The sequence below is a fragment of the Cnephaeus nilssonii genome (assembly GCF_951640355.1).
Source record: "Cnephaeus nilssonii genome assembly, chromosome: 13".
Lineage (NCBI taxonomy): Eukaryota > Metazoa > Chordata > Mammalia > Chiroptera > Vespertilionidae > Cnephaeus > Cnephaeus nilssonii.
Genome location: NC_137084.1, coordinates 40,154,651 through 40,226,739, shown reverse-complemented (window position 1 = coordinate 40,226,739; position 72,089 = coordinate 40,154,651). Strand labels below are relative to the sequence as shown.

The 72,089-nt window shown below is 39.8% G+C and overlaps 4 protein-coding genes across 4 annotated transcripts in view; all 4 read left to right on the top strand.

Annotated features, from left to right (window-relative positions):
• The window catches only part of LOC307110107 (uncharacterized protein), a gene marked incomplete at its 3' end in the record, with an annotated part of 89,753 nt that extends 54,538 nt beyond the window's left edge, over nt 1–35,215 (top strand). The window contains exons 3-16 of the mRNA XM_079789154.1: nt 9,693–9,776; nt 10,330–10,425; nt 11,062–11,292; nt 12,479–12,501; nt 14,093–14,193; nt 14,447–14,473; nt 14,733–15,314; nt 19,828–19,987; nt 25,137–25,578; nt 26,179–26,274; nt 26,908–27,138; nt 33,903–34,026; nt 34,343–34,369; nt 34,620–35,215. Of these exons, the coding sequence (XP_079645280.1) occupies nt 9,693–9,776; nt 10,330–10,425; nt 11,062–11,292; nt 12,479–12,501; nt 14,093–14,193; nt 14,447–14,473; nt 14,733–15,314; nt 19,828–19,987; nt 25,137–25,578; nt 26,179–26,274; nt 26,908–27,138; nt 33,903–34,026; nt 34,343–34,369; nt 34,620–35,215 (2,820 nt within the window). The remainder of the gene's footprint in view (nt 1–9,692; nt 9,777–10,329; nt 10,426–11,061; nt 11,293–12,478; nt 12,502–14,092; nt 14,194–14,446; nt 14,474–14,732; nt 15,315–19,827; nt 19,988–25,136; nt 25,579–26,178; nt 26,275–26,907; nt 27,139–33,902; nt 34,027–34,342; nt 34,370–34,619) is intronic.
• An 11,384-nt stretch (nt 35,216–46,599) lies between these two features.
• LOC307109601 (olfactory receptor 52H1-like) lies at nt 46,600–47,541 on the top strand (the record flags this gene model as incomplete). The annotated part of the gene is made up of 1 exon (XM_079788414.1): nt 46,600–47,541. The coding sequence occupies one exon, from the start codon at nt 46,600–46,602 to the stop codon at nt 47,539–47,541; it is 942 nt and encodes a 313-aa protein (XP_079644540.1).
• Nucleotides 47,542–58,347: 10,806 nt separating this feature from the next.
• Nucleotides 58,348–59,295, top strand: LOC307109577 (olfactory receptor 52H1-like; the record flags this gene model as incomplete). The annotated part of the gene is made up of 1 exon (XM_079788390.1): nt 58,348–59,295. One exon carries the CDS (start codon nt 58,348–58,350, stop codon nt 59,293–59,295), a length of 948 nt encoding a protein of 315 aa, XP_079644516.1.
• A 9,485-nt stretch (nt 59,296–68,780) lies between these two features.
• LOC307109541 (olfactory receptor 52D1-like) lies at nt 68,781–69,794 on the top strand (the record flags this gene model as incomplete). The annotated part of the gene is made up of 1 exon (XM_079788353.1): nt 68,781–69,794. The coding sequence occupies one exon, from the start codon at nt 68,781–68,783 to the stop codon at nt 69,792–69,794; it is 1,014 nt and encodes a 337-aa protein (XP_079644479.1).
• Between the last annotated feature and the right edge of the window lie 2,295 nt (nt 69,795–72,089).

The window sequence follows — 72,089 nt, the reverse complement described above, 5'->3', positions numbered from 1 at the left end:
AAAAAAGCAAGCAAGTGCAAAGGGTTAATATTGCTATCTGCCTTTTCTCTATAATAGGAGTGTCAGAGATGAAAGAAAATTAGTAAAATGTATATGAAAACCTTCCTCCTATCAGAGTCTGGGGCATGCCATGGGACCCAGAGTCAAATCCCCACCCACCCATGGCACCTCAAAATCACATGAAACCCAGACCCTGTCAGCCCCACCCCCACTGGGCTAGATCCAGACCCAGACAGCCCCACCCTTGTCAAGCCCCTGGCCTGGCACTGGGTGGGGGGCACAGCCTTAGGTCCCCCCTCAAACCCTGCCAGGTGGGGGTGCAGCCTCAGAGCCCTCGTCAAGCCCTGCAGGGTGGGGGGTGCAACTTCAGGTTCCCCAGCATGGCACCAGGCAGGGGGCACCGCCTCAGGTCCCCCAGCGCACCCTTAGGTCCCCTGGCCCGGTGCCAGGGTGGACGGTGTGGCCTGAAGTCCCCCGGCCTAGCACCAGGGTGGGGGGGGGCGTGCCTTGAGGTCCCCCGTCAAACCCTGCCAGTCCGGGGCCATGGCATGAGGTCCCCCGTCAAGCCCCGCCAGGCAGGGGGTGCAGCTTGAGGTCCGCCGGCCCAGCGCTGGGAGGGGGGCGCAGGTTCAGGTCTTCCGTCAAGCCTTGCTGGGTGGAGGGCGCAGCATCAGGTCCCCCATCAAACCCCGCTGGGAGGGGGGCACAGCCTCAGGTCCCCTGCCCTGGCTCAGTGCCATGCAGCCTCAGGTCCCTGCTGACTGCTCGTTAGGGCTTGTTATGGGAATGTGGCCTCCGCTGTGGGTTCAACCATCTTGTGTTATGGAAATCCTGCCTCCACTGTGGGTGCCACCATCTTTGTTATAGCATGACGGTCAATTTGCATATTCCCTCTTTATTAGATAGGATATCCTCATATGCAACACCTTTTTAAAAAAAATATATTTTATTGATTTTTTACAGAGAGGAAGAGAGAGGGATAGAGAGTTAGAAACATCGATGAGAGAGAAACATTGATCAGCTGCCTCTTGCACACCCCCCACTGGGGAGGTGCCCGCAACCAAGGTACATTCCCTTGACCGGAATCGAACCTGGGACCCTTGAGTCTGCAGGCCGACGCTCTATCCACTGAGCCAAACCGGTTTCGGCTGCAACACCTTTTAATAGATCTGAAGCAATAAGCAACAAAATAGGAAAAGTATGTACCTGATTTCATGAAACTTATAGTTGTGGATGCAAGGTGGGTGTGCATAAGAGTACTAATGAAAGTAGAACTCTAGGCTCCCACTGAAGTTTCCCTATTGCCTTGCACTTATGCATTTTCATTTTATAAATAGGGTATACTAAATGAGTTCTGACCTTTAGGCATAATCCTTGCTCTAGAGATGACTTCCTGAAAAATCTTAGCAAAGAAAGCCCTGGAGAAGGAGCCTATGGAGTCTCCATGGGCCACAATCCCAGGCTTCCAGACCATTTTGCAGAGACCTGTAGAGAAAAGAGCTAAGCCCAACACTGCTCAGGGAAGAGAGAGGTACTTTGGGAAAGAACACAGAAAATCACAGAGTTCTTTGAAGCTTTGTTGTCTAATTCCTGTAAGTATAATGATGTAGGATTTCGGCAGGCTGTTCACATGAATCCTAGCACACTGTCCTCTTAGGGTCTGTTGGCCTTAATGGTGTGACAGCTGCCCGCTCTGTAGCTTCTTTTGTATTCACTAGTCCCACAAGATTTCCAAGTTTACAGTCACAGCTCTACCATAATTCCTGAAAAATCACTAACCTTGCTCATCTTATTCTTGGGCCATGTCTGTCATTCAGAAACAAAGCATGGAGATAAGGAGCAGGGGGAGCACATGGGAAGTATTTCCATAAGGGACATCTTTACAACATTTCATACAGCATAATGAGAGGCTTGATTGGTGTTAATAATCTGAAAAGATACCAGAAGAAGTGTCATGACAACAACATCTTAAGACCGATGAAAACAGTGAATTAAAGTAAGGGTGTCTCTTCATTCATTTATTTAATTATCTCTCCTGTTAAAGACACAGCTGCACCCACACTGACTCAGTCAAATCTCTCTCTCTCTCTCTCTCCTCTCTGACTTCTCATTATATGATTTTCTCATACTGAATTAAAGATGACTTTGTGCTTTTCATCTCTACAACATTCTCCTTGTACCCTTCACTACCCTCAGCCATTTTTAGGCACACATGTTTTGAAATTGCACTGTTCACCAGAGTCATTACCATGATCATTATCACATTTCACCTGTGCCACTTAACACATGATTTTAGAATTGTTTCATACTCTATTAGTCAGGGTTCTCCTGAGAAACAGAACCAATATTATAGATATACCCTACATATATGTGAAAGAAACTGATTATCAGGAATTGGCTCATGTGATTATAGAGTTTAACTAGTTCCTGGCCCTGCCTTTTACAAACTGGACACTCAGGAAAGCTGGTGGTGCAGGTTAGTCCAAGTTTAACAGCTTGAGAACCAGGGTAGTCAATGGTGTAAGTCTTAGTCCCAGGGCAGGAGAAAACCTATATCCCCACACAACCAGGTATGCAGGAAGCAAAAGGAACACCTTTCTCTCTTTCTTTCTCTGCCTCTTTGTTCTGCTTAGACCTTTTATCTAATTTATTATGACAAAAGATCCAAAGGCTAATCTCATCTGGAAACAACACCCTCACAGACACACCCAGAAATAATGTTTAATCTGGGCAACCAGTGGATAGTCACACTGACTCATAAAATTATTCCTCACAATTACTTTCCTGTTTCATTTCTACTATGTTAAGATTATAAAGATTATGTGTTAAATGGAATTAAAAAACATTGCCCATAGATGACACTTCATGTAGTTTGATCTATGTAGTTCATTTAGGAAAAGTGTCATGTTGTCCTTATTGAATCCAGGTTCTGAAAGCCAGCATCACAGTGCTACCACTCTGTGATAGCCCCCCTGGCTGACCACCTGAGGTAATTCCAGATTTGGGCAGCCATGCCCTCTCACAGGACTGCCAGGACACAAGTTGGCCAGGTTCACTTAGCTTAGGGGGTAGGCACAGGACAGGGGAGAGCTGCCAGGATCACTGCCTCAGGTGGGCCTTCAGTGAGGGGCCTCCCTGTGGTAAAGGAGGCATTTCAGTCCCTCCTCATGACACCTCATCCCTAAGGGAACAAGATGAGGTTGATGTGTGTGACAGTGCACAGCTCAGGTCAGCCTAGTTCTCCAGAAGATGAATTATTGTGAGAGCCATGAGAACAGCTTCAGGGAGCAGAACTGAGATAGGATTAAGAATGTAGTCGCTGGCCCCTCTGAGCTAAGGCACCAAGTGGCCTCCCATTGGTCCACAGATTTTCCTCCTTTCCTGCCCCGCCCCTAAGAATTTAACTTTCATTTTCACTCTGCTCCTCCCTCAGCTGGTTTGGAGAGTGAATTATCACCAAGTTTGCCCCTCAGGCTGAGACTCCAGAACAAGTGAGTAGGCCTTTTTCCTGGAAGAATGGGGTTGAGTTTTGCTCTGCTCTCTGTGCCTTGCCTGCGGGGGGTAGGAGGTGGGGGATGGGGGAGGGAAGGGTGCTAGTTGGCCAACAACTGTGTCTTTCATTATTTCAGACCTCTGGGCAGGAAAACGCAGCCCCTCCCACCCCACAACCGGAGCCTGAGGCCCAAAAGGTGGGGCTGGGCCTTAGTGCTGGCAGAGGCCAAATCAGTAGAGTCGTTGGGGCCTAACACTCCACCGTCAGCTCTGTGGGCGGGGCTGCAGCAGGGGAAAGGGGCGGGCACACCCAGGAGCACTGACTGGTTAAAGAGAGCTGTAGCCTGATCTCATAAGGAAGGGGGTGGAGCACCAATTTCGCCTCCACTCCCCAGGTCTCAGCCTCAGGCTTCCACTCCTGCAGAAGAAAAATTTCCTTTGCACTTGGTCTAGGCACTTCTCAAACCTGATTTTGCGCGGGTCATGGAGCAAGTCCTGTAAGACCTTTAAGTCCTGTGCACCTGCCCTTTAAAAAAAGAATCTCCTGTACCCTACACCCCTAGGGTTCTTCTGGGTACAAGCCTTGTAGGTTTTTGAAGGCAGACACTCTGTGGGTTCAGGTTTCTGGTGCAGGTCCCCAGAGAGCCTCCTATGGGGCACAAACTCCTAAGTCCTCCAGGATGGGCTTAACATTTATGATATCCTTCTAGCGCAGACACCACTCGTGTTCCCATATCTATCTCCCTGCCTGCTGTGGAGCCCTGGTCACTGCTCAGGTAGTGGTGGGGTCAAACTCCATGTGTGAGGACTCAAGCTCCTCTGCACTTTCCTCTTCTTTGTCCTGTGGCAGCAGCTGCTTTGACCTTTGCTCCTTGTAGCCCTACCATAAAAATAAATTCTGCAGCCCCCAGGCAGAATGCATACCCTCCCCTCCCTCCTCTCCAGGCTCCTGGTGGGTCTCAGGATTGGTTGGATCATGAATGAGATGCAAAACAATTGGAGGTTCCTATCCCAAATTTGGATCATGCTGGAGACATAAAACAGGAATAGATATTAAATGATATCTACCCTGATACAATGTCTATCCCTGATCCTCAGCCAGGGGCTAATTGCATATAGCCTCTGTACTGTTTTCAGTATCTGGACCACTAGCTGGAATACACTTCTGTTCTCCTTCAGCCTCATTCCTTACCAAGGTCCCTTCATGTATGATGACCATGGCACTAGTAGACTGTGTTAGCAGGTCTAAATTCATCTCCATGCAGCCTTTATACTTTTCCCTTCAGAGAACAGAGCAAAGGGAAAATTTATTAACTGATACTAAAGATCTTTCTTTTACCATCAAACTGTGGCAACCATCAAGACATAAATATCTACTGAGATTTTTTCTTTCTTTATTGCTTCATAGTCCCATTTACTTAAAGTTCCTGAGAGAGCTCCTGATCCTAGACTGTAGCCACAGGGCCATACCGAGTCCAGGTGGGAGAATGAGCATCACTGTGTTACCACTCTGTGATACCCTCTGGTAACTTAAGAAACATTCAAACCTGTGAAGAATTTGTGTGTGTTTATTTCAGCCAAACTGCCCACAGTTGATGGGAGCAGAATCTCAATGGATTGAGATAATGCTCCAGAGAATGGCAGTTTTGCACCTTGCATTGTACATTAGAATCAAAAGAGAAGATATAAGTGCTACATGAAATCCATTGGTGATAGATTAGGGAGGCTGAGGCAGAAGAAAGCAAAGAGGGGAGGGTATGGAACCTCTGGGATTGGATAAAAAGTAAAATGATAGACATATTCTTCTTTTATTTAGGTGGGTATAGGATTATTAACGTCAGCAATTAGCTCAATAACAATGAGGGTATTTATGGTCTCCATACAGTTGTGCATGTGTTTGAGGGGTCCAGAAAAAAATGAAAATTATCTGGACATTCCAATGATATATTATCGTAGATGCAAAAGGACACTAGACAGGCTCAGTTAAAGTAAAGATTGACTTTACTTTAAAATAAAATCAGGGAAAATACCAGCCTAGGACATGACTACCTACCAAAACTGCTGTTTTAGTTTAAAAACTTTTCATTTCAGACCATTCTCTGTGGTTACTTTAGGTCTCTGAATTTGCAAGGCTACCACACAGGCTTTTCCTGAGCTAGTCAGGTTAGCATGCAGTTCTTTTTGTCCACACCTCTTTGACTGACCACCAGCATCATCTCCAATTTGAATGGTCATTACCATCTTGTGACCTGTGAGATATAAGCTGTCAGGGTCACTTAGGTTAGCTGAGAATACAAGACAGGAGGCAGGGCATGATGACATTGGCTGCCTTAGCTGAGCTATTAGTGGTGGTCTTCACAGTGCTATGGAAGGTACTTTATTTCTGTTATCTCAGCCTTTTAAGATGCCAGACTTAATAGATGTTTGTGAAATCACTAAGTTTATGTATGCCTAGAGCTACAGAGTGCAAATTACATTGTGAAAGCCCATAGACATAGCATCCATGGGCCATAAAGATACAATGGTGGTTATTAAAGTCACAATCCCCTTATGAAAAATGAAGTCTAAGCATATTAACTGGCATTTGAGGTCTATATGAAATTTTCCTAAACCCAAATGCACTTTCCACATCAGGCTAATTTTGCTGTCAACAATCTGGCCTTGTAAGGAAGCTGATCTTCCACTTTATTATAGCCTCATGAGTTTTCCAGACAACAAAAACAAAAAACTTATTAGACAATTTATCCAATATTACCTTTCTAGGAAGAAAAAAACCAGGCCTGATGTTAACCTTTTGTTCTTCATAATCTAATCTAACTTCCAATCTTTTCCTCTTACCTCATCCTATGTCTCACTCATCACTTGCTCTCCATGTCTTTCATCTTCTTCTTCTGAAAGCTATCATCATCTCTCCCCTGGGCAACTGTATGTGCATCTTACTCATCTTCCCAATCCCCCACTGGATCCATCGATTACTCCACAGCCCAACACTGGTGATTAATTTTGCGCTTGGAAAAGTGTTCCTAAATCCTACCTAATAATAGAGTAATATGCAAATTGACCGTACCTTCACTACACCCACAAGCCACGCCCACCAGGAAACCTTCGCAGGGACGTTGGCGTGCGGTGGAGCCCAAGGCCGGGAAAGCCTCGGGTGGAGGCTTTCCTGGCCTTGGGCACCAGCAGGGAGCCTGCATGGATTGCAGGCAACCACCGGGGATTGGCTCCTACGATCCTTAGCAGGGACACTGGGGTGCAGCAGAGCCCAAGGCCACCGCCTGGGGCCAAGCCCCGACCCTGAAAGAAGGCAGAAGGTGGTGGCCACAGCCAAGGCCTGGGTCCCCAGTGCAGGCAGCCAGGTGAATGAAGGTCTATTGCACGAATCTTTGTGCAAACGGGCTGCTAGTGTTATATAATTCACTAAGTGCCATAAGTCACTGTAGGCTCATGTGATGCCAAAGGCTTAGCAGTTTTCTCATACCAGCCACACTGGCATTTTCCATCTCAGACAATGTGGTGCATCTTCAATGAACAGGTCATTTCCTTTACTTAATAAATTGTTTTTCTCTCCCATATGCCTTATTTCCTCACCTTCTTCAGGTTTCAGTTCAACCCTTAGGTATTTAAGTTTGAATTGCTGGACAACCCTTTATCTGCCCCAATAATTTGATTTCCCAACAACATGCACATCTCTCTAGTAGTTTTTTTTGTTTTTTTTTTTCACATCAGCATATATATATATATATATATATGGCTTAATTTACTGTTACTTTCCAGGTGGATGTCAGGGTCACAGTGGTTTAAACTGTCTATTTAGACTCATTTCTGTGTTAATGGGTATTAGTTTAGTTGTTAGCATATAATTCATAGTGATGAAAAGTTAGTTGAATGATCTTGCCTAATATTTTGAGATTTCTTTTGCAAGACTGATATTTACTTCATCTGTGTTTCTATTTTTTCAGATATGTGACTTGTGTGATCCTATGGGTATCTTTATGCTATCTCACTCCCCATCATCAATATGCATACAGACCATTAGGCTGAATGTCCTTGGCATATTTCCAGGCAAACCTGAAATTTTACTATTTATCCAACAAGACCCCCCAGAACCTCCTAAGTTACCTATTTTATCTTTGATGAATCCTGTAAGGTAGGAAGGGGGACCCTGAATACATTAGGATCATTGCAACTCTGTGTATTGAAAATAAATGGTCTTTGTAAGTCACTCACTAACTTTATGTACACATCTGATAAAGGGTTTGCTCTTGCCATTTACACAAACACATTGTTACATATGATGTGTATATATATATAAAAGCCTAATATGCAAAGTGTCCCCTTGGGAGTTCGACCAGGACACCGGGAGTTTGATCACTCGCTATGACATGCGCTGACCACCTGGGGATGGCATGGAACAAAGGAAGGCCCAGGTCAGCAGCCAGCAGCTGGGGAAGGAAGGCCCCAGCCAGCAGCTGGAAGGCCTCGATTGGCCCTGATCACTGGCCTGGCCTAAAGACCCTACCCATGCATGAATTTCATGCACTGGGCCTCTAGTGTCATAATAATGAGAGATACTTTGAAACACAGCAAATGATGGCAATAGTTGCACTATAAATAAGCAAGTCAGAGCAGGTCTTTCTGATAAAGGGACATGGAAGGAGATTGTTAACTGAAGGATGATGGTGGGTCCTACTGATACCAGGGCAGCATTGCCTGATGAGAGAAGAGCAGGTATAAATGTCCAGACCCAAAAGTGGTTTGTGGATGTGTTTTGCATAGGAAAGATTAAGCAGAAGAGATGCTGGGTCACACAAACATCTTTTCTTTGTAATAAAGGCCTCAAGTCATCCTTTGGTTTAGTAAAAGTAAAGGGCAATAACGACCATTGCACAGATGAAAATGAAATTTGTCATGTCAGAGTAAATAAAAGTATTTAAAATTCTTATGTGCCTGGCAGTAATTTCTCAGTGGTTACAGTGTTGGCCAGTGCATGGAAAGGTCAAGGACACTTACCAGGGTTGCAGGTTTGATCACCACCCAGATATGGGTACCTGTATCAGACAACCAATTGATGTGTCTCTCTCACAATCATATCTCGCTCTATCTCTCTCTTTCTCTCTTGTCCCTCGCTCCCTTCTACTCTGTCTAAAAATCAATGGCAAAAATATCCTCAAGTGAGGATTAACAAAAAATAAATAATCTATAATAATAAAAGTGTAATATGCTAATTAGACTTGACAGCCGAACTCCTTCTGGATGAAGCCGCAGTGGCGGGGACAGAGGTAGAGGGGGTTAGGGGCAATGAGCCAGTCAGGGAAGCAGTTAGGGGCAATCAGGCAAGCAGGCGAGCAGTTAGGGGTGATCAGGCAGGAGGCAAGTGGTTAGGGGTAATCAGGCAGGCAGGTGAGCAGTTAGGGGCAATCAGGCAGGAGGCAAGTGGTTAGGAGCAATCAGGCAGGCAGGTGAGCAGTTGGGGTGATCAGGCAGGCAGGCAGAGTGGTTAGGGTGATCAGGCAGGCAAGCAGTTAGGAGCTAGCAGTCACAGATTGTGAGAGGGGTCCTGGATTGCGAGAGGGTGCAGGCCAGGCTGAGGGACCCTCCCCATGTACGAATTTCATGCACCAGACCTCTAGTATTGTTATAAATGGCCTTTTTTACTAGGTCACCATGCTCCTTGCCTTGTTTCTTTACCATTTCTTTTTTATCCTTCTATATCTGTTCTTGCCCCATCCTTCATTTCTACATAATTAGCAACATTTATTCCTACCATTCTTACTCTGACCCTCTTTAATCTTTCTAATCAGGCAGAGATCGGTGAGCAACAGAAACCTCATATCAGGACAGATAGTAGCAGGGGACCAGCTGCGATGGCTTCAGGAATCCTGGTGAACATAAAGGAGGAGGTGACCTGCCCCATCTGCCTGGAGCTCCTAACAGAACCCATGAGCCTGGACTGTGGGCACACATTTTGCCAAGCCTGCATCACTGCAAACAACAGGGAGTCTATGATTGGCCAAGATAGCAGCTGCCCGGTGTGTAGGATCAGTTACCAGCCTGAGAACCTGCGTCCCAATCGACATGTGGCCAACATTGTGGAGGCGCTTAGGGAGGTGAAGTTGAGCCCACGGGAGGAGCAAAAGAGGGATCTTTGTGTGCAACATGGAGAAAGACTCCTGCTCTTCTGCAAGGTGGATGAGAAGATCATTTGCTGGCTTTGTGAACGGTCTCGAGAACACCGTGGTCACCAAACATTCCTCATGGAGGAGATTGCCCAGGAGTACAAGGTAACAGATAGGATGGAGGAAAGACAGGGCAGAAAATAATACTTGATGGGAAACCTCAACTTTTGTATTTGACTGTAATTTTCTTGCCTGTGATCACTTTTCTTCTTATGTTCACCTTCCAAGGCATGAAGGACATTTCTATATATTCCACACAATTACAAATGATCAGCAAACTCTAAAGGAAAAGTAGATTATTTTCAGACCCTGTGCTAATAGGTAGAGGTTTGGTCGGCCACAAGCAAAGCTCTCATTATCTCTTTAGACATGAGGGGTAACTGGGCAGCTGGGTAGATCAAGACCTAAGTTCTTTCCTTACTATAGGATCAAGTATTTTCTTCTCAGGCAAAGAAAATCAGTTTTCTCTTGACATGGTAATGGTGACTTCTATCATTTGAGTCTTAAAGAACACATGACCACATCAGGTTTCCTTCAAATCACACATTCTAATGGTCATTTTATAGTTTCTTTAGAGATGAACCTGATTTCTTCCATTAATCCTCTCTTTTAATGAGAGAGCCCATAACTTGACCCTGAAGTGATTCCTCTCTCATAGGAAAAGCTCCAGGCAGCTCTGGACAGACTGAGAGCAGAGCAGCAGAAAGCTGAAAAATTGGAAGATGACCTTGAAGAAGAGAGAACTTCCAAGAAGGTAGGAGGAGACTCTTTCTGGTAATTAAACAAGAATTTGGGCAGGACTTTGAGTTTTAGTCACAAGGAGCTCCCTTCCTTCTTGTTTTCTGACAGTTGATATGTCCAGATTCATTGACTAGCCATTCTTATCCTTTCCCTGATAGGGATAGGGCTAGAAATAAACATGTCACAAAATAATGCAGCTATATGTAGGTTAGTTACTCCCATAGAGAGACTCTCTGGTGAGGATGGTAGTGAATTATATATTCATTTATCATTATTTTGAGCCTTTAACTCTTCCAGGGAAGACAATTGCCAATGGTTCATGGCTTTGTCCCAGGTGCTCAACATAGGCTGTGGATGGGGTGGGGTGAGAAATAATGCATGGAGGCATGACTATTCTGGACAGCTCTGTGAGAGTTGAGCCACACCCAGGTGTCCCATTTTGGTTCAAGGTTGGCCTCAATAATGTAGACATGAGAGCATTAGTTTGGAATGTGATAAAGATGAAATAATAGGAAAAATCAGCCTCCCGAAGAATTGCTCCTCTGCTTCCATCTCTTTCCTCTGAAAACATCTAAATCAAATATTTTCTTTTCTGGCTCCCAGTCTGCCTGACAGCCTGAATCCCTGTCTTTCTTTCTCATTTCTGAAGGATCAAATAGAAAATGAGTTGAAAAGTGTCCAGGATTGTTTTAAACAACTGAGAGGTATCCTGGCCAGTAAGGAGCAAAAGGAGCTGCAAAGGCTAGAGAAAGAGGCAGCAGAAAACCTCCATGACCTGGCTCAGGCTGAGAGAGAGCTGGCCCAGCAGAGGAAGTTGTTGAGAGATCTCATCTCAGATCTGGAGCATCGGTTGCAGGGGTCAACATTAGAGATGCTGCAGGTAAGACTTAGAAATAAGCCCCAGCATCTGAACTTCAGGAAAATTAAGGCTAAGTTTCCTTCTCTGCTTGTGTGGCTGTGTTGTTTGTGGTATTGACACTGAGGTTCCATTGGTCTTGCAGTGACCCTTCCCTGCATCTGTTTCAGAGGTTATGGAAATTGTTGAATGCATGAATATCAAGAACAAATCTTATTAATATATCAATGAAAGTATAAAATTAACTGTGAAGAGAAGATTCATTGTATTCTGCAGGCCCCTGTGTCTGTAATCTAGCCTTGAACTTTATTCAGATACCTCTTCATGATCTAAGAGTTGTTTTTTTTTCTTTCTAGAATAAATAAGGTTAGATGACTGAAAATAGTTAACAATATGGAATGAACTGTCTTGTTAGTCCCTGAAATGCAGTAAATATTATAGTTTTTAGAATAGTGACCAAGTTGATATTGGTAACATGGACGAAGGTGTATAAAAGAGGAGGAAATTTCTTTGTTGAAAAGTTACATAGTAAACATCCCAAGTTACTAGTTTCTGTGGCTTCTTTACTAGGCATTATAATAACCTGCATTTAAGAGACAAACTGAGTAATAATAAAGACTTGGAAATAAATTATAGATATGTGTTTTGAATTTAAGGGTGTGCATAAGATCAATTATAGATAGTGGGTGAAAAAATAAGAAACATTTGAGAAATGCCTACATTAATACATTTGTTTGCTAGTACACTCAGCAGAAGCCATGTGAATTTTTGAGGAATTCTATAACTACTCATATTTGTTTCTACAAATTATGGCAAAATGCCTGACAAGTAATGGTATACCACTTTATATTTGTGTTGAATAAATGAACAAACCATGAAATATTCACATCATCTCATGAGGAGTCTTATGAACATGGGAAAACATCAGGGGCCTTATATTTTTCTCATAAATATGTCTCATCTCCAGATACTGGAAGCTCAAGCTGTGTTGCCACACGGGTTAAAGTTGTTTTTATATTTTAGGAAAACACACAACTATACATGAATATTCTGAAATGATTGACCTGGGTCTTTCTTTACTATTTTGTGAGAACATTAGGACCATCTCTATTCCCTCCAGATCAGGGAGGTTGAGTGGGGGATGTGTTGAAGCTTTGTTAGTGAAAATAGCTTATTACTTCATGACTTATAGTTTCTCTTTCCTCCCTAGGATGTGAAAGGCACTATGAAAAGGTATGTATGGAAGACCAGAGATGTCTGTGCTGTAAAAAGAGGTTTAAAACCGTTAAAGTTATCTATTGATGAATTAGAATAAAATATTGCTCAGGGAAGAAAAATTTAGATGTAATTTTATCTTAAATTTCTGTTCACACTTGGTTTGTGTATTCCATATCTATTGAGAATGAACCAGCTTTTAATTTAGGCAATTTACTTGTGAGGAGTTACAGAGTATGGATTAGTAGCAATTAAACATCAGATGTTTCAGTATCAGACCCATCTGACTTCATAAATTCTATGCACTCAGCATGCCTGTATCTAACTCACATTTCCACATTTCAAAGGTGATGTATTGACTGTGGGAATGTCATGTCTTCTTTACCTCAGAGGCACCCAGAATTTCAGACAACTCTTTTATATTTAAACATCTTCTCTGGGAATAGAAGATATGGTTCTCTTTATTTTCCAAAAGCCAACTTGAATATCAAGGAATATTTTAACCTTGGGGAAAACCATCGATCCATCCTGTAACATATTTTAAAGTTAGAATGGAAGGACATCATTTTTGTATCTAAATTTGAACACCTACTTGGCCACACTAATCTCTTCCAAGAACATGAAATTCAGACCACTATTAGTATCATATTTATAACATCTTCTGTGAATATCCCACGTCCCGTGTGGTTCAGGGTTTGGGATCGGGAGAAGGAGCCACACGCAAATGAAAGAGATGAGACAAGAAATAATAATTTGGGAATTGGGGGCCAGGCGGGAGCCCATCCCAAGAGGAAGGACTCCACTTGGGCTCAGGCCTTGCCATCCTTTTATTCAATTTGGGATACACCTATAGCCCTTAGGCAGGCAATTTCCAGTAACAAGCAGACTATCTTATCAATAAGGATTTACATGACTGGTAGGGAAGTTGCTTCAGCTATCATTATCTTAACTAAACTGTGGGTGCATAGCTCTGACCTTTGCCAGGGCTCAAGTGTCACCAGCATTCCGGGCTCCTTGTCCACACCTCTCTGCTAGTGAAGACAATAGGCGGTTTCCCACAGTCTTCTTTCCAAGGGTTATATTTTTTCCCAGAAGACTGAAAACTCAGAGGTAGTTCTGGAGGCCACCCTACTAAGGAGTGGAATTTAAAGGTGTTCAGCCTCCACAGACAATATTCCCACACTTGACATATCTCAAACATAAGTAGCCATGTTCACTTTCTTTTCATATTGCTGGGAGTCTACATCCATGTCATGACTTTTCCTTATACTAATTTATTTCAAGGTACTAAATTTTGCATTTTAAATAAATTTACTATGGCACATAATTTTATATGATTTTTAGGAGTTAGAAAGAGCGAGGATAGTTATCATTGTGAAAGGAATAAACTACTTCTGAGAGGTCAATGCCTATCCAAGGTCAGACAGCAGTCAACTGGGAAAGTGGATTGAGCCCATTTCTTCTGGAGCCAAGGTCAAAAGTCTACTCTCTCCTTTCTCAGGGGTCAATGGATGGGGGCTCAAGTACTCATTGGGGTGAGTGGATAAAAATCAGTGGTTTTGGAGATACAAAAATTCAGAGGTGTGTGGATCTATTTTGTCATCCCTAGGAGTAAGATCTTCACTCTGAAGAAGCCAAAAGCTCTCTCCACAAAGCAAAGGATAGTGTTCCAAGCTCCTGACCTGAGATGGATGCTGCAAGTGTTTAATGGTGAGGAATGCTAGAGCAATGGGTGGCTGTGAGATTTTTGTTATGGTTGGGGTTAAAGTTCAGTTTCAGGTGTAGATAGAGGAGACAAAGGAAGAAGGATATGATATGCTGATGACATATTCAGTGGGGAGTGGTCAGCTGTCTTGTTCACCTCTCACTCTTCCATGTACTACCTTACATAGACCCAGTCTTTGTAATGTAGAATCTTTTGTCTATACTTAATGTTATGGGTGGGTTTTTTTTCTAATTTCAGAACTAACAGATGTGCGACGCTACTGGGGTAAGGAGAAATCACAATGTCATGAAGCCACCTTCTTCTCATCTTTTAGTATTTGGCCTTTTCTACTAAGTCTCATGTACAAATCCATATTTTCCCTCCCACCACACACATACATATTATATTTCTGCAGTGTGTACTGCTTTTGAAGAACCAAATCAAATTCTCCCATTTCCCACTCATTTTATTCTCAACAACTCTCTGACAATGTCACAAGTAAAGGTATATCATAGTCCTCACCAACCCTATAATTTTTCTACAGTACACGTGACCCTGGATCCTCCCACGGATAAATCAAATATTGTCATTTCTTCGGATCGGAGACAAGTGAAGCCTGCCTTTTATTTGAGAACACTTTATTTGTATCAGAAAGGCAATTATGAGGATTACGGTGTCCTGGGGTCACCTCCTATCACATCAGGAAAACATTACTGGGAGGCAGATGTGACAGATAAATATGCCTGGGTTTTGGGGGTATATGGTGTAAAATGTCCTGACTCCAATATGATGGATTTTTTAAAACAAGGTAAAAAGCGTCAGCATGTTTGCTCTCAGTATCAACCTAAATATGGCTACTGGGTTATAGGGCTACAGAACCATTCTGAATATAAGGCTTTTCTGGATTCTGACTCCTCTGACCCCATGACAGTAACCCTGTTCCTGAGTGTTCCTCCCCGTCGTGTTGGGGTTTTCCTAGACTATGATGCTGGCACTGTCTCATTTTTTAATGTCACTACCAATGGGTTTCTCATTTATAAATTTTCTTCATGTTCCTTTTCTCAGAAAATGTTTCCATATTTCAATCCTATGAAATGCACTGCCCCCATGACACTGTGTTCTCCAGGCTCTTAAACCGCTTACACCCTCACCCACTTCTCTGGAGTGCCTCTTGCCTTAGGTGCATCTAATGATTTGAGCTGACGTTCTCACCATCTTTTCTGGGCTCTCTTTTTTCAATTTGAAGACCCTTCATTCATCAATAGGGTGTATAATTTGCCTTAGGTCATATTTTCCCAAAAATCTTATTTGCATTCATAGACAATCCTAATTCTTGAGTTTTATCATCTCAAGGAAAATGACTAATGCCTCATAAAAAAAGACGTGTATGGAGGTAACATCTCTACCAAGTTCTACAATCTCATGTCCTTTTCCCCTGACTGAGAAGATGAAGGAAAGCTTTTCAACAACTTTTATTGAAGACCTTGTATAGAAGTCATTCTCTACAGAATGAATCCTCAGAAGTCTGTCTGTTTACTCATGATGTTTGTTATTCATCAAGGAGTGAAGGAGAAAATATTAAATATGGGATTTTAATTGATTTCTTAGAGAGAGAGGAAGGGAGAGGTAAAGAAAGATAGAAACAGCGATGAGAGGGAAAAATCAAAGGGCTGTCTCCTGCATGTCACCTACTGGGGATTGAGCCTGCATCCAGGAAATGTGCCCTGACTGGGAATTGCACCAGCTACTTCTTGTTGCATGGGTCGATGCTCAACCACTGAGCAACATCAGCCTGGCAATAAGAAAATATCACAAACCAGCGGCCCAGAGCATGAAATTCATGCACTTGGGAGGGGCGGTTCCTCAGCCCGGCCTGCGCTGTCTCACAGTCAGAGACCCCACAGGAGATGTCCATCTGCTGGCTAAACAGGCAGTCAGACATCCTTCTTGCAGTCTGGGGCTCTCACAGTCCAGGACCCCCCAATCCTTCCCCCTCACCTGCAGCCGAGGTGGGAGAGGCTCCCACTGTCACTGTGCTCTCTAGCTGTGAGCCCAACTTCTGGCTGAGCGGCACTCCCCCTGTGGGAGCACACTGACCACCATGGGATAGCTCCTGCATTAAGTGTCTGCCCCATGGTGGTCAGTGCACATCATAGTGACAGGTTGTTCTGCCGTTCAGTCAATTTGTATATTATGCTTTTATTATACATGATAATATGTACTACAAGTGTAAGTTCTGTGTCCTCATTAATGAGTTCATGTCCAATTTTTCCAAATATGCACAGTGAATTTTGAATAAAATACCTGAATGCTGATTAATTTTCTTTAAATAATCCTAGTAATAAAATCATACCATAGTTAGTATCACTGTGAGAAGAAAAATGTCATCAAGTATATAACATAAGTCTCAACTGAATAAATATTTTCTCCATTAATTACTGAGAAATCTAAGCTGTGTCAGTGTGTCATGAAACAGGTTTTGCTTTTAGGAGCACTAGGATGTTTTTTACCTAAGTCTCATGTTTCAGATCCCAGATATCTCTGTGATGCTATGTATAGACTACTCCAGCTCTGCCAGTGTTAGACAAGAATGTGTGTATGAGTGAAAATTTTATTATTAGTCTGTTGTTACTTCATATTAGCCTTGATCAAGTAATCTGAATTATACACACTCAGTTTCACATTGTAAAATTATATGAAATTTACCTGATGTATTGTGAAAATGAAACCACAGACTATTTTCAATAACTTCTGTCATGGCTAGCACATAATTAGCCATCATGTATGGTGTCAATACGTTTTTATTTGCCTCTCACTGTGACTGAAATAAATGATTTTAAGAATACATATTAGTTTTCTTTCAACTAGACTATTCTTGCTTTGGTTTAAGAAATAAAAATAACTTGATGAAAGAATTGTGAAATCTAATGAACAAGATAATCTGATGAACAAAATGGAACCAAAAACATGGAACAGATTGGCCAGTACCTGAGGGGAGATTGGTGGGTGTGACTGGATAAAGAAGGTAAGGGTGTTAGCTAAAGAACATATATGCATACCCAATGGACATGGACAATTGACTTGTGAAGGCCAAGGGATTGGGATGTGGGCAAAAGGAGGTTAGCTGGGGAGGTCCACCTGCAAAAATGTCAACATTAAAAATTTTTAATGAAAAAAGTTATTCACAAAACGATGTAAGTGTAAGAAGTACAATTTTTGGATTTCTTAACAGTGTTTTGTTGCCCAGTTCAGCCTTTTGCAGTGAGGTGCAAGTTTGCAGGAATGAGAGAAAAGCCAGTTCTCCTCCAAAGAGAGAGCAGGGGCAAGATTTCTGGAATGGATATTCCCACCATCCCCTTGTCTTTCGGAATTTTTATTCCCAAACCTGTCCTCAAAGAAGTAAAAGTTAAAATAAATAAATAAATTAATTAATTAACTGAATGGGCTTTCTTGTCAATTATTATCTGCTCTCATCTCTGCATGGTCACAGGAGTATCTAAATTCCTCACTTTGGATTATCTTTGATGTAACAAGTGATTGCAAGGTGGATAGTATAGAGGACTTTTCAGTTACTGGAATCCCAGTCCTCCAATTCAGGATGAAGTCTCTAGTTACAAGAAAAACAAGACCTGAATGTTCAGATGCAACATTTTTGAGGCCCTTATCATCACTGTCAAGACTGCTCAAACACACACACACACACACACACACACACACACACACACGGCATACTTTTGTTTTCAATTGTTTTCTCCTTTTTGGCATCACTCTTTCCACACATGCAGTGTTTTTATGTGGAGTGCACATGGACAGGTTAGGATGTGTGCCTCCCACAAATTTCATATTTATCATTTTACTCTTGCCTCCCTTTGAATCTCTGATCTGAGTTCACATCCTGGGCCCCAGAGAACTTATGCATTCACTCAGACCTTGTGTGAGATGTTTTATGAGGTGCAGAGCTTGGAATAAGAATGAAATCCTTTTGTTAAGAAGGGGTATAGACACTGGCTCTTCATCAGATTTCTCCTTTTAGCTCCCAAGAAATACCTTTCTTTCAAAACTCAAACCACAACATATAGTATACATTTTTAGTAGATTGAAGGAGAGCTGCTTAGGGCTATAAAAACTTGGACCAATCTATAATTTGAAAATAATAGCTGCAAAGAGGACCTGATGTCTTTGAGCTTGTCTGGGAAGAGATTATAAAATCATTAATACGGAAAATGAGGAAATCAGAAGCCCAAGAGAAGATTTGAGGGCAGCGGGAGTGGTGCTGGTGTCTTGGGAACTTACTTTGTGACATTAAGTTTTAGGTGAAGAGACACCAGTGAGGAAAGCAGCTTATCAGGGTCCAAGGAAGCATCAGCCAACAGGAAACCAGAATGAACCATGCTCCTTCTCCCATCACTTAAAGTTCATCTCCAGAGCTAAGCACATTGCTGTGGTCCACATCCCAGTATTTTATGTTCTGAGGCCCAAGGAATGATACATTCTCCTCAGGGCTCCGTGTTCCTTTTAGTCCCTATATCTCCTGTTGGAGAGAAGTTCTCTGACTTTGGCTCTATGATTTTTAACTGTTTCTGGACTGAAAATAGCACAGGGCAACAGAAGTAATGAGGTTAGAGTGTGGTAGTATAGATAACAGACATTGAGGTAAGTATCTGAATACAACTTAGGAACAAAACAGAATGTGAGAAGAATTGTCAGTTAAAATTTGTCAAAAGAGTTTACATAAATGCTAACAATACCATTTTGATTGATTGATTGATTTTTTAAATATATTTTTATTGATTTTTAGAGAGAAAGTAAGAGAGAGGGATAGATAGAAACATTGATTAGAGATAAACATCATTGATCCGTTGCCCCCTGCACACCCCCTACTGGGGATTAAGCCAGCAACCTAGGCATGGGCCCTGGCTTGGAATCAAACTGGTGACCTCTTGCTTCCTGGCTGGACACTCAACCACTGAGCCACACCTTTGAGACTTGATTTATGACCACAGCAATTATGTTGACAGCAATAATTAAACACAACATAATTGAACAGAAACATGATTATCATCAGCATGCTCAATGTAACTAAAATTATATTCATAGCAGTATAACTGTATGTCTTTCTATTTAAATATCACTCCCCATATATTAGTATTTTGTAACAAATCTGACACATAAAGCAAGTCCCTTCCTACCTTCATAAATCTAATTCTTTTGGTGTGCAGGGCTGGATGAAGAGGAATACTGAATTATAGTATTATGTGATGATAAGGAAAAACATCCAAGCTCTCAGAATGAACTTTCTGCGAAATTTACATGCTTCTCATTGCACTTGCAAAGGATCATGAGTTTATGTGTTGTTAAAAATAAATTCATTCATATCCATGAAATGGAAACTGTCAATATGGCTCACCAAAATACACCTATATAAATTCCAGTTCCTGCCTCATAAACATATGAGAATTAAGAAGAGTTTTAAGGCAAGGTTACCTTACTCAACTATAGTTACAAACAATACCAATATATCTGCTTTCATTATACTTATTTTTATTTTATTGCCATTCTATTTTTATTATAGGACTATGTCATGCATACACTGAACCTTTCAAAATTTATTTTATTTTTAATTTGAATATTTTTTTCAGTTCTGCTTTTGATTAAATGGTGCAAAAAGTTCCGAATGTTTCCCAAAGAAGTTGGGAAAGTGGACGCTTATGGAGTTATGAAAGTTACCCAGATAAATACTCCACTTGAAGAGTACCTCCATGTGTTAACCTCCATCCTCTTCCTGCCTCCTAGTGGCTGGTAACATGTCACTGCCACAGCTGTAACACATTATGTCTGGAAGGCTTTTGTTTCTAGGTCAGAAACAAAAACTGGTAGTCAACTGACAGACCAGCTAAGGTTCAGTGGTGTTGTGGAAAAAATTTCTTAATAGGTTAAAAAATTTCAGCTCTTTGTAGCTGCTATTTAGAAAGAAGAATCTTTCCTAAAATTCCAAGGACAGATGCTACCATTCAGCTCAAATTATCAGAGCTCTATCACTGATTATCTTTCCCCTCACACTTGGCATTACAAAGAGCAGGTACCCAGACTTCCTGGATCATGATTTTATCCCTAGTTAAGTAGCTCAGGACATGACTATAGGATAAGCTTAAGTAGTAGATATAGAATTGAATTGAAATTCTGAGTATTCAGGATAGCTGTAAAGTGTATCATTGGATTTCACATTCTTCTTATTCAAATATTCTTGCTAGAATAATCTGCAAAAGGGGTAAAACTACAAGAACATATGGAAGCATTGACTTCCCTAAGTGTCCTACGTGATGAGTTCTCATTGTTATTGTTCTTAAGTTTCTGTATTGCTTCCTTTGTTTCTTGTCCACTCCTATGAACTTAACTTTCATTTCTCACTCCATTCCTGTGGGGGAGCTCCTCTGTCAAGAGCTGGTCACTGGCTCGGTGAGTGAACATTGACCTGACTTACAGCTGGTCTCCTCCACTGAGTTAAGACTCCTATACATTTCCTGAAAGTAAGTGGGGCAGTTTCTGGAGACAAAGGGCAGGAGGCTTTGGGGGAGCAGACTGAATGTGTTTGGTGTCTTAATTTGTGGTTCTGAAGCTGCTTTGCTGAGTGTCTCTGCTGAGGTGGCAGAAAAGAGGAACACTGAATCTGGGGGAAGAGTGACCTTTAGAGAAGGGCCGTTTAAGAGAGCAGTCTTATGTGTTTCTTGGAGAGACCATTTTTTTTTCCAGGCTGAGTTACCTTATCTTCTTCCTATTCTGTAGTTTTTGACTTTCTACCTTTCCAAGGTGAGCCAGAATACTCTTTTTTTCCCAGACAGAAAATCCCTTCCTCCTATTCTCCAGGAAGCCTGTGAGATTAGCCCTGTTCTCCCTCTTCATAAAGCCCAGGCTCCTGGTGAGGCCAGCAGGAGTGAGAGCCCTTATCAGGTTAAAGCTGGTCTCTTACTCTTTTGTTATATTAGCATTATTTATTTATTTATTTTTACAAAACTTTATTCTTAAGTGTACAATTAGCTCGCAGACAACACTTCTTCATTCTATCTGTAGGAGATGTTATCACAAAGAATCCAGATGTGAAAATAGGAATGGAATTTAGGATCACCATTGCCCCAAGCACAAGGAACAGCTCATTTCTGGCCAAATTTCTTAATTTCACCTGTGTCTTGGGGGCCTTTCCCCTTGGCCTTTGCTTTCTGTTGGAATGCCTTTCCTTCCTCATCCATCTCCTTGGCCTGCTTCTTGGACTGCCTCGGGCTTTTTCTTGTCACCTTTGAGACTGCATATGACACCTGCTGTTCTTTCCCTTAGTGCTGATTCTGTCACTTATGTCAGTAACTTCTGGGAATGTGCATGACCTTCCTGATAAATGACCAGCACTTTGGCCAGCCTGATGAGAGAGGCTGGATAACCAGATTGCTGCTTATCTCTGTAGCCCCCAAGTGGCCACCTGTCTCTCAAAGATGAAGGTTCCCCAACAAGCAATTTACTCTCTCCTGAGTGCCATGTTACCTCAGTGCACCCTATGACTCTCTGGTACCCTCTCTGACTTTAGAGTGCATTCTGCATCATCCTGGACATAACCCTTATATTATTTATTACCTTAACGCTTTACTGACTTTTCTCTTGCCTGGAGCTAAGAAAGCGAGTTGGTAATTTTTTAGGGAGAACTCCATCTTAATCTCACCTTTGAACAATTTGTACCTTGATATCTCTGTTACATAGATTTTGAAGTGTACTTAACCTCCTCCCCCGTCTCAGAGATTAAGAATCTGTGACTCATACCTGGACAAGGTCCATATCTGGTGTAAACTAACTGCATTCTCAAGGGCTATTACAGGTCCCTCAAAACAGGAGAAAATAAGTTTTAAAATATTTTAAAGATTTTACATTAAAATATCAATAACAAATGGATTCACCTGTGGCATAAAACTGCATTAATTTCTACTGAATGTACAAAAAATATTAAGTATCTACAAAAATTATATTTTGATATGGGGAGAGAAATTAAACAAAGAATAAAAGAGTAAGATGGTGTAAAATAAGATGGATATTCCCATAGTATAAATGTAAAAACAAGAAACAACAACAATAATAAACCAAAAGGTTATAGTAGGACAAGGTATCTATAGAGCCCTAGTATAAGGACTTTATTGTTTTAAATAAATTTCAGTTTAGGTCTCAGTGTTAGAAGGTGATTTTGAGTAAAGTCTTTGAGGAAATGAGGGGATGTTTTGTCCTGAGTGATTAAGGAACATAAATGCAATCAGTGTGGTTTGATGGGAAGGTGAGTTGAGTGGGAAAGGCAATAGAAAGGGATGTTTAATATAGGCCTAAGTAGGCTATGATAAAGATGGATTCTCTGATGGCATGCATCTGAGCAAAGGAGTGGCAGGGTTAATGCGTACTTTAAAAAAATCACTCTAGCCCAGCCAGTTGTGGCTTAGCGGGTTGAGCATTGACCCAGGAACCAGGAGGTCACCGGTTCGATTCTGGTCGGGGCATATGCCCAGGTTGCAGTTGCAAGCTGGATCCCCAGTAGAAGGCAGCTAATGCATGCAGAAGGCAGCTAATCAATGATTCTCTCTCATCATTGATGTTTCTATCTCTCTCTCCCTCTCCCTTCCTCTCTGAAATCAATCAATCAATATATATATATATATATCACTCTGGCTGATGGTGAACAAGGATGCAAGCAGACGATGAGACCAATGATAGGATCAGGAAAACTAGTGGGGAAACCATTCCTGGAATCTAGGTAAAAGACTCATTTTGACGGGACCTAATGATAAGAGGGTACTGCAGGCTTTTCTGATGAACTAACTATGAGAGAAAGGGATGAATTAGTGGTAGTTTTATGAAAATGACATCTATTTTCAAATGATTTATTTGAAACAAATTGACATGAGAGCTAGAGGTCTTGTGATGAGGTTCATTAATGTGGTGCAGACTAAACACTGGATGGAAGGAGGCGGTGTAGAAAAAAGAACTCTGAATATAATTACACATGAAAAGTGAAAGAAATCAGACTCAAATGACCATATATTAAAATTCTACTCTTATAAATTGATCAGTAAAGGTAATTCCACAAAAACACAAGTGAGGTTAATGGTAGCCTGAGGCTCAGGTTCAGAAAGGGTGACTCTAATGGCATTAAGTTTGTTTTCAAGAAATAGATATGTTCTAGAATTGGATTGTGGTGATAGTTATTCTGTTTCATAAATTTATTAGAAACTAGAGGCCCGGTGCATGAAATTTGTGCACGGGGGTGGGAGGGGTGTCCCTCAGCCCAGCCTGCACCCTTTCCAATCTGGGACCCCTCGAGGGATGTCCGACTGCTTGTTTAGGCCCAATCCAACTGTGATCGGGCCTAAATGGGCAGTCGGACATCCCTCCCACAATCCAGGACTGCTGGCTCCCAACTGCTCACCTGCCTGCTTTCCTGATTGCCCCTAACTGCTTCTACCTGCCAGCCTGATCACCCCCTAACCACTCCCATGCTAGCCTGATTGATGTCTAACTGCTCCCCTGCCAGCCTGTTTGCCCCCAACTTCCCTCCTCTGCCGGCCTGGTCACCACTAACTACCCTCCCCTGCAGGGTTGATCACCTCCAACTGCCCTCCCTTGCAGGCCTGGTGCCTCCCAACTGCCTCCCCTGCTGGCCATCTGTGGTGGCCATCTTGTGTCCACATGGGGGCAGGATCTTTGACCACCTGGGGGCAGCCATATTGTGTGTTGGAGTGATGGTCAATCTTCATATTACTCTTTTATTAGATAGGATAGAGGCCTGATGCATGAGTGGGGACCAGCTGGTTTGCTCTGAAGGGTGTCCTGGATCAGGGTGGGGGTTCCCTTGGGGCATGGGGCGGCCTGAGCAAGGGGCCTGTGGTGGTTTGTAGGCCAGCCACGCCCCCTGGTGACCCAAGCAGAGGCCCTGGTATCTGGAATTTATTTACCTTCTACAATTGAAACTTTGTAGCCTGGAGCAGAGCCAAGCCTCCTGCTCGCTCCATGGCCAGCAGCCATTTCTGTTGGGGTTTGTGTATCTTCTATAATTGAAACTTTGTAGCTTTAAGTGGAGGCCTGGGTCGGCCAGGGTGTGAGGAAAGCTTTGCTTCTTCCATTGCCGGCGGCAACCCTAGCTTCCCGCTCTTTCTAGCTCTGTGGCTGCCACCACTTCTGTTTGGATTTGTTTATCTTCTATAATTGAAACTTTGTAGCCTTGAGTGGAGGCTTAGGCCAGCAAGGTCAGGCGGATAGCTTGGCTTCCTCCATTGCCTGGGAAACCCAAGCCTCCCTCCTGCTCTCTGTGGCTGTAGCCATCTTGGTTGGTTTATTTGCATACTCACTCTGATTGGCTGGTGGGTGTGGCTGGTGGTCATGGCTTGTGGGTGTAGAGGAGTGATGGTTAATTTGCATATTACTCTTTTATTAGGTAGGATTACTGTACTCTTAAAATGAATGCATGTGATGTAAATATAACTCAATAAATTGTTCAAATAAAGTAAGTCACACATAGAGAAGAGCAATGTAAAAGCATGGTTCATGTATATAACATGCTGGATGTGCTTGAGAGTAGGAAAGACTAGAAAAGAATAATGATGAGGGACACAGAGGTAGGAAAGGCCTCAATTTGTCCTCTATCCAGTAGAAAAAGAGAAAACAGCAAGCATTGCCTTGATGGGGTGAAATGTCATGTGACATACACTAAGAGTAAAGTGTTTAAAATCATTACAAAGGGACCTTTTCATTCTGTCACTGACTATTCTTCTCTTTCTTTTTTTCCTTTCTTTACTGAATATTAATGTTTTGTCTTGTTCTAAATGTCTGCCCAACCAGTATCCTTTCTATTCCTGCTTTTCTTATCCTCCCCCCTTCAATATTCCCAGCCTTGCAGGAGTCTGTGAGGAAGAAGAGCCTCTGGAGTCAGGACAGGAAGAAGCCAGAAGAGCACAGCAATGGATTTTTCATCACAGGGGAGCATAAATGATGAGGTGACCTGCCGCATCTGCCTGCAGCTCCTGACAGAACCCCTGAGCCTGGACTGTGGCCACAGCTTCTGCCACACCTGCATCACTGCAAACAATGAATCAGTGAGCCACCTCGGAGGGCAACACTGCTGTCCTGTGTGCAAGAGCACATATGAGCCTTGGAACATCCTGCCTAATCAGCAGTTGGGCAACATAGTGAAGAAAGTTGGGGAAATCAACATGTGGCCACACCAGCAGCACAGGAGAGATCTCTGTGAGCACCATGGGGAAAATTGCCATCTCTTCTGTAAGGAGGATGGGAAGGCCATTTGCAGCCTTTGTGTCCAAGAGCACCAAGGTCACCAAATATCCCTCGTGGAAGAGGTGGTCAAGGAATGTCAGGTAGGCCCCAGAGTGTGGAAACATTGGGCAGAATGTCACCTGAAGTGAAATCTTTACTGCTTAATCCTATTTCTTTCCCTTGTCATCATAGAACTGAGTGCTGCGTTCTCTTTGATATCCTTGGCTCAGCTTCTGAGGCCTGAGGGACTTTGACTCAGCTTCTGAGGCCTGAGGGACATTGTTGTGCATTCATTCATTTTCTTCAGTAATATGCATATCAAAGAGAAGTATGAGTGAGAGTTGCTTCCCAAGATAAATTCTGATTGCCCCATAAACAGATGGGATTTTTAGGAATATGGTTGGTTAGATCTGGTAAGAGTTCTTGAGAATAAAAAGACTTTGCTTGCTGCAGGATCAGTTCTTTCTCTAGGAAAAGAGAAATCCAAACTACTCTTGAAACAGAGATGGAAACTTGCATCAACCTGGGATAAAGGACATACATACTTCCTCAGATTTCTGTCTGCATTCTCAGTTCTAATTGCGAGTTTCAGTTCTGAAATTCTAGTCTCTTCTGAGATGAGCCTGATTTCTTTTCCATTTATCCTCTATCCAGACGCTGAGAAAATTTATAGCTTGACTTTGGTGGTTCCTTTCTCACAGGAGAAGCTAGAGGCGGCTCTGGACAGGCTGACGCAAGAGCAGCTGGAAGTTGAGGAGTTGGAATCTGTCATCAATGAAGAGAGAGCTACCTGGAAGGTAAAAAGACATTATTCTTGAGGCAGTTCTAAAACAGCAAACTGAGCAGCACCTGTCCAATCAGAGGAGGCTTCTTTCTTCTTGTTACCTCAGAATTAATGAGTCCAGAAGACTTTTGCTCAGTCCTCATTCAATTCCTTTCCTATTAAGAGTTGGGAGCTACAGGGTAGACACTCGCAAGTGAAAGCAACTATTTAGAGGCAAAGATATAGAGAGGACCAATGTAAAAGTGATTCATGCATCTGTGTCCCATTTCAGTCATCAAGTTTGAGGATCTGATACTTCCAGAAGAAACGTTAAGGAAGGCTCAGGATTCCTTGTTTTGGAGATATGGGTGGAGGAGTTTCGTATGCAGTGTGGCATGATTATCCAAGACAGGTGCCTGCAATCCAAGTCTCATTCAGGTAGCACATTGTATTTCCTGGTGGGCCTTGAGAAAGTAAACTTGAATTAATTACTTTGGGAACAGCTCAAGGGGAAAAGTTGGAAAAATGCTTTTCCCAGGAATGGCTCATTTTCTTTTACCTCCTAAGTGCCTGAGGAAAGTAGTTTTTGTCTTGGATCCCAAGGCCCATAAAAAGTAGGCCCTCAGCTAGACACCCAGACTGCCTCTTTCTCTTCTCTTCCCCAAAGAATCACACGCAGGCTGAGACAGAGAGGATTCGAAAAGGGTTTGATGAAATGAGAGACATCCTGGACAGGGAGGAGCAAAGGGAGCTGCAAAAGCTGAGGGAAGACGAAGTGCATGTGCTGGATAACTTGGCAGTGGCTAAAGACCAGGTGATCCAGCAGAAGCAGTACATGAGAGAGCTCATCTCAGATCTCCAACATCATATGTGTGAATCATCTATAGACACACTGCAGGTAGGACTTGGGCCGAAGCAACTATATATGTGATTTGGGGGAATCACAGAGATTAAGCTTCATTCCCCTCTGGGTATCTGCATTTTCTTCCTCATTAAAAGATATGTTTGATCATCCAGTGTTCCTTCTCTGTCATTGGGAAAATTCAATGTACAAATGGAAAGGGAAATTCACATGATTATCTATACTAATAAAAGGGTAATATGCTAATTAGACCAAACATCTTCTTGATGACCTTCTGGACGTCCTCCCAGACAAAGCCATGGTGGTGGGGCCAAGGCAGAAGCAATTAGGGATGATCAGGCAGGCAGGGGAGAGCAATTAGGGGGATCAGGCTGGCAGGGGAGGGCAGTTAGGGGGATCAGGGCAGCATGGGAGGGCAGTTAGGGGCGATCAGGCTGACAGGCAAGTGAGCAGTTAGGAGCCAGCAGTCCCAGATTGTGAGAGGGATGTCCAACTGCTGGACATCCCCTGAGGGGTCCCGGTTTGGGGAGGGTGCAAACTGGGCTGAGGGGACCCCTCAAATGCACTGGGCCTCTAGTTATTTTACAAAAGGCTATGAAAACTTTTGAAAGAAGATTTTTATAGGTTTCTATTATCTGTGATTTAACATTTGTAAGACTTTTTTTTATTAAGCTTAGTCAAACAATTCATATCTCTCTTTATGTTTGATTTTGTTATTGTTTTGTTAAGAGGGGTGTGAAGGATGATCATGTATGAATATGTAAGTGTGCTTCTGTGTGTGTGTGTGGGCGTGTGCATGCACTGCCTAGGGAAGGATTAGGGGAAAACATATAGAGACTCAATAAATAAATTGAACCTAGTATGGGTGTTAATTTTTTTTTCATGGAATTAACTTCATGATTGTGATCTTAAGCTATGAACCTCTTGCGTTCTTTTTTGATAGCTGAACAAGGATTTCTTAACTTTATTTTCAATACTGAAGTAATTAATTTCCATCTGCTGGATCATTACTTCTTTTAAAAACATGTTTTTGAGGTATAAAATAAATTTAAAAAAATCTACTCATTGCAAGTATACAATTCAAAGAATTGTAGTAAATATACTGAGTTGTTAAACCATGTAGAGATTCAATTTGACATTTATTGAAAAAACTCTCCCCTCCTCCACTAAATTATTTTGGCACCTTTGTCGTACTCTAAGTTTTCCATTATTGTGCCTTCATAGAACATTTCTTCCCCTTTAAAACTGTTTGAAAAAAAAAGTGAAACAATTCAATTCAATTTCAAAACAATTCTATTGTGCTAGTAAGTCAGTTGTTCTCTAAGGAGACCATTATAAGAAATGGGTGCCCTATGGATCCTAGAATTGCACTGCCATCTAGTGGGTAGAGGCCAGAGTTGCTGCTCATCCAGCTACAAAGTACAGGGCAGACCCCATTGCAATTACCTGGGCCAGAAACACTATCCTATGTCCAAAGAATTTTCTATGAAACTTTTTATATCTTGCTAATTTTTATTAAAAGCCTGCTGGGATTTTTATAGAGTGAGAAGTTGGCAGTCTGCTAAGAAATAGACAGTTTCTGTATGAGACAGTTTGTCTACCCAACATCATTCAATTACTTTTTTTTTTTTTTATAACCATCTCTTAAATTACCTTTTGAGGAACCCATCTCTACCATCTGTCCATTCAGCTGATTAGGGTTGAGAAAATCAATAGCATGAGAGATATATGTGTCTCTCAATTCTAGGTAAATCAGCATATTTAATTCCTAAAATAGCATATATATTCCAAAGATACAGTAATTATTTTAAGATATGCACCTGACCCATTCAAGGCAATGATTTATATACCTTAGAATTTTATTGTTATGCCTAGAAAGAGAAATTATCTTTTCTGCTACATGGTATGTTCGGGATTATCACTTAAATAAGGATGTTCAAGTTGATGCCATATAGAGAATGAAAAGAAAGTCCGAATAGCAGGCAGAAAATAAAATTTTGAGAAAGAACAGACCCTGACAATATTTTTTCTAGAAATCTAGCTAATACAAAAGTTCTGCCTGTTACCTGAGTTTTTCCTTTTTTAAAAAATTTAAGGCAGTTTTAGCTGGTTTTATTTGTTTGTTTTTTGTTTTTGTTTTTGTCAGATACAATAACAACAAAAACCTTAACACAGAATGTAAAACTTTTTGAGCAGGTACAGCCAACTTGTAGCCAAGGCTTTGTTGGTATAAAAGGGTTTAGACTAAATAGGGGGAAACCAAATATCTTGGTGTATTTTTGTTCAAATAAATAAAGCAAATAATGTTATGATAGGAAAGAGTAGATGTCTAAAAGAAGCTTAGCATAGGGACTGAACTGGCTTAATGCGATGTTGGAATTCAGAGTAAGACACACTTTTAAAAAATTTTTTAAAAAATATGTTTTTACTGATTTCAGAGAAAGGGAGAGGGAAAGAGAGAGATAGAAACATCAATGATGAGAGAGAATCACTGACCAGCTCCCTCCTGTATGCCCCCTACTGGGATTGAGCCTGCACCTCAGGCATGTACCCTAACCAGGAATTCGACCATGATCTCTTGGTTAATGGGTCAATGCTCAGCGACTGAGGCACAGCCAAGATAAGATACACTTTTTAATTAAAGACAGTGATGAAGTTGATAAAGTTGATATTGATACTATTCTGGACAATGGAATGTAAATGTCTGGGAAACAGTCAATTTCATTTTAGACTTTCTCTGCTGCTGGTGTCTGTGACTTATATCATACTTACACATTGATGAGATTCCCATAGGGTAGTGTGTAGAATGTATAGAGTGAGTAGAGGAAGGCAGGGAAAAACATTTGCTTGAAGAGCTAGTTTGCTTGTTCCTGCAGCAAATATATATATATATATATATATATATATATATATATATATATATATATATTTTAAGATTATATATATATATATATATATACATCCTGAAGAATGTAAGTATTAATTAGTCATCTTTGATTCCCCAGAGTTTGGAATTATGTCTAAAAAATAATTTTTTCTTTGTCACTGGAATATATAAAATCATAATAAATTAAGGGGGTCTTCTCATGAATGTGTATAAAGAAATAGTAGGCTCCTCTCTTCCTTTTAAATATATTCTGTCTTCAGATCCTGGAAGGATAATTTTATTATCCTTACATGAATCCTCTAAGATGGTTGGTCTGGGTCTTATCTCTACTGTTTGTCCCCCATCTATATTCTGATCATCTATTTATTTACACCAAATCAAAGGGTGCTAGGGATGTGAAGAGGAAGGTGAGTAAAACTTTGAAAGGTGCAAAGACTAATCACTCCTTTGAGGGTTGCCAGACAAAATAAGGTATGTATAACTAAATTTGAATTTCAAACAAATGACATATTATTTTTTAGTATAAGAGTATCTTAAATATTTTAGAGGTCATGCTTATACTGAAACATATTTATGATTTATTCAAAATTACATTTTAATTAGCCATTTTAATTTTCTAAATCTGGCAACCTTACTCTTGACTTATGTTTTCTCTCTTTTCTCCAGGATATGATTAACACCTTAAAAAGGTATGTGTGTGAGACCAAGCATGCTCCTTTTTTTTTGTATGATGACAATATCCTACCTAATAAAAGAGTAATAATGCAAATTGGCCACACCTTCCCTATGCCCAAGCCACGCCCACCAGACAATCAGGATGAGTATGTAAAGTAACCCGACCAAGATGGCAGTTGATTTGCATATCAAGACAGCATAAAAAGAAGCCAAGCGCTGCAGAAGGGAGCGAAGCTGCGGAGAAGCAAGCAAGCGGGGCCTTCAGAGAAGGGAGGGAAGCAGGCGGGGGGGGGGGGGGGGGGGGTGGAGAGCGCAGCAGGAAGCCCTATTGCAGGAATCTTCCTGCAAGGGGCTACTAGTTATAGCTATAAGAGTAATCTTGAATCAATCATAATTTTAAAAAAATCCAAGCTGTGGTAAACTTGGGTATTACATTATTTCAAATTTTGGATAACAGGTGAAACTTTGTAATGGTATGGAATTTGGGTGGTGGGAGGTCACAGATTTGGGGATAATAGAAGCATTAGAAATAAAAGTCCCAGACAAGAAGGATCCAAAGAAGCCTACACCAAGACACATTATAATTAAAATGCCACCTAGAGACTATTAGGTTAAGTGAAATAAGTCAATAAAAGAAAGAGGAATATCAGATGATCTCCCTTATTTGTGGAATCTAATGAACAAAATGAATTGACCAACAGAATAAGACCCAAGGCATGGAGGCTAGAAACAGATGGACATATCTCAGGGTTGGGGGGGTGGGGGGAACAAGAAGAGATAAACCAAAGAACTTATATACTTATATGCATAGGCCATGGACGTAGACAATAGTGTAACGAAGGCCTTGGAGAGGTAGAGGCTGGCCAGAGAGGGATAAGGGGTGAGGGGAATGGAGGATATCTATAATACAGCCAACAATAAGTACATATTTAAATTTTAAAAATGTCAAAGGTTAAAGACAAAATAAGAATCTTTAAAATATATATTTTTATTGATTTCAGAGAGGAAGGGAGAGTAAAAGAGGGATAGAAACATCAATGGTAAGAGAGAATCATTGATTGGCTGCCTCCTGCACACCCCACACTGGGGATTGAGCCCACAACCTGTGCCCGGATCAGGAATCAAACCATAAGCTTCTGGTTCATAGGTTGACGCTCAACCACTGAGCCATGCCAGCTGGGCAAAAGCGAGAATCTCAAAAGCAGCAAGAGAAAAGTAGTTACATAGTTACCTACCCATAAGATTGTCAGTTGATTTCTCAAAAGAAACTTTGCAGGCCAGAAGGGAGTGCCATGAAATATTCAAAGTCATGAAAAGCAAGGTGCTACTACCAAGATTACTCTACCCAGCAAAGCTCTCATTAAGAATTGAAGGTCAGGTAAAGAGCTTCATAGATAAGAAAAAGCTAAAGTAGTTCATCACCACCAAACCAGTATTACATTAAATGTTGAAAGGTGCCCTAAGCAGTTTGGCTCAGTGGATAGAGCATCAGCCTGCGAACTGAAGGGTCCCAGGTTCGATTGGGCATGTACCTTGGTTTTGGGCACATCCGCAGTAGGGGGTGTGTAAGAGGCAGCTGATTGATGTTTCCCTCTCATTGATGTTTCTAACTCTCTATTCCTCTTCGTAAAAAAAATCAATAAAATATATTTAAAAAATAAACGTTGAAAGGTATTCTTTAAGAAGAAGAAAAAGAAAAATGAAAAATATGAACAATAAAATGCTAATAAAAACATATCTGTTAACAATTAAAAATAAACAAGCAGAACAGAAACAGACTCATAGATACAGAGAACATTCTGACAGTTGCCAGATGTATGGGTGAAATAACTATGTTAGGTGTCAGATAGGTATGAGATTTTGGGGCATGATTACTTAGTAAGTTTTATAATGTCAAATCACTGGGATGAACACCTGAAACTAATATAATATTGTATGTCAACTTTAATTGAAAAATAAAAAATGATTTGAAAGAAAGAATAGGTTACAGTATTAGAACACCATGACTTCACTCATTTTAGTCAAACCTTAATCTCTTGCTTCTATACTTAACAGGTGCCTGTCTTATCACAGGGAGGATCTTTTCCTCTTTACCTCACAGGCTCCCAAATCTTCCACAGGCTCCCAAATTTTCCTTACATATCCATTTCTCTATAGTGAAACAAGGTCTTTCTAGGTGATGTTCTTTGGATTGCAATTAATTAACTAACTAATTAATTAATTAATTAATATAAGACTCAAATCTCAGGGAATAGTGACTTTAGTCCTGGTGTCAATAATATATTTCTTTTCTTTTTACAACTGCTAGGAAAAATGGCTTCCTTTGTCTAATGCTGCCCAGAGGGTAGGCAACTTTAGACAAAGGAAGCCATTTTTCCTAGCATCAAGCACATGAAATTCTGACCACTAGTAATTTGGATTATTAACTTCTTCTTTCCCAAATGTTTGAAATGATTCCCCAGAGAATGTGACTTTATATGTTATACTCGGCATCTGTACTGGAATAATGGACATAGAAAACACTTCAGATTTGCAATACAGAGGCCCCATACTTGATAAAATAAAGCTCTCAGTAGCCAGGGTCTAGATCAGTGGTTCTTAACCTTCCTAATGCCTCGACCCTTTAATACAGTTCCTCATGTTGTGGTGACCCCTAACCACAAAATTATTTTCATTGCTACTTCATAACTGTAATTTTTCTACTGTTGTGAATCATAATGTAAACATCTGTTTTTTCCAATCATCTTAGGAGACCCCTGTGAAAGGGTCATTTGACCCTCAAAGGGGTTGCGACCCACAAGTTGAGAACCGCTGTTCTAGAGCCTCTCCACTAAGCATCTGCCTTAGCACCATCATCTCTGGCCTCTTCCTGGAGGAACCACTGAGATGGCAGACTCCTCCATATGTGAAATACTTTTTATAGAGGCACCAGACAACTTTTAAAGTTACCACCATTACATCTAATAGTGTATTATTTTAAAAGATAGAGAGTATGGGGTTAATTTTTCCATTTGGGAAGGAAGAACATGAGCTTCATGAGAAGAAGTCCTTCCCAAGGTCACACGGAGAATAAATAGAAAGGTAGACGCGAAGACATTCCTTCTGGTTGCAGTGTCAGGGCTCTCACCTGTCCCTCCCTCAGGCTCTTCATTGAAAAGGATTTAAGTGAGAAGGCATCAATGGAATGAGAGGTGAGAGAGACAGTGGTTTTGGAGAGACACTAGGTAAGAAGTATGAGGGATCAATTTTTGTCTTATCTAGGAGTGAGAGCTGCATCTTGAAGAAGCCAAAAATTGTTTCGAAGAAACTGAAGAGTGCATTCCGATTTCCAGATCTGCCTAAGATGCTGCAAGTGTTTAAAGGTGAGGAGAGCCAGAGGAAGGATGTGTGTGTGTGTGTGTGTGTGGGGGGGGGGATTCTTATAGTACCAGAGTACTTGGGGTAATGGGTGCTTTTCTATATGAGGATAAAAAGTGATGAGGTAGGCTTCACAAGAAGACCTCGATATCCTGTGCTGAAGATGTGAACACATCTAAGTGGGAATGGCCAGCTGTCCTCCTTCACCAGTTGACAACCTCACAGGCTTCCCCTACCCTGTTCCCACTCAAGAGAAAGGACAGGTATCAGAGTTCCCTTATTTTGCTTCTAACAACATCATTGAAACTTTTGTCATTTCAGAGCTGGCAGAAGCCCAAAGCTACTGGGGTAAGAAGTTACAAGTTCTTCAAATCACCATGTTTTGATCCCTTTTCAGAAGCTGTGCTTACTCTTAGGTCCCATGATTTTAGTTACATGTGTTCCGTCCAAACAAGTATACATACAACAGTTCTTAACTGATCTACTCATCATTGACCCTTGGACTTATGTTCCTCCAAGTCAATTTCCCATATTCCTTCTCACAATGTCACAAGACACATGCCATATTTAATTCACCCGACTGTATTTTTTCCTACAGTGAACTTGATGCTGAATCCTCTCAACATGCTTTCAAATATTGTCATTTCTGAAGATTGGAGACAAGTGACAGTTGGGAACTATTTTATGTTTGGGAATGTATATCCATGTGATTTTTCTTCTTTTGATGTCTTGGGCAGCCAAAATTTCTCCTCAGGAAAATATTACTGGGAAGTTGATGTATCCAAGAAGATTGCCTGGATCCTGGGAGTGTACAGCAAAACAAGTAATCTCAATAGAAAAAAAAGCTCTGGGTTTGTTTTTAACCCATATGCAAAATACCCAAGTGCTTACACCAGATTCAGACCTGAAAATGGCTACTGGGTTGTAGGGTTACAGAATGAATCTGAGTACAATGCCTTTGAGGACTCTTCCACCTCTGATCCCAAGGTCTTGACTCTTTCCATGGCTGTTGCTCCACGTCGAATTGGGGTTTTCCTAGACTATGAAGCAAGCACTGTCTCATTTTTTAATGTCACAAGCCATGGGTCACTCATCTACAAGTTCTCTAAATGTCACTTTTCTCAGACTGTTTATCCCTATTTCAATCCTTGGAACTGCCCAGCTCCCCTGACTCTGTGCCCACCAAGCTCCTGAATGTTCTCCTTCCCTCACCCACTTCTGTGTAGTGACCTTTGTCCTGGGGCTCATCTCCTGAACCTGAGCTCACTGCTCCATTCAAACCTTCTCTTCCTTGCTGTCCCCCTTCTGTAGAATCTTTGTTGATTCTTGGCTTAGAAGAGAAACTTATTTTCTCAGTTACCCATTTTCTGTATTATCAGCAGAAGACATGTAATCCCTGTTAAAAACCAAGAAGTACTGGTATAATATCTCTGTCCTCCCATTTCTTCCTATCTTCCTTTATCACTAACTTGAAGAGGTGCCAACCATGACCTTAGGACAATCCATAATCACTAGCACAACTGAGGAGTGTTTGAGTGTATGTCTGTTTGTTGCCTGACATACAGCAGGTTGTCCAGAGCGTATTTTGTGGGGGATTTGGGAGAGCACACGAATGCAATATATGTACTCAGAGTGAAAATTTTATGTTCAGAGTGTTTGAGTTTAAATCCTCTCTTTCTTAAAGATGTTAACGATGAATACATTTTTTTCTTCTCATAAAATGAAATTTAGATTATAAACTGCACCTAATTCTTAACATTGTTGTGTAAAACTAACATTCACTCAATGTAAAGCACCTATTTAAGAGTCCTGCACTATTATAAACTAGAGGCCCGGTGCACTAAATTTATGCATGGGGCGGGGTGGGGGGGGGAGGATCCCTTAGCCCAGCCTGCACCCTCTCCAATCCAGGACTCCTCGGATATCCCTCTCACAATCTGGGACCACTGGTTAGGAACCGCTCACCTTCCTGCTGGCCTGACTTCCCTAACTGTTCTCCCCTGCCAGCCTAATCTCTCTAACTGCTCTCCCCTGCTGGCCTGATTCCTCTAACTATTCTTCCCTGCTGGTCTGATTGCCCTAACTGCCTCTGCCTCGGCCCTGCCACCATGGCTTTGTCCAGAAGGATGTTCAGAAGGTTGTCTGGGAGATGTCTGGTCTAATTAGCATGTTACCCTTTTATTAGTATAAATATTGGCTCTCATAATCACTGAAAAGTATGAGTTGTGTCAGTGTCCTGTGTAACGGGTGTGTGCCCTTGAGAGGAACAGAAAATGATTCTACTGAAGCTCACTTGTCAAGTTCCCAGACTCTGCTATCAAGACTACTCCAGTCCCAGTCTTGTGTTACAGAACTTTTTACATGGAGGCTGGGACTGTTTTAAGGCCCTTTATTGGGAATGGGCCAGGAAACACAAAAGTATGAATTTCCAAGATCTCTCCAGCAGAGGGAGCCATGTTTAGGAACAGCCACTCTTATTAGGAATGGCCTTTTGGTGTTCAGAGCTTGTCTTTGTGCTGAAACATCTAAGTATAACACCCTATATACCATCCTATGCACTTTTCTTTTCCTTACACTTAAAATTAGTTTCAAATTATGGTGAGGATAGTAAAGGAACAAACTTTCCTTAGAGCATCATCATACCTAATAAAATGGTAATATGCTAATTACCATCACTCCGCTACGCCCACGATTGGGCCGGCTGGAGGCGCGGGGGCGGGACTCAGGGTGGCCGACTGACTGGCGGTAGGAGCCGGGGGGGGGGGGGGCCGGGGACTCGCAAGTCCCCGACCCCCGCTCCTCCTGCCGGCTTAAACGGCCAGCGCTGCGGAAGACGCTGGTGGTGGAACTCGGGGTGGCTGATTGCATGGCTGCTGGCACCAGTTTTCCACCAGCAGCAGTTTTCCTCTGGCCACCCGCCCGATCGGAGCACCTCCCGATCAGAGATCGGAGTTCCTCTCGGGGTGGCCGATCGTGCTGGCGGGAGGCGCTCTGATCGGCGGGTGGCCAGAGGAAAACTGCTGCTGGCGGATAACTGGTGCCGGCAGCCAGGTGAAGGAAAAGTCTATTGCACGAAACTTCGTGCAATGGGCTCCTAGTACATTATAAATTAGGGTGGCTACTGCACAGAACTCAAATCAAGACAGAGGGGTAATAACATGTCCCAGTGGAATGTAAAAGAGAGTACTCGACCTGGGAAAGGTATGTACATGCACTTATACTTACACACACACACACACACACACACACACACACACACACACACACATGCGCGCACACACACACATGCACGCACACAGAAAAAATATATATATACATAATGATATGTATAAATATATAGAGAGTATCTTTATCCAAGTTAATTTTCAATTATATCATAAAAGGATGAATTCCTTCAGGGAGTTGAAGGGATTTATAAACTTATGAGGTATGTCCCAATGTTCCATGGCTAATGAGCAGATGAGGCAGAATTAGAACTGGGTCTGTGTTTCTACAGCTCCAGTGCGGTTTCTGCAGTTCACTTTCCAAGAAAACATAGGTGTCAAATTCCCTAGGATGGGGGTAGGAGGAAAAAAACAGAAAATGCTGATTTATAGAAGGAGACGGGAGCATCATGGGAAAATCTTAGGTGCCAGGAAATAGTGATTGACATTCTCAATCTACATAGCCATTAATGAAGCAAGAGCTGCTCATGGTAATGGTTAAAAACAAGTTGAATACTTAATGATCAGGGTGCTCTTGCAGATGATATGTAGAGTGAACAGTGAAGAGCCTTTACTTTGAAATCAGATAGAATTTCATAATCATACTCATATTGCTATTTACCAGCCTAATTTAGATTAAGTTAAATTGGATACAGTTTTTATTAGAAATAAAAATACTAAGAACATGATAAGAATATTGTGTGAGCCTGGCTGGCATGGCTCAGTGGTTGTGCATTTACCTATGAACCAGGAGGCCAAGGTTTGATTCCTGGTCAGTGAATATGCCTGGGTTGTAGGCTCTATCCCAGGGTGGGGTGGGCAGGAGGCAGCCAATCAATGATTCTTTTTCATCATTGATGTTTCTATTTCTCCCTCTTCCTTCCTCTACGAAGTTTATTTTATTTTTTTAAGTAATAATGTGGGAATTGAAAAATAAAACATTTGCCTGACTAGTATGGATGAGCATCGACCCATGAACCAGAAGATCATGGTTCAATTTCTGGTCAGAGCCCATACCTGGGTTGCGGGTTCCATCCTCAGAAGCAGGTGTGCAGGAGGCAGCAGATCAATGATTCTCTCTCATCATTGATGTTTCTCTCTCTCCCTCTCTTCCTTACTCTCTCTGACATCAATATAAACATAAAATTAAAAAAAAGAAAAATAGAACGTTGACACTAACTTTCTCATTTCCTAGCACATAAGCAGTGACCCAAATTGGTGTTAATTTTCTCTGTGAGTTCAAATAGTGAATGTTAGGAATGAATATTAATATACTTCAAATATTAGACCTTTGTTGTGTTTTGAAATAGAATAACTAGATTAATGAACTACATCCTTTATAATCTCATCTTTTTTCATAATAAACATTGTGTTTTATATTTATCTATTTTAAAAAATCTTTATTGTTGAAAGTATCACGATGTCTACTTTATTTCCCCATTGACCCCTTTTAACCTGCACCCAACATTCTGATTTTGAAATTTTCAAATATATTTGATCTTATCATTTTCTAGTATATAATTCTAGGTTGTAATTTATTTTCTTTAAACACTCTCTTTGAATTTGATGTGTGACAGTTTGCTCTCAATCCCATTGCAGTTCAACAGTTATGCAAGATGAATATGTTCTAGAGGTCTACTGTATAACATTCTGCCTATGGGTAACTGTACTGTACTGTGCACTTAGTAATTATTTCTTTATTATAAAATAAAGTTTTATCTTTTTGTAGCTACCAACTCCTTTATTTTAAGTACGGGAATAGCTTTTTTTAATTTAAGTGAATATACTAGATAAAAGTTATTTGACATTCTTTTGTATTCTGATAGTAATTATCTTTCATTAGAAAGCCTTTCCTCTGTTTGCCCAGGCATGTCTCCATGTTTCAGGGGTTGGTTCACATTATGACTTCCAGTGATAGAGGCAGGTCAGGGGTTCTGTATGGGCTCCTCAGCAGTTAGGTACGTAGGTCAATGTTTCCCTTTCCTGGCCAGCCTCGCTCTTTCCAGGGAACTGAGGGCTGCAGTTGTCCTCAGGAGTGAGTAGAGCCTCTTCTCCCCTCCAGGGAGACAGCAGGGCAGATGCTACAGGAAGGAGTGTTCCTGCAGCACGTGTCTGGCATTTTCATTCCCCACTGCTGCCAACCTGCTTATTAGCCAAGAGAAATAGAAACACTGGACTACTTGGCCAGTGTCTGCTCTGGTCCCTGTCTCACAAGCAGTTCTCCATTTCTGGAAGACCTGTGGTGGGAGAGGGATTCCAAGATATTACGGAATAGGTAACTTTCTATTAGATAGGTACATCCAACTTCTCTCTGTCTCTGTCTGTCTGTCTGTCTGTCTGTCTGTCTGTCTGTCTCTCTCTCTCTCTCTCTCTCTCTCTCTCTCGCCTTTCTCATAGACACCGGGGGAAATTGGTTCTTATTTATACTCCCTTTGACCTCTGTTTCCCTTTTGCCCTATTGCCACAATAACTGAAACCAGAACTTATTAAGAAAAACATGAACTCTGTGGAACAGGTATACAATAGGTATCTCTCTAAGGCTATTCATAGGTTTTCACCCCCTGGAATGTCCAGGCTTCCAGTTTAAGATGTGAAACAAGTTATAAAAAAGTTCCTGAGTTAGAAAACACAAAGGAAAACTTCTTCAGGCTAAGGCATCTTCTTATTTAAAAAAAAAAAAGGAAAGCCCAGGCTGGTTTGGCTTAGTGGATGGAGCATCAGCTTGCAGTCTGAAGGGTCCCAAGTTCAAGGGCACATGCCTGGGTTGTGGACTTGATCCCCGGTGGGGGGTGTGCAAGAGGCAACCAATCAGTGATTCTCTCTCATCATTGATGTTTTTATCTTTCTCTCCCTCTCCCTTCCAATCTGAAATCAATCAAAATATTAAAAAAAAAAGGAAAAAACAGCATCCACTGCCCCAACTGGAGCCCTCTCCTCACAGAGTATGAAGCCTGTATGTACCTTTCATTTACATTGCTTCTTCTCAGCAAATATCCTGAGGAAAGATTCTGGACTCCAAACAAAAAGTTTTGGGCATCAAGTGTGGATTTTCTCATGATTCAAGTATCAGATCTAGGGTTTTATTTCTCTCTCACCTTTGCACCTCTGAGTGGCAAATACTCACATGTCTTGGTTTTAGGACAGTTTTGTGACATTAATTTTGAAGATAGTTGTCCATAATACAAACTTGAGAGGCAGAAGTTTAGTAGAATTTCAGGGAATAAGCAGGCTTCATCCTCTGGGTTCATCCATGGAAACTGAGCATGCAGTGGTATCTAGATATATCATTAATTGATCACCAGAAGTTTCTAAATCTTGGGGACCTGATATCCCTATTGGAATAGAGATAGATGATCTGTACCTAATGATATCAGATCCCAATGATCAATCATCTATTTTGCCCAAGATTTATAACAAGGAAATCTTGATTCTGACTCTTAATTTTTCCATATTGTCCAAATATAGGTCTGGTTTTTATACATACATATAGTGCCATGAACTTTCCATACCAGAGGACTCATTTAGTCACCTTGGCATGGAAACTGATGTATTGTTTATCTTACCAGAGTAGTTTGTTTTGGGAAATTATTTTAAATAAATTTAATTTTCTAGTTACTCATTGTTCATTTGTAAAGAACAATGTATAATTGCCTTTCAATATTGGTCTTGGGTCCTATGCTTTCTTAATTCACTTATTAATTTTAGTAGATTCTTCTAAATTTATTTTGATTTTCTACACAAATTTTCCATCATCTGCAAATAAAGATTTTTAATTTCTCTTGTTCTAATTTTTAAAAATTCATTTTTCTTACCTAATTTTTGGGCTAGGGTCTACAGTTCAATGATGACTATAGGGAGTGAGAGTTGATATGTTTCCTGAAATGTTTCCAACCATAGAATTTATTTAATATTTGACCAATAAGTATGATTTTAACTGAAGGCTCCTTCTTTTTTTAATTTAATAAATCTTTATTGTTCAGATTATTACAATTGTTCCTCTTTTTACCCCCATAGCTCCCCTCCACCTGGTTCCCACCCCACCCTCTGCCCTTACCCCTCGCCACTGTCCTCATCCATAGTTGTACGATTTTTGTCCAGTCTCTTCCCGCACCCCCAACACCCCTTGCCCCCTGAGAATTGTCAGTCCACTCCCTTTCTATGCCCCTGATTCTATTATATTCACCAGTTTATTCTGTTCATCAGATATTTTTATTCACTTGATTTTTAGATTCATTTGTTGGTAGATATATATTTGTTGTTCATAATTTTTATCTTTACCCTTTTCTTATTCTTCCTCTTCTTAAAGAATACCTTTCAGCATTTCATATAATACTGGTTTGGCAGTGATGAACTCCTTTAGCTTTTTCTTATCTGTGAAGCTCTTTATCTGACCTTCAATTCTGAATGATAGCTTTGCTGGGTAGAGTAATCTTGATTGTAGGTTTTTGCTATTCACTTTGAATATCCCTGCATATTTTCTGTTCAGAAATCAGCTGACAGTTGTATGGGTGCTCCCTTGTAGATAACTGTGTTTCTCTCGCTGCTTTTAATATTCTCTCCTTGTCTTTGTTCTTGGCATTTTAATTATGATGTGTCTTGGTGTGGTCCTCTTTGGATTCCTTTTGTTTGGGGTTCTCTGCACTTCCTGGACTTGTAAGTCTATTTCTTTCACCAGATGAGGAAAGTTTTCAGTCATTATTTCTTCAAATAGGTTTTCAGTATCTTGCTCTCTCTCTTCTTCTGGCACCCCCATAATTCTGATATTGGTACGCTTGAAGTTGTCCTAGAGGCTCCTTTACACTATCTTCACATTTTTGGATTATTTTTTCTTTTTTCTTTTCCAGTTGTTTTTTGCTTCTTTGTATTTCAAATCTTTGACTTGATTCTTGCAATCCTCTAGTCTGCTGTTAGATCTCTGTATAATACTTTTTATTCCAGTCCTCTCCACACGTGCATCTTAGTACCTCTGCCTCCTGCAGCTCCTCTGAGTCTCAGTGTGCTTTTCTCTTTCCTTCTAGTTGTAGAATTTCCACTCAGCCAGCCTTCCTGTGGTTCTGGATGATGTCTGTTTTGTTTTTTAGTTGTAGTTTTGAAATTGTTGTGCGAGGCAGCAGTTTAGATATTTACCTATGCCGCCATCTTGGTTTCTATCCCTGAAGGCTCTTTCTTATTTTCTCTTATGAGATTGATAGTCCTAATTTATTATTATCATTAACATGTATTGAATTTTGTGTGATGCTTTTCAGCATTGATTGAAACGAACATAAAATTTTTACCTTTTGTTTTTCATTTAAATCCTTTATATTTTACTAGAGGCCCAGTGCATGAATTCATGCACTGTTGGGGTCCCTCTGGGTAGCCTGCAGCTCCTACATGCCACTCCACTCATCCCGGCCCCATTGTGCCTGCTATGGGCTCTTGCCCAAATTAGTCCTGATAGGGAGAGGCTCACACTGCCACAGCAGCACTTGCCAGCCATGAGCCTTGGTCTGGTGTCCTCCCAAGGAGAGTGGCCTGCAGAATCGGGTTGAAACTGGCTCTTCGACATCCCTCGAGGGGTTCTGGATTCCAAGAGGGCACAGACCAGGCTGAGGGACCCCAATGGTGCATGATGGAGGCTCCAGGGTGTGTCTGGCCCATAAATATATTTAAAAAAACATATTCATGCATTTTGTACTGCTGAGTACAGAAATACTTAGTCTTCCTATCTGTATCTACCTTCAAATAATATGCTGCTCTATATACAGTATAAAAACTTGTAGCCAGAACATGTTCATTTCCCTTTTTCTGCCTTTTTGACTACAATTGTTATAGGTTTTATTTACTTAAAAAAATCTTTATTTTGTCTTTATTGTGAATATTTTCATTGCATACAGAATTGTGGAAGATTGTGTTGCAGGTCAATGTCAGGCACTACCTGTGATTGGCCCTGGGCTACTTCTTAGGAGATACAAAGTGATCCACGATTATTAGCTGACTGTGCTGGGTCTGATTGCATGTAGGTTGGGTCAAGCTGTGTAATAAGGCTGGCTGCCACCAGTACTTGGTCTGGGGCAGGTCAGCAAAAGGCCCAAGGCACCCTGAGACCTGCTGGCTGCCCATTAGATTTAGCCACTGAAAGAGTCTCAGAAGAAGGTTTTCATTTCCTGCCGATTGTAAATAATGCTGCAGTAAGCATGTAGAGGACATATTTTTTTTTTCAAGTTAGTGCTTTAACCAACTTTAATTATTGAGGAAATTAAAAGAAAGCTACATTAATGGAGGCATATATTTATATAGAAATATACAATATTTTAATCATCAAGTATTTTCATAATAATATAAATTCAATGCAAACAAAATAAAATGTGTGTGTGTGTGTGTGTGTGTGTGTGTGTGAATTGAGAAATTGGTATAAAACGTGCATGACAATGCAATGTGTAAAAAAATGGCTAAGAAATTATTGAGGTCTTTCCAATATCAAGACTAGAAATTTTTAATTGTATTTTTCATTATTGGAACAAGTTTATGCAAATAGGATAAATAATACCTCAAATACAAGAACATACTTAGGCCTCTGAGAATTTATCTCAACTGACTGTGTCTGAATTGCCTAGACTGAATGTCCTAGGGACCCAATATCCACAGCTTACTCAATCCACCAGGCTACATTCCATCTCAAGGGAAAGGAGTTAATATTGTTGATTTCATCCCTTGTCTGGACATGGGTAATGGAGGGGCCCATATGATCTGAGTTTTATCTCCTAGGAATACAAGGAATTACATAAATGCTTCCGTTTCACCTCTCACAGTACTTCTCCCAGCCTACATTTTTACTTGTTTAAATAGATCCCACTACTCCTGTAAAGCAAGGGAGAAGACGAAGTTTGGTGAGTTGAAAACTACAGTCAATTAGGGAAGAGGAAAACCCTACCCTGGCTCTATCATTTATCAAATAAGTAGCCTTACATTTATTCAGTGGCCAAGCAAGGTCTGTCCCCTTGAAAATGTGATTTGGGAAGAAGGCCTCTGACAGCAATGATTCCATAATAAGTTGACAGATGCTGGCAGAAAACTATTGATTTCAAGCATAGACCAACTAAAGCAACCATTAGTACAGTAGGGAATTCAGCAGAAAAAAAAGGAGCTTTTTTGGGTAAAAGAACTGAGGTCAGAATAGGTTGTGCCTGAAGCAGCAGACCTTGGTTTGGATGTTTTCCATTGACACTCCTCCCCTTTGTAGTTGTAATGATTAGTGGCTTATTTTTCTCCCTTTTAACTGTATTCCCAGCGGCCCCGAGGAAATGTGCTTCTTGTCAGGAGGCAATGAGTCTATGCTCTAAGAGACAGACTTGCAATCCAACCTACATTATGGAAGACTTTAAAATATATATATATATATATATATATATATATATATATATATATATATATATATATATATATTATTGATTTTTTACAGAGAGGAAGGGAGAAGGATAGAGAGTTAGAAACATCAATGAGAGAGAAACATCAATCAGCTGCCTCTTGCACACACCCCACTGGGGATATGCCCACAACCAAGGTACATGCCCTTGACCGGAATCGAACCTGGGACCTTTTGTCTGCAGGCCAACTCTCTATCCACTGAGCCAAACCGGTTAGGGCCAACCTACATTATAGAGACATTTGTGGCTTTCTCAGTCTATCTGCTTTCATGCCATAGGAGGTGATGTCACCATCCTAGGGAACGATTTCATTAATTGTTATCATTATATTCTATAACAATAACAGTGCCTGTAGGAGTTCATTGCCTGTAGGAGTTTAGTCTGCATCAAACATGGAGATATAACTTAGACTATATATTTTTATGGATATGGGAGCAGGGGTTTAAGAGGTGGGGCAAGGATTGACTTTGGACAGTGGGAACTAGTTACATTCCCCCCACTTAGATGTTTTGTTCACTTTGGTTAATTAAGGACTTTGGCAAGGACAAAACCATTCCCTCATTAGGAGAAGCTCACAATGTTAAGCTTTGACTGGGGTTCTGGCAAAGGTTCCACAAATCCTATGTCTCAATCCCATCTTTTCCCCTTGTGCACAAAACTACAAATTCTTGCCAAATGCAGTAATATAGAGCTGCTATGACTTATCCACAATAATCTACTTTCTTTTCATTAAGACTTGTTAGATGACTTTGTAAATTTGTTGGGGAGGGTAAGAACTAAACCTCTCCAAAACTGGTCTGAAGATGCTCAAGTTGTGCTGGGCTTCTCCATTGTTTATCTCTTGATATCACTGTTACTGAATTCCTTCTCAAAAGTCTTTATAAAATAGACCACACAATGGAGTTAAATCTCAAGGGATATTTTTCAATGCAAAAGTCACCTCCAAAGGCAGTCTCTATTTAGGGCAAAGCTACACATCCCCAAAGATGGGTTTCAGGTACTGCAGACTACAACTGAAAACACTGGGGCAAAACTTATTATTCATTATTTCTTCTCTATGAGGTGAGAATCTGCTCTGCTAGACTATGTATGTATAAGCCACATCATACTGTTAATACTGTTATGGAGGCATTGCCAATGTGACTAATGGCTAGAGCTATCTCTCTACTAATGTTAGGAAACAGAAATCCTCTAAGGTTGAGGGCATTGCCCCTGAAAGTCATAAATTACCCTAAGTATCCTAATCAAACTTTATTTTAATACCAAGTAAAAAAAAAAAAGCTTCAATCCCACCCACAGCACTGGAATCTGTCATTTATTTTCTTTCCCTTTTCCTTATTTTTTTCTATTGCTTTATTGAAACTCTTCAACTTATTTTATCAAATCTATTGCATTAAATATAATATTTCATCTAAAAAGGTCATTTACTCTCCTATTTAGTCTCTCTCTCTCTCTCTTTCTTTATCTCTCTCTCTCTCTCTCTCTCTCTCTCTCTCTCTCTCTCTCTCTTCCCCTCCCCCGCCCCCTCTTTTCCTCCCTCACACACACCTCTTTCTTATACACATATTTGTTTCCCATTCGAACCAGGGCCGATTCTCCATAATCTGCCTTAAGAAAATGACACAGTTTCTTAAGGCAGATTATGAAGAATAGGCCCTGGTTCAAATGGGAAACAAATCACATGAAATTGCTGACCTACAAAATTAGCCATTTCCTATGGTTTATTAAAATACATAATATATAAAAATGAAGGGTTAATGGTAAGGAAAAGGAGGCAATAACAAGTCAATTCAATAGGTGCCAACTCATCTAGGGGACAGGGGGTGCTTTTCATGTAGGAACTCTGAATGTGACAGTGCAGTCCTCACCCACATGCAATACCAAAGTGGAATTGTCTTTCATAGCCCATTCTAACAGCTGATTTGTCCTCAGGGCTCAAAAAACCAGTGGATCCCCGACTGAAGAAACTATGTATAACTTGAGCTGTTACAACCCTAGTTCCTTTATCCTTGTTGGAATACCTGGCCTGGAGAAGTTCCACATATGGATTGGGATTCCCTTTTGTGTCATCTATGTCGTGGCTATTGTGGGCAATTCCCTCCTCCTCTACCTCATTGCAGTCGAGCACAGCCTCCATGAGCCCATGTTTTTCTTCCTCTCTATGTTGGCTACCACAGACCTCATCTTGTCCACTGCCACAGTGCCCAAACTTCTCAGTAACTTCTGGCTTGGCTCCCAGGAAATAACCTTCTCTGGCTGTCTCACCCAGATGTTCTTCCTCCACTTCAGCTTTGTGGTGGACTCAGCCATTCTGTTGGCCATGGCACTTGATCGCTATGTGGCCATCTGCTTCCCCTTGAGATATACCACCATCCTGACTCCGCAAGTGATCATCAAGCTTGCGGTGGGTACTGTTGTGAGGAGCTTCTCTGTTATCCTGCCAGATGTTTTTCTGCTGAAACGGTTACCCTTCTGCAGGACACGTATCATCCCACACACATACTGTGAGCATATAGGGGTTGCTCGGCTTTCCTCTGCTGACATCTCCATCAACATCTGGTATGGATTTTCTGTGCCTCTCATGACTGTCATCTCAGATGTGATCTTTATTGCTATTTCCTATACCTTCATCCTCCGTGCTGTCTTTCACCTCTCATCCCAGGGTGCCCGCCAAAAGGCCCTCAGCACCTGTGGCTCTCATGTCTGTGTTATCCTCATGTTTTATACACCTGCCTTCTTCTCCATCCTTGCTCATCGCTTTGGACACAGTGTCCCTCGAAACATGCTCATTCTATTTGCCAATCTCTATGTGGCCATTCCTCCTGCTCTAAATCCTATTGTTTATGGAGTGAAGACCAAGCAGATTCAGGAAAAATTTATTCTCCTTTTCTCTTTGAAGAAGACACAATGAGTGGGGTGGGTCACTGAAGGCAAAATTTAGATAAAATTGATTAGATGAAATTTTATATAACACAGGAAGACATAAGAAGAAGGCCTGGAGTGGGGAAGGAGCCAGGTGGAGGGGGACAAAGGAGGGGACATCTGTAATACTTTCAACAATAAAAATACTTTTTTTTAAAAAAATGACACAATTAAAAATAAATAAATAAAAATAGAGTTGTAACTCCTATTAATTTGAAATTTTCGAGTTCTCTCCATGTGCAAAATATAGACAGGAATAAGATAGGAGAAAGAAAATCTTTGAGACTTGTAGAAAATAAAGGGTTTTTTTGGTTTTGTTTCTTTCCAATTGTATGAAGAAGGTGATGAGGGGTATAGAAGAGCACTAAGACTAAGGTTTACATTTTTCTTATTGCTGATTTTGTGATATTAGAAGGTTAGATATTTCCTAACATGCAACTCAAATCTGTGTTTCTCAGTGTCTGAATTAAGGAAAAAGCCTCTTGCCTTTCCTCCTTAAGTAGCTGTCAATTCTCTTTACTGCAGCTATCAAATGTACTGCTTCACACTCTGGTCCTGATTCTATACATCATTAACTTTTCCTCCTGTGTCTTTTATTTGCTTTACTTCAATCATACCCATCTCAGATTACATAGAGTTGATCATCTTTTGTATCTATTTTCAATTGTATGCTCCAAAGAAAGCTTTACTACCTTTCATCCATATTTTACAAGTATCAATATGTCTTATTAAAATAATAGAGAGGGCCATATTATTTAATTCATTTCACAGATGAGGAAACTGAGACTTATAAAGATTACAGAGAAATAATTAGTGGTTTAGGATCTAAAATTAGGTTTGTCTGATTCTTATTTCTTTATTGATTTACCTCGTAGATATCTACTCACTTGAATGGCTCACAAAGTTTTCAAACCTAATTTCTCTAAAACTGACTTGGAAACACACTAACTTCCTCCATAAGAAGTGCTCTTCTTTTTCCATCTTCCTTTAGGGTAAATGGCACCACCACAAACATGAATTTCAAAGCCAGAAACTTATGGCTTCTCCTTGATTTATCCCATGTCACTCTCTGACAAAATTAACTCAATATTTGAGCTAAATATTTGATTTTGAGGTGCTTATAAGTCATTCCAGCAGATAAATACAGCCCATTTTTACCTTTATCATGATCACCAAGCTTGTCTGGGGCCCTTAACAATTATGTTTCTAGGAGAATATTTGAAAGTCATCATTTTAAAGGAGTTCCAACCCCACTCTATTCAATCCACTCACTATATAAAAGCCAAAATGGTCTTTTTACAATTTACATGATTGTGTCACTTTATGTATTGAAACTTTTAATGATTTTATTGTCCTCAGAAGCATAAATAAGCATTGTTCTTAGGGTCAGTACAGAGAATGGAAGACTTTATTAAAAAATTATTTTTACTGATTTCAGAGAGGAAGGGAGAGGGAGAGAGAGATAGAAACAGCAATGATAAGAAAGAATCATTGATGGGCTGCCTCCTGCACACGCCCCCACTGGGGATCGAGCCTCCAGTCAAGGCATTGAATCCAAGCCCCTGACCTGGAATCCAACTGTGCTCTCCTGACTCACAGGTTGGTGCTGGACCTCCTGGTTCATAGGTCAATGCTCAACCACTGAGCCATGCAGGCTGGGCTGGAAGACTAATAAAAAGAACAACCTTCCATGAGACTCAGAGCCTTGCACTTAATTTACATTTATTTACAATTCATTTATGTTCTTTTCACTCCCTTGACTCTTTGAGTATGTAATTGTAGAAGTCATGTTCTTTTTGTGTGTGTTGTTGTAATTGTCTTGTTATTTTACCAAAGGAAAAAAAAATAATAAGACTTGGTGTGGGTAGAGTTATATTAGGTGGAGTTGAGTGGAAGCAATCTATGTTTCTCTTGAAAAACTAACTGTCCCAGGATAAAAACATCTATTTCCTAAAGTCTACACTGAAAGTCTAAAGTATGGAAGAAACCATATTTTTAATCAAGATGAACACATTAAATTACATGGAAGTAGGAAGTAAAGCTCCACAGGGCACTTATATTTTGTAGACATTGGGTGATTTGCAACACTAGGGACCCAAGCACATGTATGTTGGACCCACACCCTCTGCAGCTGAAGACAATGGTAAAACACTGCTGCATTTTCTTTTCTTCATTTCTATCTCTTTGAAAACCCTATGATAAAACTGTTCTCTTCCTCATGGGATCACTAAGACTCAGAGTCAACCAGATACCAGCTAACAAGATATGAAGCGTAAAATTGGCACCCGGCCAGTGTTGCTCAGTGGTTGAGCATCAACCCATGCACCAAGAGGTCATCAGTTCAAATCCTGGTCATGACACATGCCTGAATTCCAGGCTTGTTCCCCAAGTAGGGGGGCTGCAGGAGGCAGTTAGTCTATGTTGATGTTTCTCTCTCACCAATGTTTCTATCTCCCTCTCCCTCTCCCCTACTCTCTCTCTTAAAAAAAAAAAAAAGATAGAGTAAACTTGGCATAATGATCTAAGATGCCATATGTGTGTGTGTGTTGACATTTTTTTAATGTCTGTAATGACCTTTAGAGCAGTTCAGAAAAAAGGAAATGAAAGTGTTCTGGCTACAAGTTTTTATACTGTATGTAGAGCAGCATAATATTATTTGAAGGTAGAAAGAGATAAGGAGACTAAGATATTTCTGTAGTCAGCAGTACAAGACACATGAATATATTTTTTAAAATATATTTTTATTGATTTCAGAGAGGAAGGGAGAGGGAGAGAGAGATAAAAACATCAATGATGAGAGAGAATTATTGATTGGGTGCCTCCTGTATGCCCCACACTGGGGATCGAGCGGCAACCCTGGCATGTGCCCTGATGGGGAATGGAACTACGACCTTCTGACTTATGGGTAGAAACTCAACCACTGAGCCACACTGATGGGCCATGCCATTATTATAATAATTCTATACTTATTTGCTTATGTATTTATCCATCCACATCTATATTATCAGCTCCTTAAAGGCACATACTTAGTCATAGGCATATTCTTATACCCTGTCCTATAAAAATACCAGGCACACTATGGGTTCTCAATAAAGATTCATGCAGATTCAAACTTCATCAGAAACACTTTCCTCCATGCCAACCCTAACTTTTTCTTCCTTCTCTATTCAGCTTAGATTTCATGGTATATTATTTTTGTCATCTTATTTATCCTAAACTAAACTTGTTATAAACTCAATTGTCTATTCTACATATCGAGTTGAAAAAAATATTCCAGGAATCTTAATGAAGTTAGCCTTGTATTTTGGGGAAGTTGGAGAAAATGACCCCACAGGGATGACTGATACTGCTGTTAATGGCACAATACTTGCCTAGTTTCAGCTTCTCAAATGCATCAAATTTGTGCCTTCTACTAGTGCCTTCTCTTTATTTTTTGCTTGGAAATTGTTATTTAAGCTTCAATTAACAACCCTTCTTCAGATATTTCTTTTTTAATTATGCATATAGATTATTATTTCCTGAATACATTTTAATTGCACAATGTAGTATTTTATTTCAGGAATTATCACAATTTAATAAGGCGATTGCTTGTATACTTAGTCATTTATCTCTTCCCTTGTATCATTGAGAACCAGGTTAGTGTCTGCCTTGTTTATCATTGCATTCCTATCACCTGCAAAGCTCCTAATTCATAATAAGTATGCAATAAATATTTTCTGATTGTAAGAATTGAAACAAATAAGCTGTAATAAATTAATAAAATCTCTATTTTGCATGATGGGAAGCTACCTGGATTTGTAACTCTATCTAATCAGAAAAAAAATTATGCAGATCCTAGAGCAGTGATGGGCAACCTTTTGAGCTTGGTGTGTCAAACTTCGCCAAAAAACTGAGCATAACTTGGGTAGTGTGTCACTTTGAGAAAAAAACATTATTTCGTGATATTTATAGTTTAAATAACTTGAATGTATAATTGTTATATATAATTGTATTTAATAAACCAAAAACTAAATATTTAACTTACCTGCTTAGTGACTTCTTTGTTCATCCATCAGTTGGTTTCTTTTGTTGGTCTTGATATTATTTAGCTTGTGTGGGGTACCGTGAACTAAGATAAGTGAGGGGGAGGGGGAATTCTTTAACTAACCTGCCTATTAGTGACTTTTTTGTTGCTGAATTTCATTGGCTAAATCTTCAGTTGAAGGTTGGTATTTTGTACACTTCAGGCCCAAGCAAGCGCTACTAACTTCATCTGTCAATCTGTTTCTTTTGTTGGTTTTGATATTATATAACACTGAGAATAAGGCCTCACAAAAGTATGTAGAGGGAAAAATTGTGAGTAAAGCCATTGCTATATTTTTCAGGGTGCTAAAAGTGTCTGGTAGTCGGTTCCAGGTACTCCAAATTTCCTGTTCGTAGTGGCACTCCTCTTGATTCTCCAAGCGGCACCTTTCCAGATTCTCAAGCTTTGACCTCAAGTCGACAAACACCTGAGCCCAGATACTGTCTTGAAATTCTACAAGTTGCATCTCCAAATCATCAATTTGCATCCATTGGAAACCATTTAATTCCAAACTACTGTAGACTACTACATCAGGATACTTAATTATTTTCATGGTCTGTTCTAGACTTCTAAATTGACTAAATCTATCACTAAACTGGTCAAGTAACGAGTCTAAAACATGCTGGTACTTTATATGCAAGAGTTCCATTTCATTTTGTACAGCTGCACTGGCCTTCTCAAAATACTTTGTTACTCGAGGAAAATACTTATAAGTTTTAGTTTCTACATCTTGCTTGAAAATTTTAACTTTACTTTCAAAGGCTTTTATGTATCCAAACATAACGTCAATACTTTTGCCAAAACCTTGTAACTTTAAGTTCAGTTCATTAATATGAACAGAGAGATCTGTAAAAAACATCAGAGTGTTGACCCACTTATCATCATTAAGCTGAGGAAAGTTTCCCAGATCCTTATCATCAAGAAATACCTTAATTTCTTCAAAGCACTCCACAAAGCGCTCAAGAACTTTGCCCCGGCTCAGCCATCTTACATTATTGTACATCAGCAGTCCACTGTAGGTGGAATCAACCTCCAGTAAAAGTGCCGAAAATTCTCGCTTGTGAAGGGGGCGAGCAGCTATTAAATTAACTATTTTTGTAACAACTGACATTAAGTCGTTTAAGTCGGTAAATCCTGCCTTGGCACATAAAGCCTCCTGATGGATAATACAATGAAAAGGCACAATCTGATGTCCAATAGCTTCTGTAAACAATTTGACAAATCTGACTTTTTTCCCCACCATATTTGGTGCCCCATCTGTTGTCACTGACACAACTTTAGAGATATCAATGCTTAGGTCACGAAATGTTTGTATAACAACCTTACATATTGCGCTTCCTGATTTACTTGTTGGCACTGATACTAACTTTATCAACTCTTGTCTCATTGTGAGACCATCAGAATATCGACCAACTGAGCATGTGATGTGACATCAGTAGTTTCATCAAGAGAAATCGAAAAATATTTACACTTCCTTATGTCTCTCTTTAACTGATGTTGTACGTTTGTGTTCAGTCTCATTATTCGGTCTTTTATGATATTTCTACTGAGTGGTAACCAGATATTCTCTTAATTGCATCTTTATTCTTTATATTGTGAAATAGAACTGGTGCACATCTTAGGAGAGTTTCTTTAATAAATTCTCCCTTACTAAGCACTTTTCCATGCTGAGCTATAGAGTGAGCAATGCTCAAACTTGCAGATGTTAAATTTGTAGAGCCTTTCATAAATTTAAGGATGGAATTAGATTGGCTCTTATAAAGGTGTAGCTGCCTGGAAATGTATTCCTTCCTTTCAACCTCACTTTTTTCAAAGAGCTGGGAATGATTAGTTTCAAAATGTCTATTTATATTCCATGTTCTGCTTACTACCATTTCAGTACATAGAACGCAAAATGATCTGCCATTTTTTTCTATAAAGCCATACATCTCGGTCCATGTCTCTTGAAAGGGTTGGCCACTGCTACTACCACTTCCTTTACTTAAGCTTAGTTTTTTATTTTTTGGGTTCTCCATCAGGGGGGCAGTGACAGAAGATAGAATTATAGATAGCTTGTTAGGCCTGCAGGCAATTAGGGGTTAACTAGCCTAACTAACCACAAAATGGTGCATATAACTGTCTTTTAGGAAAGGGCAGGGTTAATAGGCAGAAATAGGGGTTAATAAGGATGCACAACAGTAATAGTGGTGAAATGGAGTCTGCACTATGGAGCAAGATGGTGTTCCTTATGTGAATTAAAATGGCTGCCGCTATTTCTAATGGCGGGAAACGGCACCCATAGCACACCACACACCCTCGCCTCTCCCAGCCTCCCCCTCACTTATCTCAGTAATGATAGATTAGAAATCCATGACACCCCAGAACAGTAGATAATGGTTGCTGTGGTTAACTGTTATTTGGTTACTGGTAATGGCAGGGCCCCCAGAGATGTGTCCCCCGCTGCGTTCTGCTGCTCCCTGCTCTGCCGGCGGAAGTGAGGGCAAAGATCCCGGCTTAACCGGAAGTCCCAGAACTAGATGCTCTGTGCCGGACTTCTGTTGTTTTGGCCTACAGACCTCTGGCACAGAGTGTCTAATAGGGCAGGAGCAGCAAATGTTTCATCCTTGGCATGTGGCCACCTCAGCGGCCACGTGTCATCAGAAATGGCTACGCGTGTCAGTGCTGACACGCGTGTCATAGGTTCACCATCACTGTCCTAGAGACTTATTTTCCCTACAGTAAGTTAATAATTGTTTCCCTACTTATTCCTCAAAGTTTTTCTTTAAATGAAATATTTCCAAATATTCATAGATACAGAAACTGATTTTAAAAACAGTTAAGAATTTTGTTAGAGCACAAAGGAAAGGATGAGTAAAAAAAGGGATAAATCCCAGATATTTGGTCACTAGACATTGGAAGTAGACTTTTTAATTAAACCAATAAAAGGTTGTATCAAAGGTTTTCCTGCTGGAAGGATGATACTATATCAGGCTAGCTATCCATGGTGTTCAGACCTGCATGTACTTTGTGTTAAAGATTTGCCCCACACAAAAATGTTATTAGCCTGTACGCTAGTAATAGACTGATGAAGTAAAGTTAGTGATGAATCACCACAGAAGGAAAATGAAGAGAACTTTCAAACAAGAATGAACAATGAAATAAGGATCTGAAAAGAAAGGACTTTTCACATCTGAAGTGGGGAGGTGACAGGAACAGTAAAAAAAAAATGTCTCCCAAGTTTTGTTATCTAAAGCTAGAAGCAGATTCATTTAATTCCACAGATGTTTATTAATTATTAGCTATGAAATAAAACTCTGCCAGGAATTCAGAAGTAAAACAGTCTCTGCAGAAGAAGTTTTAGTAGCTCTAGACTATACCTGGGGACATGTCAGAGCTGGCTCTTGCCAGGGTTTGTTTTTGTGAAAATCAAATTACCGATTAAGCCAGATCAAGACCCCATTGACACTCAAGTATACTACCATCCTGGATTCCACAATGCCCAAGCCACCACTAATATGAGTAGAGGTGTAAGTTCCTAAGCTGGGAAAGTGTTAACTGGTCGAATTCTCCCTCTTGTCCTAGACTTACTTGGGACCATGGGAACTGAAGCCTATGGGTCCCTCTGGTTCAGAGGCCCTCTGTTCTCACTTGTTTCTAACCCCTGGAGAAAACAAGGGAAGTACATTTCCATTTCACTCTTCCAAGCTCTGTGTTTGTTCTTCCCTACTGTGAGCATGATCTTATGTCTGACCCTTTTGTTCCTGTGTCTGTCCTTATGGATCCTAGAACTGTTTTGTGCCTGCTGTAGTTCTACACTCTCTGGTCCTTACCTTGTCTTTGCAAAACATTTCCAGGACCAGGACCTCCAAGGTATATGCCAGTGGTGAGTAATATATAATTATTAAGGAGAAAAGCTGGTAGGGAGTAGAGTGGAGTGGATGATAAATGGAGCTGGTGGAGAGGAGACGTGGAGTTGGGAAAAGAGTGGGCTTCAGGAAATTGAAAAGTTAGTGACAACTGGAAAGTTTCAACAAAGAACCGTAATGTGGTTATGAGCCTTTTCATTGTATATAGAACTTTAAAGGTGAGTGAGAAAGGTGCCACTAGTTGTGTCTTTTTTTTTTTAAGTACATCTTTCAGTAATGTATAGTGGCTCTGGATTCCCTAGGTTTGTTGGGAGTCTTCATCCAGTTTGGAAGTATTTAAATATGGGAAACAAGTTTTCATGATTTTCCAGATCTTCCATTTTCCAGAGTTGAAGTATAGGAGCTTATCTTATGTTATTATGGCAGGCTGTGGTGGTACAAGTTTAAGGGATGAGTAGCTCAATGGTAGGATGGGGAACATGAGTAAGTTGTATTCACAATATTATTTAGATAATCAAATTAATTAGTGTGAAGTCCAGTGGACCCTCTGTCACTCATTTATTCAACAAGTATTTATTGGACATTCTGCAGCAGACATGGTTCTAGAGAATGGAACAATAAAATAAGCAAAGTTGATATCTGTCCTCTTACCATTTACCGTTTATTAAGTGAGAAAGCTAAGTGAATTAAAAATAGTGTGGTAAGTGCTCTGAATGGATAATGTAGCATGCCGGGAGCGTACCTGGAAACCTTACCTAATTTGGATATTGTTTAGGAAAGCTTGGCGTGTACTGGAAATGAAGGGAAGTTAGATAGAGAAAGAGAGAAATGAAATAACCTGAAGAAACAGTGAAAAATCAAATGTAGGTGGAAAAGAATTCAGACCAAAGAATTCCCAGAAGCTGGAGGTCAAATTGGAGATGACACATTTGGTGCACTATTATCTTGCTTTTGACATGGGGGAGACTGATATTCTCATCTGAGGTCTGTTGTTAGTTAATATAATACTTGTTTAAGTCTGAATAAAGGAAATCAGTAAAGGTATTTAACGTGGCTTCTAGATACTATATGCTAATAATGCAGTCAATAATGCCATGGGGTCTGATTAGATAAAGAACCATGAATTGTATGCAAATTCTTCAGCTATGAAATATGCCAGTAAGAGATCTATAGATATGGTTCTATTCATACCTCCAGGTAATGTGTCTTCGGGTTAATGTCTGTTTGCTTACCTTAGATAGTAAACAAATGGGCATATTTTAAATATTCTTTCTTTAAAATTATTTTCCAAAATTAGGAAATAAAATATAAGCCAACAAAACTGAAAAAGAAAATGGCTTAAAGTTCATGGGGATGGAAGAGTTTACTGATGTCTCAATGCATTTTACTATTCTTCCTTTCATCATAGCCTCTTTCAATTGATAAGTCCTACCATTTTTGTTTTCTTACATCTAAAAAGTCAATTTATGAATTTCTTCTGTTACCTTAATGCAGGCTGCCATTATATACCTCACTATAATAATTATCATACGTTATTGCTTGTTTACAAAATAATGAGTTACCATTTCATTTGGATACAATATTAGGACCTAAAAATATTGTTTGAACGAATTGAGCATATTTTGGTTTTACAAATTAGTTATAACAGCCTTTGAAATAAACCGAGAAGATGTTCAGGCTTCCTATATGTTCAAAAATCAATTACATCCTACATAAATTATCTGCTCTTTAAAAATAAAAGGATTTATTTTATTAAACTGTCTAGACTAGGCTCCATTTAGAGGGAGGGAGTTGAATGCAGCTGTGGGATTTCTAAGTAACGATGGCAGGAATAGGATAACTAGTTCCAAACCTGAGGAGAAAGGAATATTTTTTAAAATTATAAATTTTAGAATCTTCAACATAGGAGTCACAGTTAAAGTCACAGCATTTGGGGACTGTTTGTCAACCTAAAAAACAGCAGACACAGAGAGGATGACAGGATCCCAACTCTCACAAACAGGCAGAAAGAAAATGAGTTACTACTGAAGTTGGTGGAAAAGATTTGTGCATCATGTCACAAAATAGAAAAGTTGGAAGAAAGGCTCAAGTGTTTCAATGAACTCTCACACGAATGAATCATTATTTTGTTTAGACAGGTGCCATTGCATAATGTTGCCAGGATACTGGGCTCCCCATTCTGGGATTATCTTTTCTGCGGGTTGAGTGAGGGAGTCTACTCTTTCTCTGAGCTAAATATGACATAGTAAATTATTGGAGAAGGTCTCTTGTTAAACTTTTCTAATCTGGGAATATCTGATGTGGCAGACCAAACCACTTGAATCTTAGATTTTAGGAAAGAATATTTTTATATTGGTAAACTTTTCTATAACATTAATGAAAACCAGGGCAGATGTTCTACTGCGGAGAGAAGAGTAAAGAAAAAAAGAGACTGAATGGTCTGCATTGGCTTTAGACATTGAGCCTGCCTTCATTCAGCCCCATGTGACCCTGCAGTTATTACTTCAGTTGGCCAGGGCTGGTACTTCACATTGAAGCTGGCTCCAAATCTCTGACTAGTAATAATTTTTTCTGCCTAATATTATTTTTGCAAATCTTTTCTTAGAAAACTTCAAGGGTTGCTGGTAGCTAGGCAAGACTAAATTCAAAGTTTTATGACTTGTGTCTCTGGGGAAAATTATTTTAATACCACTTACATTATGATTTAAAATTGTGACTAAAAGTTTGGCAGGTATTTATAAGGAGAGGAGAAACAGACAGTTTATCACTTTTCAGAGCTGAAAGTGAGGAGGTAATATTGGAGAGGTGAATGTCTGTATATTTTTGTAACAATCAGCCATGACATTTTTATTTTCAGTCTATGAGACACATCCAATCCAAGATCGTGATGACCACATTCAACTTGAGCAGCTTCAATCCAGGCCCATTCATCCTACTGGGAATCCCAGGACTGGAGCAGTTCCATGTCTGGATCGGAATTCCTTTCTTTATTTTCTACCTTGTGGCCCTTGCAGGCAACAGTGTTCTTCTCTACCTTATTTCCATGGAACGTAGCCTCCATGAGCCCATGTTCTTTTTTCTCTCCATGCTGGCTACTACCGATCTCATCCTTTCTAATACTTGTGTACCCAAAACATTCAGCATTTTCTGGCTAGGTCCTCAGGAAATCACCTTTCCTGGGTGCCTTACTCAAATGTTTTTTCTCCACTACAGCTTTGCCATGGACTCTGCCATCCTCTTGGCCATGGCATTTGATCGCTATGTTGCTATTTGCTTCCCCCTAAGGTATACCACTATCCTCACCCGTCAGATTGTTACTAAGATTGTAATGGGTATTGTCAGCAGGAGCTTTTGTATTATCTTCCCCTGTGTGTTCCTATTAAAGCGACTGCCTTTTTGCCGAACACTCATCATTCCCCACACTTACTGTGAGCATATAGGTATTGCCCGACTCTCCTGTGCAGATATCTCTATCAACATCTGGTATGGCTTTGCTGTGCCTGTACTGACTATTACATCAGACCTGATTCTGATTGGCATCTCCTACACTCTCATCCTTCATGCTATCTTTAACCTTCCATCCTGGGATGCTCGCCGAAAAGCTCTTAATACATGTGGTTCCCATGTATGTGTTATTCTTATATTCTACACACCAGCAATGTTCTCTGTCCTCACCCATCGTTTTGGTCACAATATTCCTCACTCATTCCACATACTAATTGCCAACCTCTATGTAGCCATTCCTCCTGCACTCAATCCAATCATCTATGGGGTGAAGACAAAGCAAATTCGAGAAAAAATCATCCGTCTCTTCTTCCTTAAAAGGACCCAGTGACATGAGACTGAGATCATGGTAAAGGAAACAAGTAATACTTCTGGAATACTTTTCATTTTTTAAAAAGCTAAAATGTCTACAATGATGACTTAAATACATATGAAATCCTAGATATGGATTGTGTGTTATAGGATCAATGAGACAAGACAAGGACATTGATGTCAAAAGAAGTGACCAAAAAGTTAAAGAAGATTATGTCTTCCTGAAAAGATAAATCAGAGGGAAATTTCTATCTCATATGGAGATGTATTTTTAAGACTTAGGGAATAGGATTTTGATCATATATAACTTGGATAGAATATTATCCTTATAAACAGGTTAAAAGATATGAATAAAGTTTAACAATCTGGGATACCTTTGTAGGACACTTTCCAAATGAGAGTTTTTAAAGCTAATAGCAAATGATTATCTTAGTTTAAGAATATCCAGAAAATTATTAATCTAAGAAACTGTTCACAAATGTTGGTAGGGGTGAGAATCACCTGTGAAACTTTGTATAAATGCAATTTCAAGTTATATCATATTGCAATGAACCTCTGTGTAATTTAATAGTTTTTATTTTATTGATTTCAGAAAGGAAGGGAGAGGGAGAGAGAGAGATAGAAACATCAATAATGAGAGAGAATCATTGATTGGCTGCCTTCTGTATGCCCCACACTGGGGACTGAACCTGCAACCAGGGCATGTGACTGGAATCTAACCAGGCACCCTTCAGTCCACAGGCCGACACTCCATCTACTGAGCCAAACTGGCTAGGGCTAATTTAATAGTTCTTCAGGTGATTCTGGTGCCTAAGAAATCTTAGCTCTACTGAAATCATAAAAGTCCTGCTTGTTTGTTTAAAAAACACACACATAGATTTGGTGCTTGTATTAATTTCCTGTGTCTGAAAATAACAAAACTCACTTTTATGCTCCACATAACTGCTTCTTGCCAAGTGTTAATAATCCATCTGAAAACTCTGCAATTTTAAGTTTAACATCATCAAATATTTTATGAATTATCTCTATATATTACAATAATCTTCTCAGCCTAGATTATTCTTCCTTCATTAAAGAATTTTTGCTTCTGGCACAAAAAGAATTCTTGCCATGATTGTGGGTGATTTTAATGTCCACATAAATTACCCTTTAATAAGTTGATGTGGTAAACTGTATACTTACCATTCCCACATCAACAGTTGGAGTCTAAATTTCACTTCTATTGAATCTGGGCAGGTATTAGGAATTTCTTAACAAAGAGTTCAGTGGAAGTGACATACAAATGTTTTCAGCTTCTGCCTGGGTCTCTTGGAAGGCTTAATTTTGGCATGTTTCCTGCTGAAACCCAGCTACTTTGCTATGAGAATCCCAAGCAACATAGATAAGCTATGTCTAAATGTTCTGGTGAATGGCCCCAGTTGAAATCCCAGCCAACACTCAGCAACAACTGCTAGTTATATCAGTGAGCCATCTGGAACATCCAGCCCAGCTGAGACTTTAGATATTTGTGCTTCAACTGACATCTCACTGCAATGCATGGGAGACTCAAAGAGAGAACCACCAAACTAATTGAAACCAATCCATAGAACCATGCAAAGTAATAATAGGCTGTTTAAAGTCAATAAAATTTGGGATGATTAGTTATAGCAATAGATAAATAATGCAGAAATTATTAACAAGAAGTGGGATGTTGGTATAGCTAAAACCTATAACGTAATAACTTTGGAATAAGGCAGCAGGCAGAATCTAAAAGGGACTTGAGGTAGTTGACAAAGGCTTGAAAGACAGTAAGGAAAGTATCATTGGAGGCTTCAGAAAAAGGTATGAGTACTATACAGGGGCAAGTATGAGTACTATACAGTTGTAGGAACCAGCAATACCATAGCTCAGAGTAAAATAAAAATAGATACATAATTAACTGATACATTTGGACAAAGAGATTTCGAAGCAAAGTACTGAAAGTATCAACATTAATTTTATGCCACATATGATAAGGTACAGATAAAGAGATATGATCTAAAACTAATTTATTGTTCAAGCAGAATATAGACTAAATACAAACAAGCTATGTATGAATAGGTTAAAAAAAAAACAACTTTTCACCCAGCCTCTCCAAATGACAAAATAAATAAATAAATAAATAAGAGTAGAGAACCATTTGAGGGTATGCCTAAAAAATCTTTTCAATTAGAAAAAGAAGCTTCTAAGAATCTTAAGGAAAATTTCCAGACAATCACAACTCCAGTCAAAATCAGATAGGAGCAACTTGGAAGATAACTTTGGGTGTGCTTTTTATCTGATGAAGTAAATCCTAAAAGATTTATATAGAACTTACAGTTTGTTCTTTAAGATAAATGTACAGATATAAGTACAGATAAAAGGAACAGAGTTAGTGCAAAATGAAAGAACTTCGGATCCTCAACTTCATTAGGCAGGAAGCAGGCAGAGAGAAATACTCAGATGTAAACCCAGATTGCTTCTCACTGAGAATATAGAGCCAATTGCTCAGAGGTTGTAGCTAAGAGCCATGGAGAATCATTCCCAGGGAGCAAGAGTGGGTTTTTACTAAGAAACTGGTGATAGCCCTGCCAGCATGGCTCAGTAGTTGAGCATCAAATTATGAACCAGGAGGTTATAGTTAGATTCCCAGTCAGGGCATATGCCCAGGTTATGGGCTTGATCCCCAGTGTGGGGCATGCTGGAGGCAAGTGATCTGTCTCTCACTCCTTCTCCCGTCCTCTCTAAAATCAATAAAAAATATTTAAAAAAGAAACTGGTGCTATATCTCTGTATTTTAAAATCTTTAATGGACTAGTTAAAGAGTAATATTATTCTCAATATTTCACAAATGAGTATCTGCAATTATCCTATCTCTGTATCACCATTGTATGTAGGCAGCTGATTTCTTTCTCATTTCTTTATTATTCAGGTCTTCAAATGAGAAGGAACTGCATCCAAGGAGCTGTATTCAAGGAACTGAGCCCAATGAGCCCTATTCACATTTTGCCTTAATTTAAAGGCTGAGATCCTGGACTTTGGATAAAAGGCATAATGCAAATGAGACTTTGGGATCTTAGGAAAGAGGTGAATTTATTTTGCATATAGGAGGATATATGCATTATTCTGGGTAGAGGGTGGAGTGTTTTCAGGTTTTATTTCCAAAAGATGGCTAAAATAATACCTTGCATCCCATCTATTTCTTTCTTAATATGATCTTGTCACTCTTACAAGAAGTGCCATTTAATTCTATCCCCCTTTTATCTGGGCTGGCCTTAGCAACTTCTTTGAGAAAAGAATGCAACAGATGTGAAATTTCAGGATATTCAAAGCTAGATCATAAGAAGCTTGTGTCTTCCTCATTAGTGGCTTATACATTTGTTTCTTGGACACTCTTCCTAGAACATAGCCACCGTACTGTGAGATTCCCATGCCACATGGAGAGTTCATGTGGTTGACATCATGTCTGAGCTCCTAGTTAATAGCCAGAATCAATTGCATCAATTTTAGTCAAACTTACAGATGACTACATCTTCATCCAAAATTGATCATAGCCACATAAGAGAGGGGCCTCAAATGACATTGTCCATCTGTGTTCCCAGTAAGAATCATAAAAGGTAATAATAAAATGTTTTAAATCACTACATTTTGGGCTAATTTTGTGGTGCAATAGTCAATAACTAAAACAATTTGATTTTATGTTTTTTTTCCAAAGATCTTGAACATCCCACCCAATCTTCTTAATTCCCTGGATCTTAGAATTTGTATTGATAATAAATTGACTTTATTATTCTCTTTTACATTTCCTCATTTCTTATTTCTTCTCCTTACCAACATTAATTTCATAGTTCATTCTTAGAATTACTGTTTAATACAAATTTCTCCCTCTATTTCTTTCTCTCCCTTCTCTGTTGGTAACACAATCATAAATATCACACACACACACACACACACACACACACACACACACACACACACACACTTTATTGTGCATTTGTCTATCTACTAAGCCAAACCGGCTAGGGGGAGTACTTTTTCAGCAACTCTCTCCAAATCTAACTCTTCACAAATTTTGTGCCTGTTGCCAGGGAATAAAGTGTGTAAATGTGCTAACACCATATTTTAGATTTAGGTTTGCTAAACACAAGAACATGCTTAGTTAGATAGCATATAATTTGAGAATAAAGGGGAAACTATTAGTAATTTCACATGGAAAACAAGTATAAATTGGGATTTTCCTGTGAAAGTTTGGGATATATGGCCACCTACATTTTATATTGCAAGGCAATTACATTACATTTCTCTTTCCATTTTATCTCACACTCTTTAGATGATTATTTTATACACGCTTTTCTTTCCTCAAACCTCCAATACCTTCTTTTCTGTCATCATTCTCACTCATAGATGATCTTGCATTTACTTGCCTGGAGACATAGAAACAAAAAGGAAGAAACATCCACAGACTTTTACAACTACACCTACCCACCTATCTACATCCACACCTTCCTTTCTAGTTTCTCTCTGGTTACTATGGATACCAAGATTCAACTGTTCACTTGTGCACTAAACTCCATTGTCTAATCCTACTTAAAGCAATCACCTCAACAATTCTCTCCTCATTCTTTAATTATTGATTTTCTCTCTGTAATGCATCTTTCTCCATCAATATAGAAAGTTAATAACATTTCTCTAACCTTAAATTTTATTCTTGACTATGATTCCCATCCAGCTTTTATCCCAGTTCTCTAGTTCCTTTTGCATTCTGACTTCTTAAAAGAGTTGTCTATGTTTACTAGTTCTAATTCTTCCCTCCCATTTTGTCTTTAACTCATCCTACTCAAACATTATCACTGCACAGTTCTGACCTTATGAAGGTCAATAATGACTGCAATTTTTCAAATAGTGGTCTTGGTCCTCTTATTTTTATTTTTTAATCCTCATCCAAGGATATTTTTTTTCATTGATTTTGAGACAAAATGGAAGGGAGGGGAGAGACAGAGAGAGAGAAACATCGATGTGAGAGACATACATTGATTGGTTGCCTCCCACAAGCAGGCTCCTACTGAGGCCAGGGATCAAGCCTGCAACTGAGGTATTTACCCTTGACCAGAATCGAACCCTGGACCCTTCAGTCCATGTGGCTGAGGCTCCAACCACTGAGCAAAACTGGCTAAGGTTTGGTTCTCTTATTCATTGATTTGTCATCAATACTTTATATAGTTGACCATTTCATCCTTTTTGAACTACTTTCTTTACTTGACTGCAGTGCTGTTTTTTTCTCCTACCTCACAGCTACTGCTTACTTGTCTCTTTCATTAGTTTTTCCTCATCACGTAATCTGTATTAGGGATTATTTTTTTGTGATCTTTAAATATATTCACCCTTTTTAAAAAGTATCATTTAACTTCAGAGCTTTAAATATTATTACAATAATGCTGATTAACAAATGTATAGTTCCACTGTGGACCTTTTCTTTCAAGTTTTGATTCCTGCCTTAAAGTCCTATTCACAATTTTAACCCTTCTCATGCCTTAAAACATGCCCAGCCTTTAAGAGAAGACTCTGACATGACTGATGTATCTCCCCGGAGATCTTATTTAAAAATTCACCTCTACTTTTAGCAGCTGGGACCATTGGTGCTCTGAGCCAACCACAGTCTCTCTGGGCCAAAAATCTTTCAGAGGGTGGAGATAAGTGGGAGCAAATCTCAGATCTAGGAACTATGTTACTTGTGCTGGGTCAAGTGTTTTCTAGTTCTGCTGACCACTGTGGCTAGGGTAAGTATTGAATAAATGAGATGAACAGAAAATTAAGGTTATAGACAGTTCTGTGAAGCTAGGAGCAGAAGTAGGGGAAGATAGAGAGGAATGACAATCACACTAAGATTTGATGACCCTCAGATTATCCCCTGCTTTCTATTTTAGGAGGTATAGTTTCTTGAACCCCTCATAGCTAGATAGTATTTAGCTATCTTTATTGCATACCCAAATTTATCATCAATATGTTCTTATTTTCTGTGTACCTGAATCCTTTCTGCTATAGTTAGAGATTTTAGTATCTTGTCATTTTCCTTATGGTTTCAAGAGAAGCCAGTCAAATAGATCTCCAGGAGCAGCTTTCCTTAAAAATACTGATGAGGTAATTTTTTTCAGACTAACTGCATCTTATTCTCATTTATATTGGTCAGGCCAGCAAGATGAGAGTAAAACTACATGTATGTTAGGGAGTGACCTTATTCTTGATTACCTAGGACCTTCACAGTGCCCTTAGAAAGACTGGAGGGTCAGAAAACTCATCTGATTTCCAGTTTCCCTAGTGTCAGAATACAGCTTGAACCCTCCAAATCGAATTCCCTAATTTCCTTCTGTAATTTCACATGCAGAAAACTTAGAAGCCTCTAAGCTATGAATTCCTGCTTTAATAACCCCAGCTTCTGTTTATCTTTTCCATGGCAAAATCAGTGACTGCCAACTGAAAAGCCTAATAGATGTTTTTTCTTTAACAGTAATAAGATGAACATTTCCTCATTCTTAGTTTCAACACAGACTCATGCCTATGGCTTCTTTTATGGAGTCTCCATCTCTGAGTAGGCGGCTTATATAACTTTTTTTTCATAGTGTGCATATCAGTGTAACATTTTAACCACATATATTAGAGATTATTTGACATTATTATGTTATATTATGTCTTGACATTATTATATTATGTCTTCTTATTAAATGAGTTTAATATATCATGGAACATGTATGTTCTTACTCTCCAGTACTTAGTAGACTCCCAATAAAATTTTTTTGGCAAAGTAACTAAATAAAAGAACAGCATTACAAAGAGCAACAATGTTCACAAAATAGAAGCCTAAGACATTGAAGGGGAATCATGCTTGTTTGATGTGGAGTGTTAGAGACATTGAATAATAAAGGAAAATATTCTCAGACTCAGAGGGTCTAACGCTGAGAATGGCTGCCTCAAAAACACACATACTCTCTGTCACTAGATTTGAATAAGCAACTGCCAGGTGCTCACTTTTCAAGATATTACAGATTAGGAGTCAAGCACCACATAATTATTGAACTATATATACCTTGTAACTAATTTTCCAACTGTATGAACATATTATATTCCATTGATTTATATATATGATGTCCCCAAAAAATATATATATACTTTAACAGCTGATAGCTCAATTTTGAAAATAAAAGCTATTTTAATAAACACTGCTTTTATAATTATTCAAAGTGTGTATATACAGTTTTGGAGACACTCTATATTGTTTAAAATTCTTAGGAATTTCCAGGATAGAAGTAAAAACATATTTATACTTTTCCACCATAGGCATTGGTATGTTTACAATAATTTTTTTTCTTTTATAACCTGATTTTTGAACTTTTAAGAATATACAAAATTACACTAGGATTGGCAGTAAACTCTACTGTTTGGCTTTAAAATTCAAACAAAATAGCAATGTTATTGGTAATTAATATTTATAATTACATTATTATCTATAATTTATAGTTACAGTAACTGTTGACTTAAAGTAGTAAACTTGCCATAGTATATGAGAAATACATGCAGTATTGCAATTAATAAACAAAATGATTTGGTCTTTTAATAGTGCAGTTGTAGATGAATAGGAGATTGAAGGAAAATATTCTTTTTAATTATTATAGTGTTTTTATACTATATTAAGTGTTTCCATATTCTAAAACTTTATATGACAGCAAGTGAACTTAACATTGATGTCTCTTCTAAACACAAGGGTGTTTGAGTCATCAAGACTGAACTTCTATAGGTAAGAATGATGATTCTGACTTCACCTTCTAGAATCTCTCAAGGTAAGATGACTCCAAGGAAAAAAATAGTTCTTTCTCTCTTTTCATATTTTCTATTGGCATAATTTTAAATTCACAAACTAGTCACTCCAAGAACTGATATAACTCACCACTATGCTTCCCTTCCCATGACACACTTCTTGAAGTTTTCCTGGAGCACACACCTGTGTAGCTCCTGGCCTGACCTGTCATATCAGGGTTCACACTTTAAAGTACACAAAAGAGACACAGAAGGTATGTTTATAATCAAACTGATACATGTGGCCAATCAAGAAAACAGACAAAAACTGTATAAATTAGATTAGATTAGGTTAGGTTAGATTAGAAGCATAATAAAGGCCTTATAAAGGAGCACGTCTTGGAGTATATAGAGTGAAAAAACCCCACAATGGGCATTGTAGTTCTCATGAGAGAAGATCCAAAAGAAAGGCTCCTAAGAAGAAACCATCACATTTACAACCATGGTCATTTATCCAAAAATGTTTAAAATATTTTCAATTGTGGCATTCAATCCTTTATCCATGTACTTATTAAACATTACTTATTGCCCTAAGGCATTGATGCTAAATATAGAGAAATAAATGAGATGCAGAGATTTCATAGTGTAATGGGCAAGAAATATACATATAATTTTAAAACAAGTTTATATTTCCTAAGGAGGATATGTTGAAGATGTATGTTTCTCACACCACAGCAGAAGCTATCTTAGATGGGCTTCATAGAGGAAGATTACTCAGCTGGGTTTTGAGTGATTGTTAGTACCTTGGCAGGTAACTAACTGGGAGCAGCCATTTTAGGCAAAAAAAACAAAAAACAAAAAACCATCATATGAAAATGCATGCAGATGTGACAAAACATTCTTTGGGATATGTCAAAATGTCAAAAATTAGATATGACTTACATATGGTTGGAACATGAAGCATATAGTAGAATGTGGTGATAACTAATGCTAGATAATTAGCCAAGAGCAAGAAAAAGATCCAGAAGAGCTTTGCATGCCATTCTATAAAAACACTAGTGGGAAACAAATTTCATGCTCAAATTAGGTAGATTGTGTACAGTGTGATACAGAAACCATTAACAAAGATGTGGGTCAGCATAGAGAAATGACGAGTGCTTGTGAAGTCCCAGGGTTAGTGAAATAAGACATGTTACAATCCTTGGACTGAATGGAAAAGAGTAGAATATGGTTACCAGTGGAAATCAGACCAGAGAAGGCTGTTTACAGAGAGATGCAGCCAGTTTACAGCAATCTCGACAGGAGGGAGCTGAAGGAATAAATCTCTGACCTTCTTCCAATCTCCTGTTGGTGTTTCTTATTGCCAAATCCAAGCAGCAGTAAGAGAGTAGGGGAGCCTGTTGATGTGGTCCAGTGTCCCAAGGCCCAGACATAATGGAAAGTGGTGGAGTGTAGACCAGAGGAGGCCAATGCAAAATATACTGCATTGTGTACACTAAGAAATTTGCATTTTAGCTGACTGTATTCACATCCTAAAGTATTTAGGCAGCAATATAGAGGTGTCACTGGAAGATAGAAATCCTAAAAGTGGGCATATTAGTTATATAGCTATTTTAATAACCCAGGCAAGAAATGAGGAAGACATCAATTGGAATAGAATTGGTGGGAATGAAAGGCAAGAAATTGAATAAATATGTAGGAAGAATAAGTGGCATTGAGATGACTTTCTTTCATTTTCTAACCACTTTTAGGAAGAGAAAGCCTTCTGTTTTCTGCATCATTATGATCTCTGCATCTGCCTCCAATGACACTGCCTTCCACCCTTCCACATTTATTCTTCTTGGAATCCCTGGGATGCAAGACCAACATGTTTGGGTTGCCATCCCCTTCTGCTCCATGTATATACTTGCTCTGGTTGGCAATAGTACCATCCTGTACATCATCCTGACAGATAGATCTTTACATGAGCCAATGTATCTCTTCCTGTGTCTACTTTCCATCACTGACCTGGTACTCTGTTCAACCACATTGCCCAAAATGCTGACAATCTTCTGGCTTAGGTCCCACATAATTTCCTACCATGGCTGCCTCACCCAGATGTTTTTTGTTCACACCGTCTTTGCCACAGAGTCTGCTGTTCTGCTGGCCATGGCTTTTGACCGCTATGTGGCTATCTGCCGTCCACTTCATTATACATCCGTCCTCAATGCCACAGTGATTGGGAAGATTGGGTTGGCATGTGTGGCCCGTGGCCTTCTCTTTGTTTTCCCCTTTGTCATCCTCATAGAACGCTTACCTTTCTGTGGAAATCACATCATCCCCCACACCTACTGTGAGCACATGGGCATTGCCAAGCTGGCCTGTGCTAGCATCAAGCCCAACACTATTTATGGTCTCACTGTGGCACTTTCAGTCACTGGCATGGATGTGATTCTCATCGCCACTTCGTATGGCTTGATCCTGCAGGCTGTGCTGCGTCTACCCTCCAAGGATGCCCAATTCCGAGCATTTAGCACTTGTGGAGCCCACATTTGTGTAATTCTTGTCTTCTACATCCCTGCATTTTTTTCTTTTTTCACCCACCGCTTTGGCCACCAAGTACCTCCTCATGTCCACATTGTACTTGCAAATCTCTATCTCCTTTTGCCCCCTGTTCTCAACCCCTTGGTCTATGGCATTAATACCAAACAGATCCGTCTGAGACTATTTAGCTTTTTTATGTGGAGGAGGTAACTATACTCCCTTCATACCCCAAAGACCAAGGGAAAAAGTTATAATTAATCTCCCACCTTCTCCAGCACCTCCTTTCCTTGGACAAGAAGTTGCTGCTTCTGTTAATCCAAGCCAGACAGTATCATGTGTTATCCAAGAGTTTTTGAAGTATTTAGAACAACTTATTTATACCTGACCTATCAACAGAATACTATTTTCCTGTAAACCTACTATATGCCCCATAAACTAGCCTGTGGATCTTTAATCCTCTTAGGGAAAGGTTAGGAGGTAATGCAGTACATTTAAAAGTAAGAGCCAAAAATATTTATTCTCTCAATGTACAGAAACCTCATGTGCTAGAAGTAGAGTAATAGTGGTCATAAAAGAACTATTTACTTATAGCTTAAAGAAATTTAGAATACATACATACATACACATACATTGATTGATTGATTGATTGATTGATTGCCAGCACTTTCTTATACCAAGTGCGTTTACAGTAAGACTGTCAGCCCTAGATTAGAGATGTCTGTGAGACTCCGTGATCCTCAGAATCAGGTTTAGGTTTAAAATAGATGAAGATGATTCCTGGGTGTTTTATTGTGAAGCACAGGTATCAATGGGAAAACCATAGCACAACTTTATAAAGGAATGACTTCAAAAATGAGCCTTCATAGCTAATTACCTCATGATAGGTGACCTTTGCATTTTTCATGATATTCAGAGTGATGAGCTTCACATGTGGATTATTTTTGGCCCATTGTGGACTCAGTGTGACCTTTTGTTTACCCCATTTATTTACCAGCTCTTTGGGTATATTAGAATTTCCCAAACACAACATTTCTTGATATTGTTATTTAGGGTACCCTAGGAAAGTCAGAGTTGGCCTTTGTGCTTTAGGAAGGCTACTTTCTCCCCCCACCCCATTTATTTATTTATTTATTTATTGTTTAAATTTCTTTATTGATTAAGGTATCACATATTTGTCCTCATCCCCCCATTCCCATCCCACACCTCTCCCCATGCATGCCCCCATCCCCCTGTTGTCCTTAACCACTGGTTAGGCTCATATGTATGCACACAAGTCCTTTGGTTGATCTTTCCCCTTTATCCCCACCCTCCCCTACCCTCCCTCTGAGGTCCAAGAGTCTGATCCATGCCTCCTTGTCTCTGGGTCTGTTCTTGTTCATCAGTCTATGTTGTTCATCATTTCCCCTAAATGAGTGAGATCATGTCCTACTAGAAATACACTTATAAGAACCGAAAATGAGACAAGCAATAATGGTTATGCTGAAAGGCAAATGAATCAGTCTGTAGTGAGTTTATTTCTGGGTCAACAGTTCTTTTGAGACCCAATTTCAATGTCAAACAGTTCTTTATGTGTACATGTCAGCAATGTACACTGCTGGATGGTGGACAAATGTGGTAATGCAGGTCTGACCCTCTCTGGTTTGGTCCTGGGCAACCTGCAGTGACACACAGCTGCTGACTGCTAGTATGGCAAGGCGACGTCAGCGTCTTCCATCTCTGGACTGCTTCTCTTCTGTCTTCGTGGCTGGAGTAGTCCTGTCGATTCCTCTCTGTTGCTGGAATCCACATGGTCTCGGAGTTGTTTTCTGAAAACATACAAACATATTCTCGACCAAAAGTTAATAAAAATATTTTCTATAAATTTTACTTGGGATCCTTTCTCATTTTTTTCCCAAATGATTTTCCTCTGGCTTGTTTTGACACCATGTGTGTTTTTCATGGGTGTCTTGCTTTTAGCATTACAATTAATTTTCTAAAGTATAAATTTTCTAGATGTAATTTACTTACAGGATATTTTTCCTTACATGATATTCTTCTATTATCCCCCCTTTTTGATTTAAATATTAGGAGGCTTTTGAAAATTTTATAATGTAGTATTGATAGCTTTTAAATTTTAATTTTTTGTACTGTAACATGGCTGCTTTAGGTTCATTACACGTTATGCAATTTTATCATGAGATGAACTACCAATAAAATTTTTAGTTAACACTTAGGAACTGCTTTTTGTCCAGTACAATTAATTTTTCTAGAATATTTGCTTATTTCAATTAGCCAATTTAAATTAGCCTGAAAACTTGATTACTATTTTACTGTCAAATTTATTACTCTAACAACAATCTTATTTTACCCTGTAAATATTAGTGGAAAGGATTATTTGCCTTCTTGAGTAGGCCCTGAGCATTCCTGGTGGTAGGCTGGATTTAGATATCAAAAACCCACTTCTCCACACCATGGGTACAAGACAACTCAAACAAGTCTTATTGCAGTGAGAGGGCAGCTGCTGTC